Source organism: Lathyrus oleraceus, chromosome 2, assembly GCF_024323335.1.
Source record: "Lathyrus oleraceus cultivar Zhongwan6 chromosome 2, CAAS_Psat_ZW6_1.0, whole genome shotgun sequence".
Classification (NCBI taxonomy): Eukaryota; Viridiplantae; Streptophyta; class Magnoliopsida; order Fabales; family Fabaceae; genus Lathyrus; species Lathyrus oleraceus.
The window spans coordinates 136,696,215-136,768,303 of NC_066580.1; the positions used below are offsets into that span (position 1 = coordinate 136,696,215).

At 37.3% G+C, this 72,089-nt stretch overlaps 1 protein-coding gene across 1 annotated transcript; it reads left to right on the forward strand.

Moving 5' to 3' along the window:
* Window positions 1-21,886: 21,886 nt before the first annotated feature.
* On the forward strand, window positions 21,887-29,700 carry LOC127122271 (eukaryotic translation initiation factor 4 gamma-like). The gene is made up of 4 exons (XM_051052635.1): window positions 21,887-22,120; window positions 23,233-23,269; window positions 24,266-24,612; window positions 29,254-29,700. Exons 1-4 carry the CDS (start codon window positions 21,887-21,889, stop codon window positions 29,698-29,700), a joined length of 1,065 nt encoding a protein of 354 aa, XP_050908592.1.
* The last annotated feature ends 42,389 nt before the right edge of the window (window positions 29,701-72,089 follow it).

Sequence of the window (72,089 nt, forward strand, 5' to 3'; positions counted from 1 at the left end):
TTTTAGATTTTTGATCAAACATAATTTAATTTAAATGCATTTTAATTTAATTTTTAATTGATTAATTGTGTATAAATTATGTTGAGCCGTTTTTATTGACTTGTGAAGTTTGACTATGTGTTTGGGCCTTGGTCAAGGTTGATTTTACTTTTGTTGGATTAAAATCATTGGATTTAGGGGATTGATGAAATGTACATTTCATCTCCCAAAATGAACGAATAATTTTAATTTGATAAAATTACTCCCATGACCAATTTGTATTTGTCTCATCTCCCCCCCCCCCCCCCCTCTTCATCTTCAATCTCATTATAGCCCATCCCTTTCATTGACCAATGAAGTCTCAATATCCTAAGGTTAATTGGTTCATCAATATCTTTATGTTAGATGAACCAATACAAGTATGGATGAGATTAGGTTCATCCTTTGATCATTTTCTTTTTGTGTGTGGTATATTTTAGGAGTATGGTTCATTATACCATATCTCTGACATGCATTAACACCAAAATTTCTATTGCCCGGTCTCAAATAATTGTGACTTCTACATAAGTCCAATTACGATTGATTAACATAGCGCTACATTTTGACCCAAAAGCATAGCATTATAGTAAGTGAGATTGTAAGCCTCCCCCCTTTCGTGGTATTATGTGGAAACTTGGCATTTTTTTCCTTTCTTTGGAAGATGTCTTGGTTCAAGGATCCATGCTTGTGAATAGAGGGTTGAGAATTCTCCAAAGAATGACTTAATCAATTGAAAAGAAAAAACACCACTAACATCTAATCAACTAACATTTGACTAACTCTTATTATTATTGCTTTTAATTTCAAGTCATTTACTTTATACAATTTAAATTCAAGCCACTTACCATTTCATTTGTCATTTACATATCATTTAACTTGTTTATGTTTATGTCATTTTTTCACTTTGCTCACTTGAGCCATATATTGTGATTGTATATATTTGTTTGTATATCTTGTTTGTGTTTGTGGTCTTAGGACCTTAATATACTTAATAAACTACAAAAACCCTAAAAAATGTGTGGACTGTTGGATTTGATCTGAGCTTTGGACTTAGAATTAGGCAACCTTCCATATGCAAAAGGACTTGGCCAATGGCAATTTTTATGAGACCAAGTTATTATGATTTGAGCTTCCATCTGATGCAAGTATTGGGATCCACATGAATTCATCTGCTACATGGTCTTGATTGAAATGTTATTTTGAACCTGTGTCTAATGCCTTATTTTGAGCCTATTAAGGATTTGTTCATCTGATACATGGGAAGATCAAGAAGAAGACTATGTAGTTGCTTTCTTGGATGTGGCTATCTTTATTTGATGCCTTGCTCTTCATCTTGCTACTTGTTTATTGATATTGCTTGATTCTAAAGTCCAAAGGAAAAGTGGGTTTCTATATGACATTTTTGTCTATTGGATTGCATCCCATTGGTCAGATCTTTTCAACTCTTAACTTTTAAATTTTTGCTTAGGATTAGTCTCTTCATCTCCTCCCATTTCTTAAATTTCAAATCTCTCCCCCCCTTTTTCAAAATCTTCTTTGCTTGTGATTTCTAAACTTAGACTCTTTATTGCAAATTAGAAACTTTGGCCTTATGCCATTGCATTTTTTAAACTCTTTTCTTAAATCAAACTTGTAAATAAATCTAACCATATTGACTTAAAATTTCAAAAGACAAAAAGAACTAACACTCATCCAAACTCTTTTAGGCCATTTGTGCCTCTCTTAAATTTATATTTTTGTTAAAAGCAATTCACTCACTTTGAAATTGTTACCATGAACTACGAGGTTTTGATCCCTCATTTTTATGTTGGTACGTAGGCACAAGTCCGAAGGTCTTGTCAAACACAAAAATATAATTAATGAATTCTTTTCTCATCCTCACACTCTATTTGTTGCAAACTTCATATTATACCAAAACACATACACACATAAAAAAGGGATCCCTAGAAGTACCTAGGACACTTTAGGTGTTAACACATTCCCTCTGTGTAATCAACCCCCTAACCTGTAATCTCTGGCATTTTATTAGTTTTGATTTGAAAACTTCTTATCTTTGGGTTTTGTTTGTACTTTTCCCTTTTCCTTTGGAAACAATAAAAACATGGTGGCGGCTCTGGTTTTATTGATGTTAAGTTTATCCATAGCTTAATGGTCATGAATTTACCGCTACATAAGTATTTAAAAATCAATTAAAACAAGTCAAAAATCACAAAATTCACTAAAAATATCAAACCCAATCCAAAAATTAATTTTAGTTCAGAAATCTGAAGAGAAAATTATTTGTGAAATTTTGGTGATGGTCCCATAATTTTTGGATTAAAAATCAAATTATAATGAATTTTGTAAGAAAATGCTAATATAAAAAACATTTGGAAAATAAAAATAAATCTTAAAAAACAAGGGTCATCAGATCTCCCTCATTAATTGAGGTAGCAGATCTGATGGCCAAGCGCGTGCGCTCCGTGGTACACTGCAGTCAACGCATCACATGCTTGGTAATTAGAAACAATGGGCCAGATTAAAATGCAAGAACAAGATCTGAAGGTTTGGAATGTGCCAACACACCACCGGAGCCCTAGCTCCGGTCAATTTCTTCGGTGAACCACGTCGGACTGGTCAGACCAAAAAGTTTACAAAAATGAGTGGATCATATACCATTTTGAAGAGAAAATTGCAAGGAATCCAAATATGACCTCCAATTCTTCCAACTCTCATTCTATAATGAAAAAAATGGAGTTAAATATTGAGGTGTCTAAACTGAATTTCTTCGATTCAACCTCAAAGAAACTCAGGATCAATGCCTACATTGGTAGGACTTCAGTCATCCACAAATCAAGACAAGATCTTAAGAAATAAGAGAGAATCTAAGAGTTGAAATTTGAAGAAACTCACCTTCGGGTAGCATCTTTGGAGGTCAATCTTGATGCAATTCCACTTGGTTCCTCTTGTTAGAACAAGATTTTGGTTCTGCAATTTATCCTTAAGTTTTTATGATAACAAAGGATGAAACATTTTGGTACCCTGATAAAATTCTATAAGAGTGCAGGTCTCTAACGTTAAATACATTTGATGAAATAAACTCTAAGCGTCAAACAAGTCCAGAACAGCTAACTGAAAGCTAAAAGTGTTCCTCTGACGACTCAAGACTCTGACTTTCTGAATCTGAAGGATCCCTCATCTGAAGTCTCTAAGGAACACTACATCTGAGGAACATAAAGTCAAAGATTAATCAAGAGCTTCTAATGAAAACATTAGGAAAATATCTGAGGAATACAAGATCTGAGTGAAGTATCTGAATTTCGTGCACTCTGATTCTCACCAATCAAATCAGATCAAGACTTAACAAAAAGTATTCTAAAATGTTATAAATCTATATATGGAGAAAATTAAGTAATCTCCTAAAACTGCTATGGAAAGGACAACAAAATTAATGAGAATTAAGTCCCATCAATGGCAAGATATCAGCATCAATGCTTCATCCAACGGTATCTTCTCCAAGCACTATAGAAAGGTTAAACCATCTTCATACCATGACACGAAACTATTCAACAAGAATTTTGTTCATCAAAATTCAATTATGCACTAATTCTTGCTCCACATATTCACATGAGTTGTTGTTCTTAGTGTGAGATTGAATTGTTCTTATTGTGTTCATTTTTCTTACCTATAAGCACTTAACACCTTCTTGTATTTATATAATAGTTGTTGTACAAATCCTCAAGTGACTTGTGAAGTCTGTAGACTTGAGAGGGCTAAGAGACCTTTTTACTCATAGACGTTGTTGTAATCTTTCAAGATTAGTGGATTAAGTCCTTTTTGAAGGCGAAATCACCTTGGTAGGGTGGACTGGAGTAGCTTTGAATTTCATGCGAACCAGGATAACTTCTGTGTTGTTTATCTTTGAATTGTGTGTGTAGAAACTCCAAAAGCTTTTATTATCTGTGGAAACAATTTAAACCCCCTTTCTTGTTTTTCTCTACCTTTAACTGGTATCAGAGCTTCTTATTTGTTATTGATTCTCAAATCAAACACTTAACAATGTAGAGAGATCCAGCGTAAGAAAAACATCATGACTACCACCAATGAAAGAGATAGCTACAACACCAAACCTCCAGTCTTTGATGGAAAGAAATTTGATTATTGGAAGGTGTCGCACCTCGAAAAAATGGGGATACGACTACAAAGCGAAGCGCGATCGCACGCTCGCAATGATGGACCGAACAAAGTCGCCACCGAACTTTATTTATTCCTAAAAAGAAAAGGGGAAATATCGATAAAACCCAAGACAAAAGAAAGGATAAGATATGGTCATCGCAACCAATATCAGGGTTCGGGAGTCGATTACGCAAGTGGAAGGCATTAGCACCCCTCACGTCCGTTGTACTCAACGGGAACCATTAGGTTAGTTGTGTGCGTTAGTGTTAGTTGAAATATCAGGCTTTTCGAATTATTAGGTGGGAAAGAAAGAAAAGATGAGAAGAGAATGTTTTTGGATTTTTGACGAAGGACTAAACCTAAGTTTTTTATTAGTGGGCCTGACAAGATTTAGAAATCCTGCTCCTACGTATCTCAAAAGAGAAATCAAGGCTTACGTAGTTCTGGATAGAAAAATTTTTGTTTGTTGATCGATTTTAGCAAAAGCTATATTGTATTAATCGAAGAAAACATTGTTTTACCCAAAACAGATGAGGAGTTGACGCATACCACACATCGAGCGGATTTATAAATCTACATTCGGAAAAGCGTCACTTATCTCGACTCAATAATCGTGGCCGAAACATTGTTTTGTATCACCTTAAGACAATATATCTTTCATTTATGAAAAAGGTTTTTGATTAATCGCACGGCGGCGAGAAAAGAGTTTGATTGGTTGGATGTATTTTGAGTGATGGCGAGAACTTGGATGAGTGAGATATCCATCTCGAATCCTAGTCTCAGGAGTGCACGGTATACACCATGTTCCATTTCCATCTTTATTGAAAGAGGTTAAGATAGGAATTAAGTATTTTGGAGTTTGAAAGACGAGCACTTATGACTTGCAAGCTCTTACAACTTGGGTCCAGTACTCGGGACTACGTCTGGACATTCCACCCAGGCAGTCTGTTTCTTTCCAATATTGTTAAGAAAATGATTCGAATATTTACGAATGTTTTGGAGGGAAGACGAATATTTATGGCTTGCAAGCTCTTACAGCTTGAGCCTAATATTCGGGATTACGACTGGATATTCCATCCAGGTAATGTTTTTCTTCCAACTTTATTAAGAAAATGGTTTAAATATTTATAAATATTTTGGAGAGAAGACGAATATTTATGGCTTGCAAGCTCTTACAGCTTGAGCCCAATATTCGAGATTATAACTGGATATTCCCTCCAGGATAATCTTTTTCTTCACGTTTTATTTAGAAAACGATTTGAATATTATAGTGTAGAAGGGAAGACGAATATTTATGGCTTGCAAGCTCTTACAGCTTGAGCCTAATATTCGGGATTATAACTGGATATTCCCTCCAGGATAATCTTTTTCTTCACGCTTTATTTAGAAAACGATTTGAATATTAGAGTGTTAAAGAGAAGACGAATATTAACGGCTTGCAAGCTCTTACAACTTGAGCCTAATATTCGGGATTATAACTGGATATTCCCTCCAGGATAATCTTTTTCTTCACGCTTCAGAAAAGGGTTTGAATATTATCTTGATTTGTGAAATGATCTTGTAGTGATTCACATTTATTTTTGGAATGTATTTTGAAATCGAGGAAAGTTGAAATTGGTTTTGAAATCGAATGAAATTTGAGTATGATTATTTACACGTGTAAAAGTATGGATATGGGTACTAATAACCTAACTAAATTAGTTAACACACAAAATTCGACTAATCGAATAAAATAGTATCGGAAATTCAACCATTAATTAAATCTGAAAGGTAAACATTTATAGATACAAACAACTAAATATTGATTGAATTAAATTGATAAAATTTAAATAAAATAAATAGTAGAAGTTATATACAAAATTAAACAAAATGGTAAGCATAACAAATAGAGACATAAAGATTTGCTATCCACAAGTATCGAACCCACTCCACTAAAGACAATGAAACCACTCTCTATCCACTAGACCACTTATGATTAGTTATTATTTACAATAACAACTTGGATATATAAACCAGCACAGATTGAAATTAAAATTAAAAATAAAAAAAACCAAAAACTAGACAGTCTATTGGACTACTAATTAAGTGATGGAGGAATCAAGAAATAACCCTAGCCGCCTGGCTGTTGGGTTTTCCAATGGATTATGAATTAGGAAAGCAAATACACCAATATATACTATTTAATAATAAAAAAACAGAAGACTAAACGTAAACAAATTTTTTAATGGTTTTAATGCTTGTTTTGTAAAAATAAAATAAATGAAGAAAAGGTGGGAGGAACAGTAACAGAAGATTCATTGTTCTCGCTCCCTCAATCTCGTCTTCTCTCTCAACCATTCTCTCTCACCCTCAATCATTCATCTTTAACCTTCGCTCACCACTCTGTCTCTCAATCGCTCTCACTATCAAAACCTTAAAACTTTATTTCCTCAAATCATCAAATAAAACCTAATCCTACACTTCCAACAACAAACACACAAAAAGGATACAAGGAGAAGGAAAAGTTCTCACATAGGTTTCACGGCGGATCTTCGTTCATGAGTTAACACGCGACCATCGTGAGAAGATGATTACTGAAATCATAGTGGCCAGATCGAAGGCCTGCGTGTCTGATGGTGGTGTTTGTAACAGAGGAGGTGGAAGGGGTGTTTCGGAGTGAAGAGACGACGGGCGGTGGTGAAAGTTGTGAAGAATTCCGCCAGGAAATAGCTTGAGCAGCGGAGGGATTGACGCAGTGGCTGTTTATTTTGATGATGGAGTTTCGTCGGTGGTGCGACGGAGGGATGTGAGGTGCGGCGGCGAAGGTTTGTGGTGTTTTCGAAGTTAGGGTTTCATGGCCGCCGATTTTAGGTTTTTTCGTTCCCCCCCCCCCCTTGAATTCTCGTCCTCACCTCCCTTTTATATCTTGCAGATAGGGTTTAGGGTTGTTGTATGGTGATCCAGAAGGGGCGTCTCTGTGAACTCTTTTTGGGATGCTCAGATTTGGATTGCCCTGTTTATTGTTAAATTCGAAAAAAGGTAAACAAACCTACACTTTCTTCTTCGCTTTTGTCTTAATTCTCTTGTGGGACATTTTGTTAAAAAAAATTTACTGCCTTGCTGATTGCTTTGTGTTTTACTGCAGTGAATTCGGTGAAAACATGAGGAGCTTTTGTTTTTCACCTGGCTTTGGTTGAACTGGTATTTTCTAGCCTATTGGTTTTGCTGCAACATGTGATGGTGAGCTCTTGGTTATTGCTGCAAGTTCACATGGTTCTATAGGCAATGCCTCAGACCGTGATTAATTGGAACAACTCTGATCATGGTATGTGAATGTGCTTTGCTGTGAATGATTTTAGTTTCATAATTTTCATGCTTGTTTTTTTTTGAGGTTCCCTGGCCTTGTTTGGATTTGTTGCTGCAGGATAATGACGACATGATGCACTACATGAGTTAGCTCGGGTCCAAGGGCCGTTTTGGAACTATTTTGAAGTTTTGGTGCTCATTATCTTTGTTCAAGTTCCTTGTTTACTTCACTCATCTCTGTAATTTACACTGATTTTCTGCTTTAGTTCCATCAATAAGTCCTTTTAACTCGGTTTCTACTAACCTGCCAGAAGGAATTTGGCCTAAGACTCGGTGTCTTCTATTTGGTACTGTTTGATATTTGCTTGCTTGCTGCTGATATCACTGTGGTTAATATTGTGCAGGAAGTTGAAGATCCAATGGCTTTTTCCAATTTTCTTACATTTGGACTCAGGTAGTTTGCAATCTTTTAAAGAATCTCCGGTTATAGTTGAAGCACGAGCAGAAAGAATATGCCTGTTTACTCCTTAAGCAAAGACCGGGTGCTTTCAGCAAATAAAACAGATGATTGAGAGGCTGACCAGGGCAGGCTTGGTGTGCAAAGTTTATTTCCGCTATTTTTAGGTGACAAAGCAGGACTAGACCATGACGCCTCCAACCTTACATTTTGTTTCTGCAATTCACTCCTTTTAATTTCATCCATTAGTTCCCTCTGTTTTTGGTAAACACAGTGGAGTTCACGAATCTGGTCCTTAAATATGGTTTCCTGTTTGAGTATTGTTTGATAAGTTTGGAAGAATTCCGCTAGTAGCTTTTATGCAGATACACACCTGTTATGGATGTACATGCTGCAATATAATGGTTATGACATGAATTTTATCTTGTGATGCTATTGGTTTAGACATTGTGTTGCTGTTATGAAATATAGTCACATGTATTGATGCAGCTTATTTGGCATGGAATTGATTATTGTTGATACTAATGATTGGCTGAATTGTGCATTGGTGCTACAGGATTGAGCATGCCATTGTTTAGGCTTGTTTGTTGCAGGTTGTGGACAAGGTTGCAAGCATGTTGATAAATTGGAATGCTATGGATTATGCTCATGGAGGATTGCTAGGCAAGTGTATATTAGTAGATGAAATTAAACTTTATGGAGAGACGGAGAATGATAAAGCTCTGGATGAATCACTTTGCCAAGATATCTTTTCAGAGATGAAGCTGTGATAACAAATATTTTCTCTCAACGCCATTATTTCATTAAATTCCATGTTATTTGTGCTGGAAAGGAAGCCAGAGTTCCTACTATTCCAGGAAGTGATGGGCTTTTATAGGGCATTGAAGAAGCTATCAGGTTGGCACACAATATTGGTTTCCATGTGATGATCAAAGCAACCGTTGAGTTTCATAGCTTGAACTACCATTTCACCCCTATAGCCTCCGCGACGAAACTCTGATTCGGTAAGTCTTCTTGCTCCAATTCACGATCTATTCGCGTTAATCCTTGATTCTGATCCTCCTCGGCTTTGTATGCAAAATACAAATTGGTTTGGAATTTTCAATTTCAGTTTCATTTCGATTTGGCAAAGTCACTTCAGGAATCCAGATTCGAGGTTGCTCCAAGTTCTTAGAATTGAAGGTGAAGCAGAAGACGGAAAGCAATAGTGGATCACAATTCTCGGGTCCAATTCAGTTGATTGCAAACTACCATGCTGCTGAAACTTGTGGTTGAAATGGTGATGGACAGCTTTGTGCAACAACTTCTTGGCACACATGGTTTTGATGATGATGATGTTTTTTTTATTATAAGTTATTCATATGCCATGTGCATGGATGATAATGATTGAATGAATGAATGATTTGGAATATGAATGATTGTGTGGGAATCTTTTAAACATGAATGAATGGAAAATCTCAATGTGAAATGAAGAAAATATGAAATGCAAATTTAAAAATGTGACAAATGTAAAAATATGAAATAGTAAAATATGCGCATGAATGAAGAAGTATGTATGGAATTTCTTTGGATTATGAATGAATGTTTATTGAATTGTATTGAATGGAATTGGATATATTGAATGAAGGTTTGAAAGTTTGAATGAATTATATGGTTATGGTTGTAGTTTGAACTTGATTGAAGTGATTGTAAAGAATAAGAATGGTTGTAACTTGGTTTATGGAAATGGATATTTGGTTATAAAAATGGATATGGATCTTAGAAATAATCCAAGACTATTCAAAATGTCAATTTAAAATCAAAAACCAATAAAACCAATTAAAATCAAATTAATCTATAATTTGTTAAAATTACTTTGATATCAACTCTAACATTTATTTGGAAGTTAAAATCAATTAGAGTTTGAATCATTAATAAAAACACAATTAAGATTAAATTGAAATTTGGAATTAAAATTAATTTGAAATTAAAATCAAATTGAAAATTAAAAAGTCAAATAATTAGAATCCATTTTATAATCAAGAACACCATGATCAAAAAGCTTAGATAATAATCAATGTTTATAAAAAATAAATATGGATTTGGGAATGGACGGTTGCCTTTGGTCATGAATGTATGCAAATGAACTTTAGGCCAAGTGCCAAATGAAAAATAAAAAAAATGAAAAAAATTCAGGACCAAAATCGAGGTATGACAGTTGCCCATATTTAAGCGTCTTCAACTAGAGAATATGAAGCAGGACACTCTTCATATGATCATAGTGGGAGATGGTTAAATACTAAGAAGACCCGGATTTTGATCCTGAATCCTTATGGCATGATATGATATGATATGATATGATATGATATGATATGATATGATATGATATGATATGATATGATATGATATGATATGATATGACATGATATGACATGATATGTGTTGATGCGAGATTCTCTTTTTTTTTTGTAATTTTTATCTGCTAGGGATATGGTGAACCCTTAACAGGAGATGCTACTAGGCGGACCAATCTGTGGGGGATGCTGATGGTACACAAGGAGACAGACAAATGGTAAAAAAACAAACTTGCTGGGGAAAACAGTCCTGCTGGAGAATCAGACACACACTGGGGAGTACTCAAAGTGAAATTTGATAAACGACGCTTAGAATACAAGGGATTTCGGTAGTAAGTTCACATATGACTTACTAAACCCGAATAAAGGAAAAAATGCTACAACAGGTTCATATATGACCTGACAATACTGGCATAAAGCACAACAACAGGTTCATATATGACCTGACAATGCTAGGGAATATCAAGAAGTTCTGACAGCAGGTTCAGATATGACCTAACAAACTCAGCAAAATACAAGAAGAGTGTATCAACAGGTTCATATATGACCTGAATAGTATTGAACAACAGGTTCATATATGACCTGACAATGGAATAAAGCTCAACAACAGGTTCATATATGACCTTAGTAGTATTGAACAAACAAGTTCATATATGACCTGATAATGGAATAAAGTTCAACAACAGGTTCATATATGACCTGAATAGCACTGAACAACGGGTTCATATATGACCTGACACTAGAATAAAGTTCAATAACAGGTTCATATATGACCTGAATAGCACTAAACAACAACAGGTTCATATATGACCTTGAATAGTATTGAACAACATAGGGAAAAACTCTTCAGAACAGGTTCATATATGACCTGTCACTGGAATAAGGTTCAACAACAGGTTCATATATGACCTGAATAGTATTGAACAACATAGGGAAAAACTCTTCAGAACAGGTTCATATATGACCTGACACTGGAATAAGGTTCAACAACAGGTTCATATATGACCTTGAATAGTATTGAACAAAAGGTTCATATATGACCTGATAAAGTTCAACAACAGGTTCATATATGACCTGAATAGTATTGAACAACAGGTTCATATATGACCTGATAAAGTTCAACAACAGGTTCAAATATGACCTAAATAGTATTGAACAACAGGTTCATATATGACCTGATAATGGGATAAAGTTCAAGAACAGGTTCATATATGACCTGAATAGTATTGAACAACAGGTTCATATATGACCTGACAATGGAATAACATTTGGATTCTTAACCGTAAGTAATGGATTACAACCAACTTTTAACGGATTTTGCCAACAACAATTGGACTTGAAAATGACTGCGAAAACCGGATGTTGGTTTAAGGGCACTAGAGACAAACTGGAATTAGAGGTCAAAGGATATAGGATCAACAACAAGACCTAGGTTAATGCAAAATGAGCACGAAGTACATTTCGGCTGTGCATGATTTGGATTTTTATGCATGATATATGAATGATCATGATATGAGAATGCTGACACTTGAGTGGACTGGGAGTTGTAGAGGCTTTTAATGGAAGCTCATGATTCCTTAACACCGAGAACTCAACCAAATATTTTGTGATAGATGTTGCCAAAGGAGGAATCTATCAAGCTTGACACCATAATTTAGCCAATGGGATCCTTTTGGAGAATTAATGAATCATGCTAGCATAGTTTTTTTTTGGGAAAAAGTTCTTGACGTACGGCAGAATTTGTTTGAGCGGTTTGAAAGCATGAAGGGGGTCTGCCCCTCTGTGGCTCATCTTGCCCCAGTCTGTTGGGTCTTTGAAAATGTTCACCTTGAAAGTGGGTTTGGAAACAACTTGCCATGAGACTATCTCGAGATGGCTTGCCCCAAGTGTTTGAAACTTGCAGTGGTCTGAACTTTGGCTAACCAAATGTTGGAATGGTAGACTCTTGATTGACTGTCCTTTGGATGGTTGGACTCATTGAGCTCTGAGGTGGCTTGCCCCAATCTAAGTCTTGAAGCAAATTACTCTTGGCGAGATGACCCTTAGGGTGATTAGCTCGAATTAACTGATGCTCAAAGTGATTTCCCCTGTTTGGACTTCTTTCACTTTATCAATTTCCTCAACTGCATATTGTTGGAATTTCTTTGATGCTAAGCGTTGACTCGCAAATAAGATTGTGCATTCAAAAATGGTAATTTTAATGCAGTGCTTATGCAAAAATTTGAAATCAAAGTTTATTGATATGAATGGGTGAAATACAGTGAACGAGTCGTTGATAAGAACACAATGGTGATCAAGTCATTCACAGTATGCAAGTTGGTGCCATTAAATGATTAACAAAAATCGTTTGGAGTCAAGTTAACACAACCTTATTATAGTATGCTTTCAAAATAAACCCTGTCTCAATTAGGTCTTTTAAGGGTTATAACGTGGCCTGGTTCACGGTTTTTTAAACAAAAGGATATAAGGCTCAAAATTTATTTTTTACCCACCCCTTTTTCTTGATGATCTCCAGATCCTACGTTCAGTTAATTCGATACACGCATTCGACTTCCAAGAGGGTTCGAAGGTGTGATGAGGATTCAAGACGAATTTTCTTGAAATGGCAGTCACCTTATTTTTTTTGTTGAGGATTTAATGACCTCTTTTGATTGATTTTCTTTATCCCTAATTTTGCCTGGACCGCTTCTTTGAAGCTTTCGGTCCATCGGAATGCCCTGACTTTTGCCTAAGTCATTTTGTGGTATTTGACTTAGCGGGCTTTTTTTTATTTTTTAAAGGTGTTGACTGCCACATTATTGGTGGATAAGGATCAACCAACACTAATTTTAGCTTTTCTTAGCTTCTTCGACACTTCAACATGTGCGCGAAGGATAACATGTGGTTGAACCTAATTGGAGGGTGTACATATGGACTATTTTTTTGAAAGATCGAATGCACGATCAAACAATCTGAACATAACTACCCTGCCCCAGGTTAAGATTAATGGTTTTAGATCCGAAATAAACACCAACTTCTAGGCTCAAGGTGGTTGACTAGGGATTAACTCCTTATCTCTTCAGTGTTTGGGGATTTGAAATAATGCCTTACATCATCGACAAGGTTTTACTCAAAAGCATACCACAGCAATTTCAGGTGTTTTGTTTTCATCATCCTCCTTCCAATCTTTGTTAACACAACGGTTTGATAGACAAAAGTGAATGAGAGGAGCATTTTTTTAACATAAATGAAAAACGAGTGAATACGAATGGATTAATTCAAAAGATGCATAAACGTTTCATTAATATTACCAATTCAAAGAAAACAACAATGCTTAAAAGCAATTAACAATCAACATGCAAGGAAACTACAAAGAAATGCTGAGACAGCCAAATGATTGCCAACTTTAGGGAATTGACTTCTTCAAACTTGAAGGTTGGGATCAACAAGCTTTTTGACATTGGCGTGATGATCTTCAAATTCTTTTCCTTCAATCTCATCGTTGAACGCAACCTTCTTGGGTCCACTACTCACTTCTCCTTTTCTTTCATTGGTATGGGTCGTGGCATTGGAAATCCAAGACAGTATCTCAATGCTCTTACCAGGAAACACTGATAGCTCATTAGCCACATCCCTGACATCTTCCTTATGGAACAAAACCTTGAGGGATTTCAAGGGTCCTTTCCCTTTCTCATTACCTGGCTCAGAAATCAAGGTATATGTACCTGAGCCTTCCCCCTCAAGTATTGGTGACCTTATGTCAATCAATCTTTGCAGCTTGAGCTTAAAACTCTTACGTTCCTTGATGGAGTGCCCCATTGTTCCAGTGTGGTATCCGCACTTGATCTTCAGGTGATTTTCTTCAAAGACTAAGCTCTTTTTGTTAATCAGTTCTCGTACCAAGGCTTTTAGCGCTAAGCAAGAATCCAGGTCATGTCCCACTGCCCCTTTATGGAATTCACATGTTGCATTTGGATTGTACCATGGCAGGTATGGTGACACAGGTGTGAGAGCTCGAGGGGTCACCAAAGCATTCTGGATTAGTTGTGGGTAGAGCTTGCTATATGGCACCGGAATTGGGTCATTGTGATTTTCGTTCCTCTTGTTCTGATTCTGATTTTTGTTCAGAACCTGACTTCGGTGATTTTGAGGAGGAATAGCCAGAGGATGTTGATGATGACGTCTTGAGGGAAGGTCATATGCCAGTAGACGAGGAGTTGCCACATAGAATTTCCCTTGACTTGGGGTAACACCGGATGGATGTGGGGTAGCAGCTCCCTTTGTTGCAGCAGTGTATATTGGGTGACCCTCTTTTCTCAACAAGACTTGCAGGGTTTCCAAGACCCATCTCATTTGGCTTTTCAAAAGATTAAGTTCCTCCTTCAGTGCTTCTTGGCTTTTCCTTAGCTCGTCCATCATCTCCTGAGACATGGTTCTTTGTTCTAAAAGCGTGTTGAGAATCACTTTGCTTCACGGACAAAGGATGGATGAGTTTTTTTTGTATTTTGTCTGGAAAATGACATGCGTTATGATGAGATGCAGATGCAATGAAATGTGAATGAATGCAATGCAAGCCATGCATATTTGTTTTTTTTCAATACACGGGTTCAAAAGTCTGAGGTACTGATGAATCTGGTTGCTTTCCAAGAATAGGTTCTCACCGGGTATGATCTAGGGTTACAAAGGTTCCCAGAGTCATGGATCCATCAGACTGTTTGCTACCTGCGGCAACTTACTTGCCGGGCATCAACTTCATCTAAAGAATCTACTCTAAGTGAGGTTCTCGCATCGATCCAACGAGAAGTTCATCTCGCAGACCCACACTACGCAACCATCTTTCCTAGTTGGACAAAGAACTAAGGTTCTATAAACGGTTCTCAGAGTCATGGATCCTAAAGAAAATATTGAAGCTTACGGTAACTTACTTGCCGAGCGATAACATCCTCTCAAGAATCTACTCTAAGTAAGGTTCTCGTACCGACCCAACGAGAAATACATCTCGCGGACCCGCACTACTCAACCTCGTCCTATCTTATGTTTTTACTCGAGACTCGGGTAAAATGTCTTTCCCACAAGGTTTAAAATCAGAGTATCCAAGTACCAAACCATAATCGAACCAATACAACAGATTCATATCAATATGACAATAGAGATAGTAAAAACAATAAAGAAAAGCCACATAGGTAAACAAACAAAGGCACACAAACGACCTAACTAGGCTTGACTCACTTAGGGATGGAGTCCCCAGCAGAGTCGCCATCTGTCGCACCTCGAAAAAATGGGGATACGACTACAAAGCGAAGCGCGATCGCACGCTCGCAACGATGGACCGAACAGAGTCGCCACCGAACTTTATTTATTCCTAAAAAGGAAAGGGGAAATATCGATAAAACCCAAGACAAAAGAAAGGATAAGATATGGTCATCGCAACCAATATCAGGGTTTGGGAGTCGATTACGCAAGGGGAAGGTATTAGCACCCCTCACGACCGTTGTACTCAACGGGAACCATTAGGTTAGTTGTGTGCGTTAGTGTTAGTTGAAATATCAGGCTTTTCGAATTATTAGGTGGGAAAGAAAGAAGAGACAAGAAGAGAATGTTTTTGGATTTTTGACGAAGGACTAAACCTAAGTTTTTTATTAGTGGGCCTGACAAGATTTAGAAATCCTGCTCCTACGTATCTCAAAAGAGAAATCAAGGCTTACGTAGTTCTGGAAAGAAAAATGTTTGTTTGTTGATCAATTTTAGCAAAAGCTATATTGTATTAATCGACGAAAACATTGTTTTACCCAAAACAGATGAGGAGTGGACGCATACCACACATCGAACGGATTTATAAATCTACATTCGGAAAAGCGTCACTTATCTCGACTCAACAATCGTGGCCGAAACATTATTTTGTATCACCTTAAGACAATATATCTTTCATTTATGAAAAAGGTTTTTGATTAATCGCACGGCGGCGAGAAAAGAGTTTGATTGGTTGGATGTATTTTGAGTGATGGCGAGAACTTGGATGAGCGAGATATCCATCTCGAATCCTAGTCTCAGGAGTGCACGGTATACACCATGTTCCATTTCCATCTTTATTGAAAGAGGTTAAGATAGGAATTAAGTATTTTGGAGTTTGAAAGACGAGCAGTTATGACTTGCAAGCTCTTACAGCTTGGGTCTAGTACTCGGGACTATGTCTGGACATTCCACCCAGGCAGTCTGTTTCTTTCCAATATTGTTAAGAAAATGATTCGAATATTTACGAATGTTTTGGAGGGAAGACGGATATTTATGGCTTGCAAGCTCTTACAGCTTGAGCCTAATATTCGGGATTACGACTGGATATTCCATCCAGGTAATCTTTTTCTTCCAACTTTATTAAGAAAATGGTTTAAATATTTATAAATATTTTGGAGAGAAGACGAATATTTATGGCTTGCAAGCTCTTACAGCTTGAGTCCAATATTCGAGATTATAACTGGATATTCCCTCCAGGATAATCTTTTTCTTCACGCTTTATTTAGAAAACGATTTGAATATTAGAGTGTTAAAGAGAAGACGAATATTAATGGCTTGCAAGCTCTTACAGCTTGAGCCTAATATTCGGGATTATAACTGGATATTCCCTCCAGGATAATCTTTTTCTTCACGCTTCAGAAAAGGGTTTGAATATTATGTTGATTTGTGAAATGATCTTGAAGTGATTCACATTTATTTTTGGAATGTATTTTGAAATCGAGGAAAGTTGAAATTGGTTTTGAAATCGAATGAAATTTGAGTATGATTATTTACACGTGTAAAAGTATGGATATGGGTACTAATAACCTAACTAACTTAGTTAACACACAAAAATCGACTAATCGAATAAAATAGTATCGGAAATTCAACCATTAATTAAATCTAAAAGGTAAACATTTAAAGATACAAACAACTAAATATTGATTAAATTAAATTGATAAAATTTAAATAAAATAAATAGTAGAAGTTATATACAAAATTAAACAAAATGGTAAGCATAACAAATAGAGACATAAAGATTTGCTATCCACAAGTATCGAACCCACTCCACTAAAGACAATGAAACCACTCTCTATCCACTAGACCACATATGATTAGTTATTATTTACAATAACAACTTCGATATATAAACCAACACAGATTGAAATTAAAATTAAAAATAAAAAAAAACAAAAACTAGACAGTATGTTGGACTACTAATTAAGTGATGGAGGAATCAAGAAATAACCCTAGCCGCCTGGCTGTTGGGTTTTCCAATGGATTATGAATTGGGAAAGCAAATACACCAATATATACTATTTAATAATAAAAAAACAGAAGACTAAACGTAAACAAATTTTTTAATGGTTTTAATGCTTGTTTTGTAAAAATAAAATAAATGAAGAAAAGGTGGGAGGAACAGTAACAGAAGATTCATTGTTCTCGCTCCCTCAATCTCGTCTTCTCTCTTAACCATTCTCTCTCACCCTCAATCATTCATCTTTAACCTTCGCTCACCACTCTGTTTCTCAATCGCTCTCACTATCAAAACCTTAAAACTTTATTTCCTCAAATCATCAAATAAAACCTAATCCTACACTTCCAACAACAAACACACAAAAAGGATACAAGGAGAAGGAAAAGTTCTCACATAGGTTTCACGGCGGATCTTCGTTCATGAGTTAACACGCGACCATCGTGAGAAGATGATTATTGAAATCATAGTGGCCAGATCGAAGGCCTGTGTGTCTGATGGTGGTGTTTGTAACAGAGGAGGTTGAAGGGGTGTTTCGGAGTGAAGAGACGACGGGCGGTGGTGAAAGGTGTGAAGAAATCCGCCGGGAAATAGCTTGAGCAGCGGAGGGATTGATGCGGTGGCTGTTTATTTTGATGATGGAGTTTCGTTGGTGGTGCGACGGAGGGATGTGAGGTGCGGCGGCGAAGGTTTGTGGTGTTTTCGAAGTTAGGGTTTCATGGCCGCCGATTTTAGGTTTTTTCGTGTCCCCCCCCCCCTTGAATTCTCGTCCTCACCTCCCTTTTATATCTTGCAGATAGGGTTTAGGGTTGTTGTATGGTGATCCAGAAGGGGCGTCTCTGTGAACTCCTTTCGGGATGCTCAGATTTGGATTGCCCTGTTTATTGTTAAATTCGAAAAAAGGTAAACAGACCTACACTTTCTTCTTCGCTTTTGTCTTAATTCTCTTTTGGGACATTTTGTTAAAAAAAAATTTACTGCCTTGCTGATTGCTTTGTGTTTTACTGCAGTGAATTCGGTGAAAACATGAGGAGCTTTTGTTTTTCACCTGGCTTTGGTTGAACTGGTATTATCTAGCCTATTGGTTTTGCTGCAACATGTGATGGTGAGCTCTTGGTTATTGCTGCAAGTTCACATGGTTCTATAGGCAATGCCTCAGACCGTGATTAATTGGAACAACTCTGATCATGGTATGTGAATGTGCTTTGCTGTGAATGATTTTAGTTTCATAATTTTCATGCTTGTTTTTTTTTGAGGTGCCCTGGCCTTGTTTGAATTTGTTGCTGCAGGATAATGACGGCATGATACACTACATGAGTTAGCTCGGGTCCAAGGGCCGTTTTTGAACTATTTTGAAGTTTTGGTGCTCATTATCTTTGTTCAAGTGCCTTGTTTACTTCACTCATCTCTGTAATTTACACTGATTTTCTGCTTTAGTTCCATCAACAAGTCCTGTTAACTCGGTTTCTACTAACCTGCCGGAAGGAATTTGGCCTAAGACTCGGTGTCTTCTATTTGGTACTGTTTGGTATTTGCTTGCTTGCTGCTGATATCACTGTGGTTAATATTGTGCAGGAAGTTGAAGATCCAATGGCTTTTTCCAATTTTCTTACATTTGGACTCAGGTAGTTTGCAATCTTTTAAAGAATCTCCGGTTATAGTTGAAGCACGAGCAGAAAGAATATGCCTGTTTACTCCTTAAGTAAAGACCGGGTGCTTTCAGCAAATAAAACAGATGATTGAGAGGCTGACCAGGGCAGGCTTGGTGTGCAAAGTTTATTTCCGCTATTTTTAGGTGACAAAGCAGGACTAGACCATGACGCCTCCAACCTTACATTTTGTTTCTGCAATTCACTCCTTTTAATTTCATCCATTAGTTCCCTCTGTTTTTGGTAAACACAGTGGAGTTCACGAATCTGGTCCTTAAATATGGTTTCCTGTTTGAGTATTGTTTGATAAGTTTGGAAGAATTCCGCTAGTAGCTTTTATGCAGATACACACCTGTTATGGATGTACATGCTGCAATATAATGGTTATGACATGAATTTTATCTTGTGATGCTATTGGTTTAGACATTGTGTTGCTGTTATGAAATATAGTCACATGTATTGATGCAGCTTATTTGGCATGGAATTGATTATTGTTGATACTAATGATTGGCTGAATTGTGCATTGGTGCTACAGGATTGAGCATGCCATTGTTTAGGCTTGTTTGTTGCAGGTTGTGGACAAGGTTGCAAGCATGTTGATAAATTGGAATGCTATGGATTATGCTCGTGGAGGATTGCTAGGCAAGTGTATATTAGTAGATGAAATTAAACTTTATGGAGAGACGGAGAATGATAAAGCTCTGGATGAATCACTTTGCCAAGATATCTTTTCAGAGATGAAGCTGTGATAACAAATATTTTCTCTCAACGCCATTATTTCATTAAATTCCATGTTATTTGTGCTGGAAAGGAGGCCAGAGTTCCTACTATTTCAGGAAGTGATGGGCTTTTATAGGGCATTGAAGAAGCTATCAGGTTGGCACACAATATTGGTTTCCATGTGATGATCAAAGCAACCGTTGAGTTTCATAGCTTGAACTACCATTTCACCCCTATAGCCTCCGCGACGAAACTCTGATTCGGTAAGTCTTCTTGCTCCAATTTACGATCTATTCGCGTTAATCCTTGATTCTGATCCTCCTCGGCTTTGTATGCAAAATACAAATTGGTTTGGAATTTTCAATTTCAGTTTCATTTCGATTTGGCAAAGTCACTTCAGGAATCCAGATTCGAGGTTGCTCCAAGTTCTTGGAATTGAAGGTGAAGCAGAAGACGGAAAGCAATAGTGGATCACAATTCTCGGGTCCAATTCAGTTGATTGCAAACTACCATGCTGCTGAAACTTGTGGTTGAAATGGTGATGGACAACTTTGTGCAACAACTTCTTGGCACACATGGTTTTGATGATGATGATGTTTTTTTTATTATAAGTTATTCATATGCCATGTGCATGGATGATAATGATTGAATGAATGAATGATTTGGAATATGAATGATTGTGTGGGAATCTTTTAAACATGAATGAATGGAAAATCTCAATGTGAAATGAAGAAAATATGAAATGCAAATTTAAAAATGTGACAAATGTAAAAATATGAAATAGTAAAATATGCGCATGAATGAAGAAGTATGTATGGAATTTCTTTGGATTATGAATGAATGTTTATTGAATTGTATTGAATGGAATTGGATATATTGAATGAAGGTTTGAAAGTTTGAATGAATTATATGGTTATGGTTGTAGTTTGAACTTGATTGAAGTGATTGTAAAGAATAAGAATGGTTGTAACTTGGTTTATGGAAATGGATATTTGGTTATAAAAATGGATATGGATCTTAGAAATAATCCAAGACTATTCAAAATGTCAATTTAAAATCAAAAACCAATAAAACCAATTAAAATCAAATTAATCTATAATTTGTTAAAATTACTTTGATATCAACTCTAACATTTATTTGGAAGTTAAAATCAATTAGAGTTTGAATCATTAATAAAAACACAATTAAGATTAAATTGAAATTTGGAATTAAACTTAATTTGAAATTAAAATCAAATTGAAAATTAAAAAGTCAAATAATTAATATCCATTTTAAAATCAAGAACACCATGATCAAAAAGCTTAGATAATAATCAATGTTTATAAAAAATAAATATGGATTTGGGAATGGACGGTTGCCTTTGGTCATGAATGTATGCAAATGAACTTTAGGCCAAGTGCCAAATGAAAAATAAAAATAAAAATAAAAAAATTCAGGACCAAAATCGGGGTATGACAGAAGGATAAAACAAAAGCCTCTTCCTAGGCTATGACGCTGACTTATGGTACATGGTTGCAAATGGTTATGAACCATCTGTATCTGCTCCTGGAGTTGTCATTGCTAGAAATAAAATGAGTGATTATCAGAAGCGTGACTTCAAAAACCATCATAAAGCCAGAACGATTATGTTGAACGCCATATCCTACAACGAATATGAAAATATCACCAACAGGGAAACGACTAAAGAAATATTTGAATCCCTAAAGATGACTCACGAAGCAACAATCATGTCAAAGAGACTAAGGCTTTGGCCTTAATCCAAAAATATGAAGCCTTAATAATGGAGGACGATGAAGCTGTAGAGGTAATGTTTTCTATATTTCAAACTTTAATTGTAGAACTCAAGGTTCTGGACAAAGGCTACACAACTGCAAATCATGTCAAAAAGATTATCAGAAGTCTGCCAAATAAATGGAGACCTATGGTTACTGCCTTAAAGCTATCAAAGGATTTGAATAATATAAGCCTGGAAGAAATCATCAGCTTCCTCAGGAGACATGAGATAGAGTTAGAGGAAGACGAACCTCAAAAGAAAAGCAAATCAATGGCTCTGAAGTCCAGACCAGAAAGACCCAAGCTAGAAAGAAATAAAGCTTTTCAAGCTGAAGAAGAAGATGATGATGAGTCTGAAAAGGACGATTCTGGTGACGAAGAAGAGTTATCTCTTTTATCCAGAAGAGTTAAACAACTCTGGAGAAAAAGGAATAACAACTTTAGAAGACCCAAACAGAAGGGAGATCGTTCAGAATCTACCTCTAGAAGCAGACCAAACAAAGAGGTAACTTGCTATGAATGTAAAGAACCAGGACACTACAAAAATGAATGTCCCAAGATCAAGAAAGATAGTTCCAAAAAAGAAGGATTCAAGAAAAACTCCTTCAAAACTAAGAAGTGACTCATGGCTACCTGGGATGACTCTGAATCTGACGCCTTAGAATCAGACTCCGAACTAGAACAGGCAAATGTCACATTCATGGCTACCACATCTGGAAGTACATCCGAAAAGGAAATTGACTCTGAAGAGGTATTTTTTGATCTCTCTCGCTCTGATCTAGAAGCTTGTTTATCAAAATCTCTAAACTCCTATCAGAAGCTTCGACAAAAATTCAAGGTCCTAAAAAGGGTCCATGAAGAAACCTATTGAAGAATATGATAAACTTGAAATAGAAGTTTCTGAACTAAAAGGAAACATTTTTGTTTTAGAAATAGTAAATGAATTTTCAACCAAAAAATATTTAAAACTTGAAGAAACTTTATCCAAAGCTCCACCAACTTCTGACACCATCATATGCAAGTATGAAAAGGTGTTTTATAAATTTCTGAAAAATGGGCTTGAAAGAAGAAAAATGGCCTCTATGATTTATGGTGTTAGTCACAATAAGAAAAGAGGAATTGGATATGACTCTGATGAAGATGAGCAAATACCTTATGCGCAGGATAAGCCAAAATCTCTTTTTTCATATCATTACACACATGCACAGACACAAAGTTCTAATAATGCTAGAAAACCCAAAGTTTTTAGAAACTCTAGGAGAACTAATCATAAAGGACCCAAAAGATTATGGGTACCAAAATATAAAATAGTATATGTTACAGATATCATGTGCAGCAGAGTTAAAACACCAATCATGATACCTGGACTCTGGATGCTCGCGACACATGACGGGAAGAAAGCATATGTTTCAAAGCCTTGAAATTAAAGATGCTGGATTTGTAGGCTTTGGAGGAAATCAAAAAGGAAGAATCAGAGGACCTAGAATGGTTGGTAATGGATCTCTTCCCTCTATTTATGATGTTCTTTACGTAGAAGGATTAATGTATAACTTGTTATCCATAAGTCAATCAAGTGATAACGGTTATGATATAATCTTTAATAAAAAAACATGCAAGGTTATTAATCAGAAAAATGGCACAATTCTTTTCACTGGTAAGATGAAAAACAACATTTACAAAATTTAACTTTCAGATTTAAAAGATCAGAATGTAAATTGTTTAATGTCTGTAAACGAAGAGCAATGGGTATGGCACAAATGCTTGAGCCACATTAGCATGAGAAGGATTTCTCAGATAAATAAACTTGAGTTAGTCAGAGGCCTACCTAAGCTGAAGTTTTCTTCAGATACTCTTTGTGAGGCATGTCATAAGGGAAAATTTTCTAAAACAACTTTCAAAAATAAAAATGTTGTTTCTACCTCTAAACCTCTGGAACTTTTTCACATTGACCTGTTTGGAGCTGTTAAAACAACCTCAGTCAACGGTAAGAAGTATGGATTGGTCATTGTTGATGATTATAGTCGTTGAACATGGGTAAAGTTCCTTAAATACAAGAATGAGTCACACTCTGTATTTACTAGTTTCTGCTCAAAAGTGCAAAATGAATTTAACTCTAAAATCATTAGAGTCAGAAGTGATCATGGTGGGGAATTTGAAAACAAATTTTTTCAAGAACTGTTTGGTTCTAATGGGATATCCCATGATTTCTCATGTCCTAGAACTCCAAAACAAAATGGAGTTATAGAAAGGAAGAATATGACCCTTCAAGAAATGGCCAGAACCATGATCAATGAAACAAATGTAGCTAAGCACTTTTGGGCTGAAGCAGTGAATACAACATGTTATATTCAGAATAGAATCTCCGTTAGACCTATTCTGGAGAAGACTCCTTATGAATTGTGTAAGGGAAGAAAACCCAACATCTCTTATTTTCATCCTTTTAGATGCTTTTTCTTTATCCTAAACACTAAAGATTATCTGAACAAGTTTGATTCTAAAGCACATAAATGTATTATGTTGGGATACTCAGAACGCTCTAAAGGCTACAGAGTATACAATACATAAACATTAATTGTGAAAGAATCAATACATGTCAAATTTGATGATAAGCTTGACTCTGAAAAGTCAAAGCTAGTTGAGAATTTTGCAGAATTGGAGATAACACTTGCACGCTCTGAGGAACAGGCTAAAGAATCTGAAGAAGCAGATAATGGAACTTCAGAAGCACCTGAGCTCACATTAAATCAAAAAAGAAAAAGAACTAGACAAAATGTATCTGAAGAATTTATTATGGGAAACAAATACGAACTTGTCAGAACAAGATCAACATTCAAGGGATTTGAAGAAATGCTTATGGGACTAGTATCTCTGATAGAGTCAACATCATGTGAAGAAGCACTTCAAGACAAAGAACGGATTCTGGAAATCAAAGAAGAACTTGGTCAATTTGCAAAGAACGATGTCTGGGATCTTGTACCAAAATCCAATGGAACCCATGTAATTGGAACCAAATGGGTGTACAGAAACAAACTGAATGAAAAAGGTGAAGTGGTTAGAAATAAAGCAAGACTGGTAGCACAAGGTTATAGTCAACAAGAATGTATTGACTACAATGAAACTTTTGCTCCAATCGCCAGGTTAGAATATATCCGCTTACTTGTATCTTTTACTGCAAATTATTCCATCAAACTATATCAGATGGATGTCAAGAGTGCGTTTCTGAATAGATATATTTCTGAAGAAGTGTATGTTTATCAGCCTCCTAATTTTGAAAACTCAAAATGTCCAGAACATGTTTCTAAACTGAAAAAAACTCTTTATGGTCTAAAACAAGCTCCCAGAGCTTGGTATGAAAGACTAAGGGCCTGTTTGAAACACTTTTCAATTTTAATTCTTAAAATTTGTTTTTCAAATCTATTTTAAAAAACTATTTTTAAAAAGAAAATTAACAAAAAAATTGTTTGATAAACTAATATTTAAAACTGTTTTGAAAATATGAAAATGAAAAAACTTGTTTGATAATCTAATCTTTTAATAGTATTTTATGAAGAGAATAAAAATGCATATTTTTTCATTTACTTTTAAAATCTATTTTATTGTATAAAATATTACAAACTTAAGAAAATTAATTGATATTTGGTCGAATACAAATAATTGGGTTAAATCAATTTTTTATTTTACAAATCACATAACACTTCTTTGTTATAATAATAAGAAAAAAAACAAGTAAAAAAATGGGATTCCACGTTTAATAGAAAAAGAAATTATATAGTGAAAATAATTAAGAAACACAAAAAAAATTAAGTAAAATAAATAAACATATTTGAAAAGGTTACTTATACATAAAAGGAGCATAAATATAAGAAATAACATACTCTTTCAAATACGTTTTTCTATTTTATTTTTAAAATATAAAAATTATTAAAATTACATTAATGCTATTAATGAAAATTATAAATTTTTATGTTTTTTCTTCAAGTTTTATAATACTAAAAACTAAAAAGTAAGAAGCAAAACACAACTAAACTGTTTCACTTTTTTTCTTTTAAAAACTGAAAAATAGAAAAGAGTTTTCAAAAACACTTTTACAAAACATTATATTCAAACAAGTTTTTAAATTTTAAATTTTCAAAAACTAAAAAAGAGTTTTTAAGATGCATTTCAAACAGGCCCTAAGTGCTTTCCTTCTAGATAATGATTTTATCAGAGGCAAAGTTGACTCTACACTCTTCTGTAAAAACATCATAAACAACCTCATGATTTGTCAAATATATGATGATGACATAATTTTCGGTTCTGCTAATCCTTCTGCCTGTCAAGAATTTTCTGAGCTAATGCAGGCTGAATTTGAAATGAGTCTAATGCAAGAACTAAAGTTCTTTCTGGGATTACAAATAAATCAAACATCAGATGCAACTTATATTTATCAAAGCAAATACATAAAAGATATTCTGAAGAAGTTTGAAATGTCAGAAAGGAAACCAGCAAAGACTCTTATGCACCCCACTTGCATTCTGGAGAAAGAAAAGGTAAGTCAAAAGGTTTGTCAGAAACTCTATCGGGGTATGATAGGTTCTCTTCTCTATCTGACTGCTACTCGTCCAGATATACTATTCAACGTTTGTCTTTGTGCCAGATTCCAGTTAGATCCAAGGGAATCTCACCTAACAACTCTTAAGAGAATCCTAAGGTATCTGAAAGGAACACCTAACATTGGCCTAATGTATAAGAAAACATCATAGTATATGCTTTCTGGGTATTGTGATGCAGATTACACTGGAGACATATTGGAACAAAAAAGCACATCTAGAAACTGTCAGTTCCTGGGAGGAAACCTCATTTCATGGGCTAGCAAAAGACAATCAACCATTGCACTCTCAACTGCAGAAGCATAATACATTTCATCTTCACTATGCACTACTCAGATGCTCTAGATGAAGAATCAACTAGAGGACCTTCAGATATATGAGAGTAACATTCCTATCTTTTGTGACAATACTGTTGCCATATGTTTAAGTAAGAATCCTATTATGCACTCCAGAGCAAAGCACATAGAAATTAAACATCATTTTATCAGAGACTATGTTCAGAAAGGGGTAATAACTTTAAAATTCATTGATACAAACCACCAATTGGCTGATATCTTCACAAAACCCCTAGCTGAAGATAGATTCTCCTTCATTCTGAAACATTTAAACATGGCAGATTGCCCAGAGTGATTCTAAACCTTGTGCTCCTTCTTTGAAGTGTCAAAATAGGCTCTAACTTAAAATTTATCTGGCATCTGGTTCTGATTCTGATACTTTTATCAATTAGATGTAATATGAATTAGAAATCCTATGAATCCAAAATCTCTTGGTAGTCTTGATGTCAGAAACATCAACACGTGGCCTCTCTAGCGTCTGATCTTGGATCTTCTAGACAACTGTCTAGCACAGAACTCAAGAGCCAGACTATTGAGATCTCCTCGAGCAGTGTGCATATTTTTGGGATTAGACATCCATCATTAGCTGCAACTAATTCCCCTCTAGCGTGTCAACTCAAAATTCTGTGTTAATTAATTGTGTTGTTTACTATTCTCTAATAACGTTGTCCTTTTGCATGCTAACTAATGTGTATATATATTTTTCACAACTCTCACTTTCACACTTTTCACTCATAAACCTACACAAAACCCTTGTACTCAAACTCTCTCCAAGTTCTTCAATGATCTTCATCTTCATCAACATTCAACAAACTCTTCATCTTCTTCAAATGAACTCCCAACAACAACAAGTATACCACTACTCACAACAGATGGAAGTTACTGAACAACTTTCTAATTCTCCCCAGCAAACCTCTACTAAAACTGCTACAACATCTACCGCTGTCTACAACGAACCCCACGTTCTTGATCGTCCAACTCGCATCAACCTTGCAACACCCTTTAATAAATTGGAAGTTGTTTGTGAGTCTCCTGTGGGTTTTGATAACATGAAGCTCAATGGAGTCGACCTCACTGAGGAACTGAAGAAACAAGGCTGAGAAACTTACTTTCAGAGGCTTTATGGTCCCATCTATACCTTCCTTGTCAAAGAGTTCTAGAGATTCACAAACATCGATGACCATTGTATTGTTTCACATGTTCTAGGTGTAAAGATGGTCATCACTGAAAAATCTATTGCCAAGCTTCTGAACATGGAGAAAACTGGGGACAGAAGAATTTACAACATAAACCCTCGGGCAAAGTACATGTCCTAGGAGATTGTTCCCACTATCTTCAAACAAAGCTCTAACGGCAGATCCTCCAAGAATAAGGAACTTCACCAGAATCTGAGAGTCTGGTTGAAGGTCATTCTGGGTACCATCCACCATCGTCCAGCTTCAAACTCTTCAAACTACATCAACACCGATCAGAAGTACATCTTATATTTCCTTCACAAGGGGATGAAGTTGAATCTCCTTGCGTTACTCTTCAAGTACCTAAGGGATTCAGTCAGAGACACATGGAATCACATGAAACCCAAAAATTGCATCCCTCTGGGAAGACTCGTCTATGATGTTCTGATTGAAAGCGAGCTAGTGGACCATCTGATATCCCACAATCTGATGGAAGATGTGATCATAGACGTTGTCAAACCTCTGAATGCCAGGAATCTGAAAAGCATGGGGGTTATTGAAAGAGTCTTAGCTAGACCAACTCTGGATACATCTTGGGAAGCTCTGAAGGATCAAATAAATATTCCAAATGGTCTCTATCTGTTCTCCAAGATAGATCCTTCTGAGTTCATTGCCTTCTACCTCCAGGATCTGGCAGCTCAAGGAGTGGACATTTCAGAGTTCTTAGTGGATTGGATACCAGAACATCCACCTAACTTCATGAAGAGGATGAGAGGGCCCTCTGAAAGAAAGTCCAAGAAGAAGACTCTGAAGCTGGGAGAAATGTCAAAAACCAGACTGCCTGTGCCTCTGGACTCCTTTGCTTCAAGTAAGTCAGTTCCCTCTAACACTCCTTTAAACTCTAATTTAAAGAAACTATCTTCATCTTTACCTCAACCATCTTCTACCTACAACAACTCTGAACCCACAACATCCACTCCCAGTCCCTTTGAACCTCATAACTCTAACCCTCCCTCACCCCTTCCAACTATTTAATCTCACCACAACAACACTCCTCGTCTTTAAGGCCTTACTGCTAAACGAACCCATCTCACCTCCCTCTTCAAATCCCTCATCTCCACCTTACTATGAAATATCCTATGACTCTGACCATCCAGAAACCACTGATCCTTCATCTCCAACATTATCTCAACTCCAAGCCATCAGACTATCTGATCAAACCCCATTTGTGCCAGAAACCTCAATGCCTTCCCAATTTGAACATCCAATAGAACCACGATCGGAACCTCAACAATATCACCATCTGAAATTCCCATTAAACCTACATCTGAAACCCCTACTACACAAACCTCTGACCCTCCCACTAAAACCACCCCCACCTCACCAGTACCCATCAATCCAGCCTATGACCCTGAACCAACCTTCCCCACAATGGAAGAGTCAGTTGCTTTATTTTTTGAGTCCTCAGCTGTGAAGCTCAGATCACTGTCTGAACAATCCAAACTAAGTGATAATCCCTCTGAAGTGAGGAATCACTAGAATGAATTTCTTAGATGGTTGCCATCTGAGGTATTCAAGTTGAAAGGCCTATCTAAACAAGTCATAAATGACTACATCAGAGAAGCTAAGGAGAGGCTAGTGGCGCGTCTGGCCAGAGAAGCTGAAGAGAAAGCTCCGCAGGAAGCTGAAGAAAAGACAAGACTGGAAGCTGAAGAGAAAGCAAGAAAAGAAGTAGAAGAAAAGGCCGCCGTTGAGGCTGCTGCTACTGCTGAAGCTGGAGCCAAAGTCAAGGCTGATGCTGAAGAAGCAACACACGTTATTGCGGAAGAAGCTTCCAAGGAAAAGGAAGTGGCTCTGACTCAGGGCGAGTCATTTAACTCTAATCTTGCTCCACTGGTGCTGAAGACTCTGGAGGAACTCCAGAAAGAACAACAGATTGTAAGAGCCAGATTGGATCAACAGGACTCTGTCAACTCCAGTATTTAGAGTCTCCTGACTCAGTTGCTTCGGAGGATGCCGCCTCCTCCAAACCCTTAGGAACCTTAAGATCTCTTCTATGTTTTTTGTTCTTCTAAGTTTTTTTTAGCTTTTATATTTCTTCTTATTTGTACATGTTTACATTATCAAATGAAGTATTATCTTGCTATAATTGCTTCTTGATTATGTATTTTTGAGTCTGACAAAAAGGGGGAGAAATAATTTAACAGTCTTCTAATGAAATTAATATCTAAGCCTCATAATGCACTGCTTACATTCTAAAAATATTATGCAGTCCAAGTTCTTGCAGGAAGGATCTAAGTAAAACATCTGAGAAACAAACTACTCAACATAAGAAGATCTGGTAAGAACCTCTAAACCTTCTCAAGTATCATATTTAGAGGGAGATTTCTTATCTCAGGGGGAGTCACAATACATACGACTTTATAATTACCTTCCCTTTATTTGTTATGAAGTATCATTGTTTCATCAACAGTCTGAAGTTTTGTCATCATCAAAAAGGGGGAGATTGTTAGAACAAGATTTTGGTTCTGCAATTTATCCTTAAGTTTTTATGATAATAAAGGATGAAACATTTTGGTACCCTTATAAAATTCTCTAAGAGTGCAGGGTTCTAACGTTAAATGTATTTAATAAAATAAACTCTAAGCGTCAAACAAGTCCATAACAGATAACTGAAAGCTAAAAGTGTTCGCTCTGACGACTCAAGACTCTGACTTTCTGAATCTGAAGGATCCCTCATCTGAAGTCTCTAAGGAACACTACATCTGAGGAACATAAAGTCAAAGATTAGTCAAGAGCTTCTAATGAAAACATCGGGCAACTATCTGAGGAATACAAGATCTGAGTGAAGTATCTGAATTCTGTGCACTCTGATTCTCACCAATCAAATCAGATCAAGACTTAACAATGAAATATTCTAAAATGGTATAAATCTATATATGGAGAAAATTAAGTACTCTCCTAAAACTGTTATGGAAAGGACAACAAACTTAATGACAATTAACTCCCATCAATGGCAAGATATCATCATCAATACTTCATCCAACGATATCTTCTCCAAGCACTATAAAAAGGTCCAACCATCTTCACACCATGACACAAATTTATTCAACAAGGATTTTGTTCATCAAAATTCAATTATTCACTAATTCTTGCTTCACATATTCACACGATTTGTTGCTCTTAGTGTGAGATTCAATTGTTCTTATTGTGTTCATTTTGCTTACCTAGAAGCACTTAACACCTTTTTGTATTTATATAATAGTTGTTGTACAATTCCTTAGTGACTTTTGAAGTTTGTAGACTTGAGAGGGCTAAGAGACCTTTGTACTCTTAGACATTGTTGTAATATTTCAAGATTAGTGGATTAAGTCCTTTTTGAAGGCGAATTCACCTTGGTAGGATGGACTAGAGTAACTTTGAATTTCAAGTGAACCAGGATAACTTCTATGTTGTTTATCTTTGAATTGTGTGTGTAGAAACTCCAAAAGTTTTTATTATCTATGAAAACAATTCAAAGCCCCCTTTCTTGTTTTTCTCTACCTTCACCTCCTCCTCTTGCTTGTAGGAGTTGAGTGAAGTGAAAATGGTTGTGAATCCTTGGAGTTCTTGTTCATAAATAGAAGTTGAATCAAGAACTCGATTTCAAAGAAATCCTCAAGGTATTCTGTAGAATGAGGCTATGGGGTTGATTGGCAAAGCTTGGGCAAAGGTTATTTTTCAATCTAAGGCAATGCACTTGTATCTATAATATCATGAATTCATTCTACACCATTCAAAGTTTGAACCAAAATGAGCAAATTCCATGTGTAAGACCCCAATTTTGACCCTAAGATCTCTCATGTCATCTCATTAATTTGGCACTAGCATTGGGATCACATATTGGTATTCTCCTCACCCTATCATTCATTGGGTTTACATAGGGAGAGATTACCAAGCACGTTTTATTGTATCATACTTTACTTTTCTTTGTTTACTAACTAAAATACCAAAAATATGTCTAGTGTAGCTTTGTTTCCTTTGTAGATAGTGTGTGTGTGTCCACCTGTGCCTCATCAAGCTCACAACTAAGGTTTGAGACCCTCAGTGCAAGGTACCAAGCAAGAAATGGCCCAATTGAGTTCTAAGCATCATATATGGATCCCCATGTTCTTTACTTATCATTTTGATAAAACATTCATCAAGAGTTTGAAGCTTGTTTGTCAAGGAAGCCCTAATTCATCTGGATATCTTGTGTGACTTCCTCAGTAAGTTTCTTCAACAAATTAGTCAAAAATATTATGGGATACTTCATTGAGCATCATCTTAATCACATATGATCATCTATGATCCCCAAAGAGCAAAACAAATTCAAGTTTGCAAGTTGGTTCAAGGAGTTTGACCAGAAAAGTCAATTGGTCAAATCTAGGGTTCCCTATACCCTATCTCCTATACTTTTTGTCATATGAAAATTATTCCAAGAGAAACATTACTCTTTATGAAATTCCAAACAACTTTCATGTTGTCATCAAGGTTTTCCTTTTCATGCTAGATTTCCAAATAGTACAAGATCATTTCATAAGAATTGAAGGGGTTGCGCATGGTTACTTTGCATGGCGCAATTTGACAATTTTTGAACTTAATTTTCAAATACCTTTGCATGGCTTCATATAATGATATAAGCATCAATTATGTATGAATTTGGACTTAATGCAATCATCATTTATGCCTAAATGCATGCCCATGCACACAAGTTGCTATTTTTGGCCAATTTTTCAAATGGTGTGAAAAGGAATTCAAGAGCCTATAACTACATGTCCATTGCCTCAAAATTGGAGGGCCCTTGCCCAAACTTTGATCTACAAATCCTCTAACCTCCATTAATAGAACAACCTTGAAGATTTCATTGAAATCGAGTTTTAGTTCACCTTCTATTTTTGAGCTAAAACTCCAAGGGTTCATAACCATTTTCATTTGAATTATCGCCTGCAAGCAAGAAGAAGCAAGGCCAAGAGGATTGGGATTGAGATCGAGCTTCACCAGTGCAAACTGAAGGTGGAATTTCTCAAATTTTTCCTTCTTCAATTCTCTCTCATTTCTCCATCTTTTTGATTTATTTTTGGTTGGATGAATTCCTACCAATGTAGGCAACAAGATTGAGTTGCTTTGAGACCAAATCGAAGCAACTCATTTACATACCTCATTTTCCAATTCCACATATCTTTTTGTATAATGAGAATTGGAGAAAATGGAGATAAGATTCGAACTCTTGGCATTTTTCTCTTCAAAATAGTGTATGGATCTTTCATTTTTGTAAACATTTTAGTTGGACGGTCCGGCGAGGGTGACCGGAGAAGATGACCGTAGCTAGGGCTCCGGTGGTGCGCTGGATCAATCCAGGCCATCTGACCTTTGGTATATGTTTTAATCTTGACCTTTCATTTTGATTACCACATGTACATACGCGTTGACTAGGGTGCACCATGGATGACACGCACGTGGCCATCAGATATGCCACCTCAATTAATAAGGGAAATCTCATGACCCTCCTTTTTTTGATTTATCTGATTTTCCATTTTTATTATTTTAATTAGCCTTTTATTATTTAATCCATTATAAATTCAATTTTAATCCAAAAATTATGGGACTTTTACTGAAAAAATTCAAATAATTTCCTCTTTCATTTTCTAAATTAAAATTATTTTTTGTATTTGATTTAAATTTTTTAGTGAATTTAATGATTTTTTACTTGTTTTTAATTGTTTTTAAATACTTTTGACTTTCAAAAATCCCCCAAAAAATTAGTCAAAGGTCCTTTGACCTTATTTGACCTATGATAATCCTCTTGGCCATTTCTTTGGTAATTTAAAGGGATTTAAGGTTTTTCATCTTTTAAAATGCATTTTTATTCATTTAAAAATTGAAATTAAATTGTTTAATTGCTTGGAATTATATTGAGCTATTTGTTTGACTTTGTGTTGACTCAATTTCTTTTTTGGCCTTGATCTTGGTTGAATTGAAAATTAGTTTGATCAAAACCATTGGATTTAGGGGGTTGATGAAGTTTGAATTTCATCCCCCAAAATGAATGAATGGTATTGATCAAATGGAGTTCATCTTTGATCAATTTGAGACTTCTTTCACTTCATCTCTTCATCTTCATCCTTCTTCTTCCCCAATCCCTCATTAGCCAATGACTTCTTAAATATTCAAATGCTAGTTGATTCATCAATGACCTTGTGTCAAATGAATCAACATGAGCCTGATTGAGATAGGTTCATCCCATTTTATTTTTTGTGTGTGGTATGCTTTATGAGCTTGGTCATTATACCTTGTCTCTAGCATGCATTAACACAAATATTTTTATTTCCCGACCTCAGATAGTTGTGACTTCTACATAAGTCCAATTACGATTGTTTAACATAGAGCTAAATTTGTCTCAAAGGCATAACATTTTTGAAAGTGAGATTGTAAGTCTCTCATTCTTCATGGTATTGTGTGAAGATTAAACATTTTTCCATTTGTGAGAGCTAATGGCATACTTGTTGATTTATCCAAGTTGCAGCCTTTCTCATGGATGATATCTTGGTTCATATCTTCATGCTTGTGAGTGGATGGTTGAGTGTTCTCCAAAGAATGACTTAAAACAATTTTCTTCTTCCACTAACATTGACTAAATCTTTTGTATTGACTTTATTTTAATGCAATTTACTTTAATTCAATTTAAAATTATGCACTTTATCATTCATTGTCATTTACATTTCATGTAACTTGTTTATGTTTCAGTCTGTCATACCCCAATTTTGTCCAGGTTGTTTGATGCTTTCATTGGTGTTTATAACCTTAAAGCAATCACGACCCAATCTTTGGATTTTTTTATATCGGTGGATAATCTCAGCGGCATGAGAAACTATTTATTTTTGAGGCATTTGATTAAGTTGGTTCGTGCCTTGACCATCGTGATTTGCGACATGTCCTGTTAATCAGATGGCCATGGGGTTAATATCTCATCTGGGTCCTGATCCTTGACTTCTTAGTTAGTTGTTTGGTTCTTGGTCAAGTATTTCGAGTGCGTAATTGGATCGATATTTGTTCGATCATTTGAGTTTGGGTTCGATCTTATTTTCAAGTTGCATTCATCAATCCACGACATGTATAGTCATCATTTTGCCATCATTTCATAATAATTGCTCCGATTATTTCTCAGTTTTATTCAAATTCAATTTCCATACCAACTTTCGAAGTTTAGAGTTGATCCGGAGGTTAGATTTGGCCTTTAAGAATAGATTTGGTTTTTTTTCAAAATCATTTTTGCTCTTTTCCAAATTAATTTTAGAAGCTCAAGTCGGGTTGGACGATCCAAATTGATTTTGAAAAATTGAGTTGGTTTTGGAAATTTAAATCCCGCATTTGTTTTTAGGCCCAATTCAAATTCAATTCATTTAGATCCACTTATTTCATTTTCATAATCCATTTTGCCAAAATCAATTTTTGTAAACCAGTTATTCATTATTGGAACTGTTATCAACACAAATCGCCATTAAACTTTGTCCAGTCTACATATCCCAGAATAATATATATGTCCAAATTAGATAGAACATAAAAAGGATAATTAAAAAGTGGGAAAGCCATGAATGCAGCCGAAAAATCTGCTAGGTGCAACTGATAGTAAACCCGCTGATGCACTTCATGAAATAACGACGGCTCCACATTAAGATTACTGTCGAGATACACACGTCCGACGCCTAATTGAGAATGTCCTGAATCCATGTATGAAGGTTACGCGTCCTGCGTCATACAATGATCCTAATAGCATTAACTGCAAGTTACCTACAACCGAATGAAAACACGATATAACATGGTTAAGTGAATACATCCGCAATCCAAAACAAACCGGGCCGTTGCAAGTATAATATAACATACCATGTCACATGATGTTGTCAGTCTACAAGCCACCTTTACCATGTCGTGAGACCTATAGTTCTGTGGAGTACATAACCTCGTAATCATCATCTGTATCCTGAAGTACAATGGCATCATGTTACAAACATAACCAAACGAAATACACCACGAATTTTGGATATTGTGTTTTACTTGCTAAGGTACATAAGTGGAGCGGATGAGTGGAAAGTGTTTGTAGATTAGAAGTTTTAAGGAAAAAGAGGTTCGAAAGATACCTGGATATAGCTGGATTGATACTAGTGTAGGAACTCATGTGTTCTTGCTACTGATGGAAGTCACTCACGGTCTAATAGGATCTACGTGGTTTTTGAGAGTTTCCTTCCTGAGTAAAGTAAACAGGGTTATGTTCCTCAACTTGATCTTTCAATACACCCATAAGTAATGAGCAATAAATTATTCTAAGAATCACTAATCTATTTCATATTTTCAATTCTCACCATTAGTGATCACAAATATCTTTTAATGCAAAGTCTTGAGTCGCATAAAAAGAGTTACCCTATCATGACAGTTTACAAAAGCCAACCTGCAAAACAATCACAAGCCATATACATGTTCAATACAACAATATATTGGTTTAAACTACACAAACCTCCAAACCTTACTACACAATCCTCCAAACCTTGCCAACAGGTGCATACCGCGACGTAACCCTGCTGTAGAATCGGGATACAAGTGCTGCAACCACTAGCCAAAATACATCATGATCATAACAACATCCTGCAATGCGTCCGCAGCAATAAGGACCTACAAGAGTCATACACCAGTTTAGACCGTCGTTCGTGTTATCAAAAATCAACCAAACATTAAGGCATGTACCACAATATCCTTACAGCTCTTACAATAATAGTCCAGGCCAAACCACTATGAGCAGGCATCAGCATCGCATACAAAAGTCCAGAATTTGGCAAGTAAGGGTTCAAGTGAAAAACTCCACCCGGACAGAAGGCACAGAGCAATCTCATCCACATTTTTCATGTACAAGCATTGAGGAATAGGTGGGAAACACAAGTTAGAATTTAAAACAGACCCGTGGATTAAACAATACAGTCAAGCATGAGTTGTGAATAAGAAAGTAAAAACTGAGCTTTTTACCACAAGCACGCAAGTATTTCACAGCAGTAAAATGGAGCTAATACAGGACCACATTTTTTGGTGGATTTCACTACATACAAAACAAGGAAATGACTCACATACCTTTGGTCCCCACGAAATCCAGCGAAAATTCCCCCCTAACGGAATGATTTTGGATAGATTTGACAACTCATACTCGGAGGGACCACAGACTTCGCCTATAAAAGGAGGCGTCGAATCATTGAGAAGGAGACCTGATCCCGCACCGTTACTCTGCTGGAATTTCACTCACACCCAATCACCAAAGCTAGAGTTCATCATTAGAACTTTGAGGAAACTGAGCTAAAGCCACTACAAAGTCAAGATACACCCAAAATCAGCGAAGAAGAACGAAGAGAGGCGAGAAAAGAAATAGAACGAAGCTTACCGTGGACCTGGAGAGAATTTTGCTCGAAGAGTCATCGGAGTTCAAGTAAGCTTCAGATCTCCTTTTCTTTTCGTCGGTATTTTTTCTTCCACATTTACTCAATTCATGCTAAAACTCTAATATAGTTGTTGTTCATTCAATATCGGGTTGATATTTCGACTCCCATCATAATGCATAATGAATTGATAACTGTTGAATGAGTAAGTCAGTCTCGATTACTGCTTTGAATATACCATCGGAGCTCCTTGCATTCCATATTTCTCCATTTGTGTGCGATCTGGTTTGAATGTTAGGTTTTAAAGTTGGAAATTGGGGATTTAGGTTAGGATCGATGTTTATGTATGTGCTTGATTTATGATGCTCACCATGGTTGGTTTAGAGATTTCTTGAAGAATCTGGTTTAGAAATGCTTTTTTTGTTTGTTTTGATAATAGGAAAGGGGTTATTGGAATTTAAGGAGACCTTGTAATTGTTGTTTAAATGGAATTAATTTCATTTTTTTTGTTTAAGGCAATAAAGGACTGTGAACGTCCCAAGGGTCACACGTCTACCTATGGTAGCGTGACCGTCACATGGAAAACGGAGACGGCTGGTAACATGTATAGGTAGCTGTACAGCTGTCCACCTTGAATTCAATTTCCACTGTATTTGGTCTCGGTTGGGTTCAGGAGGAGTTGGGCTCAAAAGCCCGCTCTGACCCAGTGTTTTCTTTGTCACGCCTGTTCGGCTGCTTCAATTCCAAAAAAGGGGTTTTGGGCCTTAGGGTCCATTACGAACTTTTGGCCTATGTTAGGGCTTTACCCCCTGTTTACTTCCCATACACCTTGTTTATTTAGTTTAATTAATTCCTTATTTCGTATGTTTTATAAAAAAGAATGATTAAGATCAAATAATAGTAGGTAGAAGTATTTATTAGTTTGATTACTTTTAATCCATATTTCTATTTACTTACTTCGTTAGAATATTATAAATGTCTAAATAAGAAGTTAATTAGCGCGGTTAGCAATTAATTCGTTTTCTAAAACAAATCTGCCATGGGTCCTATACCAATTATTCCTATATAAACCCGATTAATTCTAAAAAATTATTAATTAAAATTCAATAACTAATTAATATACTTTCTAAAAATATTTCAATTAATCTTTAAATGAAAAGGGGAATAATGAGCATCCGCTTTATTATCTCTCGATCATTCGGATAATTGGCGTTCGCCATATTGCTCGAATTTTCATCATCTAATCAAAACATTAATTTCATAAAATTAAAATCACTTCCTCAAATTAATTATAAATCCTAAAAGTTTTATTTTAAATATTTAATCTTTGAATGAAAAGGAGAATAGTAAGCGTCCGCTTCACTATCTCTCGCTTATCCGAATAATTGGCGTTTGCCACATTACTCGAATCTTCGTCATTCAATAAAAAACCTAATAATCATACAAAATACAAATCATTTTTCTAAATTAATATAATACTTGAGAATATTTTTTATAATTTAAACTTGGGATGAAAAAGAATATAGGAAGCGTTCGCTTCACTATTTCTCAAGAATTTGAATGATTGGCGTACGCCACATTGCTCGAGTTCTTGTCGCCCGATTAAGACATCAAACCATAACATTCCAAATCATTTCTTTTAAATCAACTACAAATTCCAAAATCTTTTAATTCTAAATTTCCGATAATTAAGGATGGGAGGCGTTCGCCTCACTATCTTCTGATTATTCGAATAATTGGCGTACGCCATATTGATCGAATTCTCGTCGTCAAAATTAAAACGCAATCGAATAATTTGAAATCAAATTTTAGATAAAATCCAATTTCACAAAATAAACTTCAACTTAAACTTCAATTGAGAATGAGAGGCGTTCGGCTCACCATCCTGTGATTATTTGAACGAGTGGCGCACGCCACATTGCTCAAATCACCAACTTTTCAAAACCTACCAATTCAAAATTCAAAATATTTTTTGCAAATAAAAAAACAACATTTAAAAACACTTCTTTTCGTAAACTAAACCTCGGATGATACAAGATGGGAGGCGTTCGCCTCACCATCTCTCGATTGTTTGAATAATTGGCGCTCGCCATATTGCACAAATCATTGAATTTCGATTAATACATTTTAAATAAACTTGGATAAAGGAATAGGTGGCGCACGCCTCATTATTCTTTGAATAAGCAAGTAGGTGGCGTACGCCTCACTACCGTGCATATTCAACATCCACGAACAAACTTTCAAAATAATTCGAACAAAAAAGGAGTAGAAGGTGTTCACCTTATTATTCCTCGAAAGAATTGAACGATTGGTGTGCACCATATTGCTCAATATTTTGTCGTTCTTCTTCAAAATACCGAACATATTAAACTTAATTCCTCGCCCCCGTGCGACCAACAACTTAAAACTCTTTTCAAAAGAACACTGTTAATCCTTTCTAATGCGCACAACAAACTAGTGCTTAAGCCTTCGCCGAGAGTAGACAAGCCAACGTTTAGCCTTTAGGATGTGATCTGAACAGTCGTTCATAAAAGACACCAAGCAACCGTAGTTCCCCGAACTACGAATGCTCTGATTTCCTTATTGCACCATAAGGATACGTAGGCACAAGATTGCGAGATCTTGGCGAGTACACTAATAAAAAATCTCCCTGTTCTCCTTTTGAGGTCTTCATCCATCTCTATTCAATATTTAATTACTCGAAGAAAGCGAATAACATTTAACTAACATTCAAATAACAAATCAGACTAAAAGGTTCCCGTTGAGTACAACGGACGTGAGGGGTGCTAATACCTTCCCCTTGCGTAATCGACTCCCGAACCCGAATATGGTTGAGACGACCATTATTCTATTTTTCTAAAAGGTTTTATCGATATTTTCCTATTCCTTCATTGGAATAAATAAAGTTCGGTGGTGACTCTGTTCGAACTAATTTTTTCTGCGACCATCGCGTGGAATCGTATTTTTTGAGATGCGACAGATGGCGACTCTGCTGGGGACTAATTGCTCCAAGCAAGAGAGAGTCAAGCCTAACTTAGTAAATTTTCTATGGATGTTAAAATACCGCTTTTATTTGCTTCTGTATATCTTGATGTATTATTTATGTTATGTAATTTATTCTGCTATTATGTTGGGTGATCTATGGTGTTTGACACATGATGTGAGATAAGCTCCGTACCCGAGCTTCGAGAAGAACTTAGAACCCGGAGTTGCATAGTATTGAACCGAGGGGTGTACACCTCATTGGGACAATACGAGAACTCCACCTAGAGTAGATCTGTTCAGAATTTCCATCCTAATATGGCTAGCCCATTATTATGAGGAAACATTGAACATGGCCCATGACTTTGGGAACCTCATCTTAAACTGAAGTCCGTCTTCATGATTGGCGATCGTGTAGTATTGAACCGAAGGGTCTACACCCTGTTCGAACAATACGAGGATCCCACTTAGAGTAGACCGATTCAGAACTTCCATTTCAATGTGGCTAGCCCATTATTGCGATGAAAGATTGAACTTGGTCCATGACTATAAGTTCTTATCATGAAAATGGATAACCTTAGGAGAAATCCTTGATGTGCGGGGTAAAAGACATAGAACCGCCGTTAAGTTGAACTTTGTGATATGTGTGAAACCTGGATCCCTGTCATTGCATAAACATCATATTGCATTCATTATAAGCATAACAAAATCATTTACACACTTTTTATTTTTAGGGAATTTCAAAATTTTCAATTAATTAAGCATTCAAGAACAAATGGAGTCAGGAAAGATAAAAACATTCCAAATCAAAGCCAAGGTACCGTGTGTGAAGGGGTTCATTGCATTCAGAGATGGGTTGACTAATATCCATCGAGACGCATTCACACTCAAATATGGGAAGATTCTACACTGGTTGTTTGTACCAGTACAGAAGGATGCTATTACCGCACTAGCCCAGTTTTATGATCCATCACTCAGAAGTTTCCTCTTTAGAGATTTCCAGTTGGCCCCGACTTTGGAAGAATTCAGAAGAATATTGGACTTTCCTAAGCAGAAGAAGGGACCATACAAGGGGTTAGGTCAAATCCCTAAACCCGAAGAGTTGGCAAAAGTATTAGGCATCCCAGTCGAAGATCTAACCCCTAACATCAAAATTTGGGGGAAGGTACAAGGAATTCCACAAGAGTACCTGGAGAAAATTGCTCAAAGCTTTGCTAAAGCCCAGAAGTGGGAAGCCCATGATACTATTATGGCTTTACTTATTTTTGGATTGGTGTTATTTCCTAATATGGAGAAGTAAATTGATGCAGCAGCTATTAGCGTATTTTGGGCCGTCAAGGTTAAGAATGAAGACCCAGTGCTCGCACTCCTAGCAGATGTTTATCACACCTTGCACTTACGCTTTGAGAAGAAGGGAGGACTGATGTTATGTTGCATACCACTCCTTTACCAATGGTTTGTCTCTCATGTGTTCAAAGAGGTTGATACAATTGAAAGGATGGATGGATATGAGTGGTCTCAAAAGCTAGTAGGACTCACTGAAAATACCATTATTTGGTATCCTCATGGTTTGAATGTGGGAGATACAATTACTAGTTGTGGAGAATTTCCGAATGTACCATTAATAGGGTCAAAAGGGTGCATTAACTACAACCCTATTTTAGCAGTGAGGCAATTGGGTTATCCTATCACATACAAGCCGGATGACCAGTTGTTAGAAGGTTTTGTGTTCCATGATATGGAGGATCTCGTTATGCTGAGAAGGGTTATCCGAGCCTGGGAAAAAGTTCGCTTCAGAGGACAAGACAAAGGAAAGGGTGTCATAGGGGATAGAGAACCCTATTATCAATGGGTCACCATAAGAAGTCAAGAGATCAAGCTGCCATTCATCCTCGATCCTCCAACTCAACCTCCACCACCAGAACCCATCCCTGTCTCCATGGAAGAAGTGGAAGCGTTGAGAGCTACTATAGCAAGACTTGGACAAGAAAATGAAGAGCTACAAACCAGCTTCCAGCAAGTTTCAAATGAAAGAAATGAAATAAAGTGGGAACTAGGGAGGAAGAAGGCTCAGTTAGAAGCGACTGAGGAAAAGGTCGACAAGGAAGAACACAAGAGAAAGAAAGTGAAAGTAGGCATGGAACAAGCTGACCACTGCCTAGAAACCATTAAAGAGCAGTTGAGGCAAGTTGAGAAAGAATGCCAAAAGAATAAGCAATGGTGGCTACGAGCTACAGAAGAGAAAAAAGAAGTTAGAGAGATATTGGAGGCTAAGATACACGATCTCACTATCTCCCTCCACAATGTTGAGACCCAAGCTGAGCACGAGCGCTGACCTAAGGAAAGAGCCCTTGAAGCTTCTCGAGTCACACCTACGACTTGGGCCGAGAAATGTCAAGAAGCAAAAGATGCTAGAGAAGTTGCTCAACATTGGAAAGATAGATTCGAGGCATTCCATCAAGACAATGTGATATGGCTAAGGGAAAGAGAGCAAGTCATTGAGGATTACGATACCTTTAGGAGAACTATCAATTTCTTGTAAGAGGACAAATATGGGTACCATACAAAGCTCAACAGTTTGGTAGAATTCTGCAACTGGATGACCCGAGAAATACCTTAGAGGTTGAGAGAGGCAGTGGAAGGATTGGACCAACATGGCACACATCCCACTGTAATCCATTTTGTTATGATGTGTGAGGGGATGATGAAGAGGTTCAAGTTTGAATTAGAAGAACTCATAACTCGAAAGACTGCTGTGTGATTCTTCTTGTTTTCAGTTTATGTTTTCGCAAAGTTTAGTATTTGAGCTGTATCAATTTGGGCGGTCATGCCTTTGTACTCCGTACTTTAAACATTTGAGTAGAGGAGGATAATCCTCATTTTTTATTTCCTGACTTTATGTTTTCTTCGAATGTTTAATATAACTACAACCGTGATGAAAATTCCTTGAAAATAAAATATGCATAACATTCGCATCCTCATTATGCATCACGCTTCATAAAAACTCAAAAAACTTACCCAACCCTTTTTTACCCTTTGTTCAGCAACGCTGACTAATCAACACCTATACGAGACACGAAGCAACTACAGGATGACGTTAGAACAAGTAGAGGCTAACCAAGTTACCATGAGGCCAGACATCAATACGATCCAAGAGAAAATGGATCAACTGTTAGAAACAATGCTCGCAATCGCCCAGAGAGAGAGGGTTGTGGATGTAGAAGCTGGGGCTAGGAGGAATGATAACACATCAAGTTTGGTCCACCAAGACGAGAGCTTCGTCCACGCCAAGAAGAGTCTGGTTCATATACCGGTAGGAAGCAAAGGGGATGGGGATCGTGCAGAGCCTTCTGAGGCGCCTGCTCATTATGGGTCCAAAATGGGAGATGACCCATACGACGCTTTCTATGTGCCTGATCAACCGAAGCCTAAGATACTTCCAGATCCTGCTGCAGATAGGCTTCATGCCTTGGAAAAAAAGATCAAAGCTATAGAAGGGAATAATATCTTCGGCGCCTCTGCCATGAACATGCGCTTGGTATCAAATTTGGTCATCCCGGCTAAATTTAAAACTCCTGATTTCGAGAAATACAAAGGCCAGACTTGCCCAAGAAGTCACCTAGTGATGTACTTCAGGAAAATGGATGCTCATACCGAAAACGACAAACTGCTTATACACAGTTTCCAAGACAGTTTGAGTGAAGCGTCTCTAAGATGGTACATGAGCTTAGAGCAAGGGCGGATTCAAAACTGGGAAGATTTGGCTGACGCATTTCTCCGTCAATACAAATATAATCTGGATATGGCGCCCGACTGAATGCAGTTACAAGGGATGGCAATGAAAGAAAATGAGTCATTTAAAGAATACGCCCCGCGATGGAGAGAGTTGGCTGCTCAGGTAGAGCCACCATTGTTTGAGAAGGAAATGACTGGAATATTTGTGGATACGCTGAAGGACCCATTCTTTGATAGATTGGTGAGTAGTGCAGCGTCCGGTTTTGCGCATCTAGTCACAATCGGAGATTGCATAGAAAAAGGGTTGAGGGATGGAAAGATTTCAGGAGCCGTGGCAGCCCCTAGCGCACCGAAAAAGTATTCTAGAGGCTTCCAGAAGAAAAGAGAAGGTGAAACGAGCGCTGTATCTAGAGGCTATAAGGGGAAGCAACAGACTTCATATGGCCAAGTCGCCGCCGTGGTACCCATACCTTATCAACAACCCATACAACAACAACAAATGTATCAACCATAACATCAACAACATCGTCAACAGCAGAACACCACGCCATCAAGACAATTCAGGCCAAGGCCTCCAAGAAGGCAACTTGACCCTCTACCAGTACCTTATAGCCAAATATTCTCATATTTTCAAAAGGAGGACCTTCTGACATTGAGGGAGCTAAAACCGGCTGTCTTTCCATATCCACCAGGATATGATGCTAACGCCCATTGTGAACTTCACATGGGAGCGCCCGGCCATACCCTAGAGAATTGTTTTGCATTTCAAAATCGGGTACAAGACTTGATTGAAGCAAAGGTTGTCACCTTCACTCCGAGACGCCCGAACGTGAACACCAATCCCATGCCAACATATGGAGATGCTTCCGTCAGTGCCATTGAGGAGAGTGATCAAGGAGAACCGATTCTTAAGGTTGAATAGATTCAAACCCCTATCACCAGGATAGGAGCACAGTTGCTAAAGAATGGTTTAATCCTGGAGGAGCTAGTCGATGATGAGAATGATAAAGAGTTGAGGAATTTTATACAACAAATGCTGGATCAAGGCGAGTTACAGATAAACCGCCGTGTCAAGAACAAGGGAGAGGAAGAGATAGCCGTGGTGGACATCCCTTATGATGAGGTTAATGTGAACATCCCTTATGATGAGGTTAATGTAGAAATCCATATAAGCCCATTGGTGATAGAGTTTCCAGCACCGTTCGCGTATAAAGATGAGAAGGCGGTCCCATGGATATATCATCCCAGAGTTTTTAAGCAAGGGTAGGAAGACCAACACTTGGCGATCATTAAACCAATCATCACTTTGATAGTAGGTCCAGCTGGAATGACACGTAGTGGCCGAGTGTTTGCGCCAAGGACTGCTGATACTTCTGCAAAGGCTAAAGGGAAGGAAGTTGTTGTCCAGATCCCCGTCCCTAATCAAGAAATGCAAGACATGCACCTATCTCCTAAAGCCACAGTCACTCGTGAGGAGGCCGAGGAATTTCTAAGGATAATCAAGAAGAGTGATTATAAAGTGGTGGACCAATTGAATCAAACACCTTCAAAAATCTCGATGTTATCTCTGTTGCTCAACTCAGAAGCACACATGAATTCGTTATTGAAAGTGTTAAGCGCAACACATATCACGAAAGACATAACGATAGAACAGTTTGACGATTTGATAGCTTGCGTAACCACTGGAAATTTTTTGGGGTTTAATGATGATGAACTGCCAGTTGAGGGAAAGAACCATAACAAGGCCCTACATATCTCCTTGAAATGCATAGACATTATACTATCAAGGGTATTAGTAGACACAGGTTCCTCACTAAACGTCATGCCAAAAACCACTTTGATAAAGCTGCCAATGGAGGGGATGAATATGAAGCCCAATACCCTATTTGTGAAGGCATTTGATGGCTCAAGACGAGCAGTGATAAGAGAGGTTGACTTACCAATCAAAATAGGCCCAACTTTTTTCAATATCACATTCCAGGTTATGGATATACATCCCGGTTATAGTTGCCTACTTGGGAGACCATGGATCCACTCAGCAGGCGTCGTCACCTCCACTCTACACCAAAAGCTAAAATTCATTACAAATGACAAGATGATTGTGATTGGAGGGGAGGAGGATATCTTGGTTAGCCACTTAACATCTTTCCGATATATCGAGGTGGATGGCGAGATAACCGAGACACCATTTCAGTCCTTGGAAGTGGTAAATATGATGGTTGTCCAACAGACATTGGAGACCCCGAAGTCAGGACCGTTCATGGCCTCGTGGCAAGGAGCTAAGGCTATAATGGAAAGTGAAAATGCTCAAGACTGGGGCAAAGTGGTGGAAGTGAGAGAGAAGCAAGACAAGTTTGGGTTAGGGTATGACCTGTCGTCAATTGAAGTTGGTAACTAACATGATAAAGAGCAGGTTCCTCCTATAGAGGAAACGTTCACCAGCGCTTGCCACATTTTTGGCAACCAGGTGGCAATGATCAATGTTGAAGATCACAAGGAAGGGGTGTCTAGCTGGATACGACAAGTCGCGCCTAATGAAGAACTGACAAATTGGAAGGCTGTGGAAGTCCCCAAATTTTTTCAAAAGTAATTTTATTATTTTAGACAAAACCCTGTGCTCTGCCCAAGGCACAGTGGCGTGTTGTAGAGCCTCCTTTATCTTTTTTAAGAGTTTTTATATCAATAATAAATGGCGATTTGCATTCAAATTTTTGTTCATTTCCTTTCGTTTTTCTATTGCAAAAAAAATGGCATCAATTTTTATGCACGTACTTTCTAAATAAATTGCATAAATCATAACATGTAGAGACACACCGAGACCATTGATAACGACACTGCTAGGGTCTGGCATGACTTTGATTGTCCAATCTACCAAGCTAAAGATGAAGTGGGGGAAGATTGCGAGCTCCCTGAAGAGTTGGCCAGATTACTCACAAGAAGAGAAGGTCATTCAACCGCACCAGGAAGACGTCGAAGTTATCAACCTGGGAACGGAAGAAGACAAAAGAGAAGTCAGGGTAGGCGTCGCGCTTCAAGATGCAGTGAAGACTAGATTGATAGAGCTCCTCCACGAATATGACGATGTGTTTGCATGGTCATACCAAGATATGCCCAGATTAGACACTGATATCGTGACCCACAAGCTTCCCCTTAAAGAAGAATGCTCTGTTGTCAAACAAAAGCTAAGAAGAACTCGACCGGATATGGCTCTCAAGATCAGAGAAGAGGTGAGAAAGCAGTTTGACGCTGGTTTCCTGGAAGTCGCTAAGTACCCACAATGGGTTGCCAACATTGTACCGGTACCAAAGAAAGATGGGAAGGTCCGCATGTGCGTAGATTATCGAGACTTAAATAGAGCTAGTCCCAAAGATGATTTCCCATTACCTCACATTGATGTATTGGTAGATAACACAACCCAGTTCTCTGTATTTTCCTTTATGGATGGTTTCTCTGGATACAACCAAATTAAAATGGGTCCCGAGGACATGGAGAAGACCACGTTCATTACCCCTTAGGGTACCTTTTGTTACAAGGTAATGTCGTTTGGATTAAAGAATGCTGGGGCAACATATCAACGCGCTATGGTGACTCTCTTTCATGACATGATTCATAAAGAGATTTAGGTGTATGTTGACGACATGATCGCCAAATCCCAGACAGAAGAGGAACATATCACTAATCTGGAGAAACTATTTTCTCGTTTGAGGAAGTTTAGGTTGAGATTTAATCCTAACAAATGCACATTTGGGGTTCGATCTGGGAAACTTTTAGGCTTTATTGTAAGCCAAAAGGGAATCGAAGTAGATCCCGACAAGGTTCGAGCCATTCAGAACATGCCTGCACCAAGGACTAAGAAGGAAGTCCGTGGTTTCTTGGGAAGACTGAATTACATCGCCCGGTTTATCTCTCATCTTACTGCCACATGTAAACCGATATTCAAGCTTCTAAGGAAGAATCAAGGCGTGGAGTGGAATGATGACTGCCAAATAGCCTTCGACAAAATCAAAGAATACTTACAAGAGTCGCCAATTCTGATGCCCCCTGCAGAAGGGAGAACCCTCATCATGTACTTAACAGTACTCGATGAGTCCATAAGTTGTGTATTGGGACAACAAGATGAGACTGGTAGAAAAGAGCATGCCATATATTATCTGAGCAAGAAGTTTAATGATTGCGAGACCAGATATTCCTTACTCGAGAAGACTTATTATGCACTCGCATGGGCCACTAAGCGTCTTAGGAAGTACATGCTAACTCACACGACTTGGTTGGTATCTAAAATGGATCCCATCAAGTACATATTCGAGAAACCAGCTCTTACCGGCAGGATTGCCCAATGGTAGATGTTGTTATCAGAGTATGATATTCAATATGTTGCACAAAAGGCAATCAAAGGAAGCGTACCAGCAGACCATCTTGCCCACCAACCGTTGGAGGATTACCAACCTTTGAAGTTTGACTTCCCAGATGAGGGCATCATGGTTGTCAAGGATGCTGAAGACTCCAAACAAGAGGAGAATCTTAAGCCAAAAGCAGGTTGGACTCTCATGTTCGAAGGCGCCTCAAATGCAATAGGCCATGGAATTGGGGCAGTGCTGATGTCTCCCAAGAATTTCCATCTACCGTTCACTGCAAAGCTCTGCTTTACCTGCACAAATAACATGGTTGAGTATGAAGCTTGCATACTAGGGTTGGAAGTAGCTATTGAGTTGAAGATCAAGGTGCTAGAAGTATTCGGGGATTCCGCCCTAGTGATACATCAGATCATAGGTGATTGGGAAACAAGACATGCCAACCTAATTCCATACCGGGATTACATGCTGAAGTTACTCCCAAAATTCGACAAAATCACTTTCTCTCATATTCCTCGAGAAGAGAATCAGATGGCAGATGCTTTAGCAACCTTGGCTTCCATGTACAAGTTAATATGGCCCAACCATCAGCCTCACATTGAAATTAGGTGTTTTGATGAACCCGCGCATTGCCTGATGACAGCAGAAGAGCCAGATGGTAAACCCTGGTTCTTTGACATCAAACGGTATCTAGAGAAGCAGGACTACCCGGAAGACGCCTCTAGCCTTGACAAAAGGACCCTCCGGAGTCTGGCATTGAAGTTCCTCTTGAATGGGGAGGTATTGTACAAGCAGAATTATGACATGGTTTTGTTGAGGTGTGTGGACGAACACGAAGCTAATCATCTTATGAAGGACATACACGAAGGGTCCTTCGCACACACGCAAAAGGTCGATATGGGATTCCCAACAAAATCATCACTGATAACGGGTCCAATCTCAACAACAAGACCATGGAGGAGTTATGCACAACTTTCAAGATCGAGCATCACAACTCGTCACCATATCGACCTAAGATGAATGGGGTTGTTGAAGCTGCGAACAAAAATATCAAGAAGATCATCCAGAAGATGGTAGTCACGTATAAGGATTGGCATGAGATGCTACCTTTTGTGTTACATGGTTATCGTACGTCAGTACAAACTTCAACAGGGGCAACCCCGTACTCCTTAGTATACGGCATGGAAGCAGTTCTCCCCATAGAAGTGGAGATTCCCTCGATGAGAGTCTTGATGGAGGCTAAGTTAGATGAGGCAGAATGGGTTCAATCAAGGTTCGACGAGCTCAACCTTATCGAAGAGAAACGCTTGAAAGCGTTAGGTCACGACCAACTCTATCAGAGGCGTCTTAAGAAGGCATTCAACAAGAAAGTTCGTCCCAGGGTGTTTCAAGAGGGTGATTTGGTGCTGAAGAAAATCTTTCCCATTCACAAGGACTCTAGGGGGAAGTGGACACCAAATTATGAAGGTCCACTTGTGGTGGTTAGAGCCTTTTCCGGAGGCGCTCTAATCTTGGAAACTATGGATGGTGATGAATTGCCACTTCCTACCAATGGTGATGCTGTTAAAAAGTACTTTGCCTAGAAAAGTGGAATGATAAAAAGCCGCTAAATCGAAAACCTGAAAAGGAGATTTAGGCAAAAATTGGTATCCCGGTGGATCGAAAACCCGAAAGGGCGATCCAGGCAAAAATTAGGGATAAAAAAAAAAAATTGACCCGCTGAGTTGAAAACCCGAAAGGGCGGCTCAGGCAAAAATGGGTATCCCGGTGGATCGAAAACCCGAAAGGGCGATCCAGGCAAAAGTTAGGGATTAATTCCAAGGCAAAGAACTGTACTTTCAGGCATCTAGCATATCCTTTGAAGACAAAGAATCAATCTACCTGACTTTTCCAAAGGCGAGGTGCTCGGATTATCAAAGACATAAGGATCATAGCAGTGTGGAGACTCAATAGGAACTCAGTTTTATTGCCGCTTTGTTTCTACACACATCAATTACCTCATTAAGGAATTGCATCTTTATGTACAATCGCCCATTCAAGGGTCAAATCAATAAAAGAGAAATTTTCTCGACAAAAGTTGTGCCCAAATTATTTTGTATTTTATCTGTTTGTTTGTAAAGCACCTTTATTTTTTATAAACATCACTCTTAAGGATTTTGGAGAAAATAAAAACACACGATTGAATGAAGTGATAAAATTGCTTTTGAAATAGTAAAAGGATAAACCTCTTAGTCTCCAAGTTTGCTCTTGTTTTTCATAGAGGTGTAGGACTGTGTGCAGGCACCTATGTTCATTCCAATTGCTAATCAACACCTCTCATAGATATACTCATGGTGTAGTCAAACCGGGGCAAGTCTCTAATGCATTTCCAGCAGAAACATTAAATTATAGTTGGAGTATCGCGTGTTGAGAAGTCTGAACCCTTTAGTGGCTTGGAGCACCCCAAATATATTCCCAAAATCACCCAGTGGGGCATCAAATTTTAATCTCCATCATAACAAAAGTCCACACCGTTGGCATCATCACCAAAGCAGAAACGCCTTAACCGGGGCATATCCCATTTATCCATTTGCATACCCGCATACATCACATGCACCATGTGCATCATTTACGTACATCATCTCCCTACCTAAATGGGAAAATTCACCAAGAAATAATCATACCCATCATCGACATCCATATGCATAGCCTTGTACGATTTGCATTCTTATATTCACAGTTAAATATCCCCAACAAATGCATAATTGCAATCACCTCAGGCATCCTCCCATGCATGGCATTTCCATCCAAAGTGGAACATCGTACAAAAAAATCGAACATAAAATATAAGGATCTAAGGTCATTCATGTCTATCTTAGACATTCATCATTTCCCAAATAAAGTTATTACCCTGCGTACGCTCATGGAATTATTTCCTGGCCAGTCATTTCTCTCAACTTCGTGGTTGATAGTGATATTCCCAGCATTTTCTTTGCTACCATTGCTCCCCAAGCAGAGGTTACCATAAGAGTCTCTTGTGAGCTTCTTCCCTGCAGAGCTTCTTCAGCATATTTCCTCCAAAAGGAATCTTTTCTAAAAATATCCCCCCAACAGACATTCATTCTTTGAGATATTACTTCATTTATCTGGAGAATCTCATTATTTTTGCTGTTTGAGATGCTGCTTCATCAATATGAAGAGTCTCATTCTAGTTTTTCTTTTGAGATATTGCTCTAGTATTCTCGAAGAGTCTTAGATTCAATTAAGGTATCGTTCCCTTGTTCGGAATATCTTAATTCTATCATATAAGATGTTGCTTCGACTCGATACAGAGAATCTCATCTTTTGCTGTTGGAGATGTTGCTTCATCAATATGAAGAGTCTCATTCCAGTTTTTATTTTGAGATACCGCTCTAGTATCCTTGAAGAGTCTTAGATTTAATTAAGGTATCATTCCCTTGTTCGGAATATCTTAATTCTATCAGATAAGATGCTGCTTCGACTCGACACAGAGAGTCTCATTTTTGCTGTTTGAGATGCTGCTTCATCAATATGAAGAGTCTCATTCCAGTTTTTCTTTTGAGATACTGCTCTAGTATCCTCGAAGAGTCTTAGATTCAATTAAGGTACCATTCCCTTGTTAGGAATATCTTAATTCTATCAGATAAGATGCTGCTTCGACTCGATACAGAGAATCTCATTTTTGTTGTTTGAGATGCTGCTTCATCAATATGAAGAATCTCATTCCAGATTTTCTTTTGAGATACTGCTCTAGTATCCTCTAAGAGTCTTAGATTTAATTAAGGTATCATTCCCTTGTTCGGAATATCTTAATTCTATCAGATAAGATGTTGCTTCAACTCGATATAGAGAATCTCATTTTTGCTGTTTGAGATGCTGCTTCATCAATAGGAAGAGTCTCATTCCAGTTTTTCTTTTGAGATACAGCGCTAGTATCCTCGAAGAGTCTTAGATTCAATTAAGGTATCATTCCCTTGTTCGGAATATCTTAATTCTATCATATAAGATGTTGCTTCGACTCGATATAGAGAATCTCATTTTCTTTACTGGTTGAGATGCTGCTTCATCAATGTGAAGAGTCTCATTCCAGTTTTTCTAGAGATATTAATTCTATCGTATAAAATGCTACTTCGACCCGATGCAGAGAGTCCCATTTTTGCTGTTTGAGATGCTGCTTCATCTATGTGAAGAGTCTCATTCATTTATAAGAGACATTGTTCTGCTAATTCTCAGAAAGTCTTAGATACAGTTGAGGTATCATTCCATTACTTGTATATCTCGATTAGAACATCCAAGATATTGTACTGACGATTCCCAGAGAGTCTCGGCTGTTTCATTTTACCTTTCGATAACCTTTTCCTACTGTATTTCAAAGGACAAATTCGGGTCTTCTTGTATTTAATTATCCTTCACCATGAATGTATGAAGATTGTTGTCATTCTTACTTTCTAGTTCACGGTAATTAAATAGGGGCAGCTGTCATACCCCAATTTTGTCCAGGTTGTTTGATGCTTTCATTGCTGTTTATAACCTTGAAGCAATCACGACTCAATCTTTGGATTTTTTGATATCGGTGGATAATCTCAGCGACATGAGAAACTATTTATTTTTGAGGCATTTGATTAAGTTGGTTCGTGCCTTGACCATCGTGATTTGCAACATGTCCTGTTAATCAGATGGTCATGGGGTTAATATCTCATCTAGGCCCTGGTCCTTGACTTCTTAGTTAGCTGTTTGATTCTTGGTCAAGTATTTCGAGTGCGTAATTGGATCGATATTTGTTCGATCATTTGATTTTGGGTTTAATCTTATTTTCAAGTTGCATTCATCAATCCACGACATGTATAGTCATCATTTTTCCATTAGGTCATAATAATTGCTCCGATTATTTCTCAGTTTTGTTCAAATTCAATTTCCATACCAACTTTCGAAGTTTAGAGTTGATCCGGAGGTTAGATTTGGCCTTTAAGAATAGATTTGGTTTTTTTTTCGAAATCATTTTTGCTCTTTTCCAAATTAATTTTAGAAGCTCAAGTCGGGTTGGACGATCCAAATTGATTTTGAAAAATTGAGTTGGTTTTGGAAATTTAAATCCCGCATTTGTTTTTAGGCCCAATTCAAATTCAATTCATTTAGATCCACTTATTTCATTTTCATAATCCATTTTGCTAAAATCAATTTCTGTAAACCAGTTATTCATTTTCGAAACTGTTATCAACACAATTCTCCATTAAACTTTGTCCAGTCTACATATCCCAGAATAATATATATGTCCAAATTAGATAGAACATAAAAAGGATAATTAAAAAGTGGGAAAGCCATGAATGCAGCCGAAAAATCTGCTAGGTGCACACCAGCAGACATAGCCAAAGCAATGTAAGGCTACGAACGATCCAAAACTCGGCATCCCAAATAAAATCCTACCGACGGCAAATGCGGAAAAAGTTCCAGCCACAGCAAACTGACACGTTAATGCCGTAACAATTTGAAACGCCACTAGCCAGGCCATCCAAGTCCAAACTGCAACACCAGGCCAACTGTGAATAATGATGTCGCGGTGACGGTGAGTTGCAGACAAGTTCAACCTACAGTAAAAGTTCAGGATCACTTGTTGTGCATCTTTTTCTCCAAACCTTGGCCAGGCCCACTGTGCAATATTGGACCTGTAAAAACCATGCGAGGTCAGCCAATTACCTGAACAAAATACACGCAATGCTTTGTTTTCATCTATGACAAGAATCACAGTCTAAGCACCCTACGACAAAACCAACATCATAAAATAACACAGTCATATTACAAAGGATTTAAAAGTTCAACAAATTGGCTATAATGAGATTTAAGAAGAATGGCCTTAAAAACGGAACCTGGTGTCCAAGTTTTGATCATTGTGACGGATGTGAGGTTTTGGTAAACTGAAAAAGGATATCCCGTGCCCTCTAAGGGAATTGGCCTGAGGATGAAAACTGGTTTGAAATATTGCTGCAATGCAGAGGTTTCATGTTGATTCATGCTGATAGTAAACCAGCTGATGCACTTCATGAAATAACGAGGCCTCCACATTAAGATTACTGTTGAGATATACACGTCCGACGCCTAATTGAGAATGTCCTGAATCCAGGTATGAAGGTTACGCGTCCTGCATCAGACAATGATCCTAATAGCATTAACTGGAAGTTACCTACAACCGAATGAAAACACAACATAACATGATTAAGTGAATACATCCGAAATCCAAAACAAACCAGGCCGTTGCAAGTATAATATAACATACCATGTCACATGATGTTGTCAGTCTACAAGCCACCTTTACCATGCTGTGAGACTTATAGTTCTGTGGAGTACATAACCTCGTAATCATCATTTGTGTCCTGAAGTACAATGGCATCATGTTATAAACATAACCAAACGAAATACACCACGAATTTTGGATATTGTGTTTTACTTGCTAAGGTACATAAGTGGAGCAGATGAGTGGAAAGTGTTTGTAGATTAGAAGTTTTAAGGAAAAAGAGGTTCGAAAGATGCCTGGATATAGCTGGATTGATACTAGTGTAGGAACTCATGTGTTCTTGCTGCTGATGGAAGTCGCTCATGATCTAATAGGATCTACGTGGTTTTTAAGAGTTTCCTTCCTAATTAAAGTAAACAGGGTTATGTTACTCAACTTGATCTTTCAATACACCCATAAGTAATGAGCAATAAATTATTCTAAGAATCACTAATCTATTTCATATTTTCAATTCTCACCATTAGTGATCACAAATATCTTTTAATGCAAAGTTTTGAGTCGCATAAAAAGAGTTACCATGTCATGATAGTTTACAAAAGCCAACCTGCAAAATAATCACAAGCCATATACATGTTCAATACAACAATATATTGGTTTAAACTACACAATCCTCCAAACCTTACTACACAATCCTCCAAACCTTGCCAACAGGTGCATACCGCGACGTAACCCTGCTGTAGAATCGGGATACAAGTGCTACAACCACTAGCCAAAATACATCATGATCATAACAACATCCTGCAATGCGTCAGCAACAATAAGGACCTACAAGAGTCATACACCAGTTTAGACCGTCGTTCGTGTTATCAAAAACCAACCAAACATTAAGGCATGTACCACAATATCCTTACAACTCTTACAATAACAGTCCAGGCCAAACCACTATGAGCAGGCATCAGCATCGCATACAGAAGTCCATAATTTGGCAAGTAAGGGTTCAAGTGAAAAACTCCACCCGGACAGAAGGCACAAAGCAATCTCATCCACATTTTTCATGTACAAGCATTGAGGAATAGGTGGGAAGCACAAGTTAGAATTTAAAACAGACCTGCGAATTAAACAATACAGTCAAGCATGAGTTGTGAATAAGAAAGTAAAAACTGAGATTTTTACCACAAGCACGCAAGTATTTCACAGCAGTAAAATGGAGCTAATACAGGACCACATTTTTTGGTGGATTTCACTACAGACAAAACAAGGAAATGACTCACATACCTTTGGTCCCCACGAAATCCAGCGAAAATTCCCCCCTAACGGAATGATTTTGGATAGATTTGACAGCTCATACTCGGAGGGACCACAGACTTCGCCTATAAAAGGAGGCGTCAAATCATTGAGAAGGACACCTGATCCCGCACCGTTACTCTGCTGGAACTTCACTCACACCCAATCACCAAAGCTCAATACTCCCGAAGTTTACTTAGAGTTCATCATTAGAACTTTGAGGAAACTGAGCTAAAGCCACTACAAAGTCAAGATACACCCAAAATCAGCGAAGAAGAACGAAGAGAGGCGAGAAAAGAAACAGAACGAAGCTTATCGTGGACCTGGAGAGAATTTTGCTCGAAGAGTCATCGGAGTTCAATTAGACGAAAGCTCCAAATCTCCTTTTCTTTTCGTCGGTATTTTTTCTTCCACATTTACTCACTTCATGCTAAAATCTCTAACATATTTATTGATCATTCAATATCGGGTTGATATTTCGACTCCCATCATAATGCATAATGAATTGATAGCTGTTGAATGAGTAAGTCTGTCTCGATTACTGCTTTGAATATACCATCGGAGCTCCTTGCATTCCATATTTCTCCATTTGTGTGCGATCTGGTTTGAATGTTAGGTTTTAAAGTTGGAAATTGGGGATTTAAGTTGGGATCGATGTTTATGTGTGTGCTCGATTTATGATGCTCACCATGGTTGGTTTAGAGATTTCTTGAAGAATCTGGTTTAGAAATTCTTTTTTTGTTTGTTTTGATAATAGGAAAGGGGTTATTGGAATTTAAGGAGACCTTGTAATTGTTGTTTAAATGGAATTAATTTCATTTTATTTATTTAAGGCAATAAAGGACTGTGAACGTCCCAAGGGTCACACGTCTACCTATGGTAGCGTGACCGTCACATGGAAAACGGAGACGGTTGGTAACGTGTATAGGTAGCCGTACAACTGTCCACCTTGAATTCAATTTCCACTGTATTTGGTCTCGGTTGGGTTCAGGAGGAGTTGGGCTCAAAAGCCCGCTCTGACCCAGTGTTTTCTTTGTCACGCCTGTTCAACTGCTTCAATTCCAAAAATGGGGTTTTGCGCCTTAGGGCCCATTACGAACTTTTGGCATATGTTGGGGCTTTACCCCCTGTTTACTTCCCATACACCTTGCTTATTTAGTTTAATTAATTCCTTATTTCGTATGTTTTATAAAAAAGAATGATTAAGATCAAATAATAGTAAGTATAAGTATTTGTTAGTTTGATTATTTTTTAATCCATATTTCTATTTACTTACTTCGTTAGAATATTATAAATGTCTAAATAAGAAGTTAATTAGCGCGGTTAGCAATTAATTCGTTTTCTAAAACAAATCCGCCATGGGTCCTATACCAATTATTCCTATATAAACCCGATTAATTCTAAAAAAATTTTAATTAAAATTCAATAACTAATTAATATACTTTCTAAAAATATTTCAATCAATCTTTAAATGAAAAGGGGAATAATGAGCATCCGCTTTTTTATCTCTCGATCATTCGAATAATTGGCGTTCGCCATATTGCTCGAATTTTCGTCATCTAATCAAAACATTAATTTCATAAAATTAAAATCACTTCCTCAAATTAATTATAAATCCTAAAAGTTTTATTTTAAATATTTAATCTTTGAATGAAAAGGAGAATAGTAAGCGTCCGCTTCACTATCTCTCGATTATCCGAATAATTGGCGTTCGCCACATTACTCGAATCTTCGTCATTCAATAAAAACCCTAATAATCATACAAAATACAAATCATTTTTCTAAATTAATATAATACTTGAGAATATTTTTTATAATTTAAACTTGGGATGAAAAAGAATATAGGAAGCATTCACTTCACTATTTCTCAAGAATTTGAATGATTGGCGTACGCCACATTGCTCGAGTTCTTGTCGCCCGATTAAGACATCAAACCATAACATTCCAAATCATTTCTTTTAAGTCAACTACAAATTCCAAAATCTTTTAATTCTAAATTTCTGATAATTAAGGATGGGAGGCGTTCGCCTCACTATCTTCCGATTATTCGAATAATTGGCGTACGCCATACTGATCGAATTCTTGTCGTCAAAATTAAAACACAATCGAATAATTTCAAATCACATTTTAGATCAAATCCAATTTCACAAAATAAACTTCAACTTCAACTTCAATTGATAATGGGAGGCGTTCGCCTCACCATCCTGTGATTATTTGAACGAGTGGCGCACGCCACATTGCTCAAATCACCAACTTTTCAAAACCTACCAATTCAAAATTCAAACTATTTTTTGCAAATCAAAAAAGAACATTTAAGAACACTTCTTTTCGTAAACTAAACCTCGGATGATAGAAGATGGGAGGCGTTCGCCTCACCATCTCTCGATTGTTTGAATAATTGGTGCTCGCCATATAGCACAAATCATCGACTTTCGATTAATACATTTTAAATAAACTTGGATAAAGGAATAGGTGGCGCATGCCTTATTATTCTTTGAATAAGCAAGTAGGAGGCGTACGCCTCACTACCATGCATATTCAACATCCACGAACAAACTTTCAAAATAATTCGAATGAAAAAGGAGTAGAAGGTGTTCACCTTATTATTCCTCGAAAAAATTGAACGATTGGTGTGCACCACATTGCTCAATCTTTTGTCGTTCTTCTTCAAAATACCGAACATATTAAACTTAATTCCTCGCCCCCGTGTGACCAACAACTTAAAACTCTTTTCAAAAGAACATTGTTAATCCTTTCTAATGCGCACAACAAACTAGTGCTTAAGCCTCCGCCGAGAGTAGACAAGCCAACGTTTAGCCTTTAGGATGTGATATGAACAGTCGTTCATAAAAGACACCAAGCAACCGTAGTTCCTCGAACTACGAATGCTCTGATTTCCTTATTGCACCATAAGGATACGTAGGCACGAGATTGCGAGATCTTGGCGAGCACACTAATAAAAAATCTCCCCGTTCTCCTTTTGAGGTCTTCATCCATCTCTATTCAATATTTAATTACTCGAAGAAAGCGAATAACATTTAACTAACATTCAAATAGCAAATCAGACTAAAAGGTTCCCGTTGAGTACAACGGACGTGAGGGGTGCTAATATCTTCCCCTTGCGTAATCGACTCCCGAACCCGAATATGGTTGCGACGACCATTATTCTATTTTTCTTAAAGGTTTTATCGATATTTTCTTATTCCTTCATTGGAATAAATAAAGTTTGGTGGCGACTCTATTCGAACTAATTTTTTCCGCGACCATCGCGTGGAATCGTATTTTTCGAGATGCGACACAGTCACTTTAACTTTGTTCACTTGAGCCATACTTTGTGCTTGTGATTTTTGTTTTGTTTGTGGTCTTAGGACCTTAAAATACTTAATAACAACAAAAATCCTAAAAAATACATTGGGGGACTGTTGAGCGTCTATCTGAGACTTAAGTGGGACTTAAAGTAGGCAACTTACCAATGTTATGGAGACTTAGCCAATGCCATTATTTGAGACCTTTCTTGGCCAATGCCATTCATCTGATACGAGCCTTGATAACTCCATTGGTTTATCTGTTACGTTTTCTTTGTGCTCAAGTTGTTATTTTGATCTTATGGTTTATACCTGATGCTTGTTTATGTGAGTTTGTGTCAAGGAATATTCATCTGATACATTTGAAGACATTGAAGACTGCTTGCTTTTGGAGTGCTTTCTTGGATGTTTTGGCTATCTTAATTTGATGCCCTTTGGTCTTCATATTAATTGCTTGGATGATTATATTTATTGCTTGCTAAAAAGTCCAAAGGATATGGGTTTTTATCTAACATTCTTATCTTGTGGATTGCTTCCCATTAGTTAGATATTTTCAACTCTAAACTTTTAAATCTTGTCTAGAATAGTCCCTTCATCTCCTCCCATTTCTTTAATTTCAAAATCTCTCCCTCATTTCAAAACCTTCTTTGCTTGTGATTTCAAACATAAACATGTTTTAATGGGTTGAAACCTTGGCCTCAGACACCTGCCTTTTTGGAGAACAAGAAATATCTACGGTGGTCTCAAAGACTGATGTCTCTCACTAATGATGATATTACTTGGTATGATTCTGCATTTGATGGCTTGGAGATTATTGACAGTTGTGGTGAATTCCCTAATGTACCCCTTACTGGTACACAAGGAGGAATTAACTACCACCCTGCTTTATCTCGTCGTTAGCTTGGGTTCCCCTTGAAGGATAAACCTAATAACATTCAGTTAGAAGGCTTGTTCTATCAAGAGGATAAAGATCCCCAAAATTTTAAGAGTAGGATGGTGCGTGCTTAGCACAATGTTCATAGGAAGGGTATAGTTGAGCTTGGTCCGTACAATTGTGTAGCTTTGGAAGCTTACACTAATTGGGTGAAGAAGAGAGCTTTGGAGCTTAAGATGCCTTACGCCTATGAGAGACCTATGTTTATGGTTATGGATGAGTCATCAACTCTCCCCAACCAAGGTGTAGAGGAGTTGGAAGATTCACTTGCCAATATGAAGCAAGAGAGGGACTTGTGGGAAGAGCGGTTCCATGCCTTGCACCGAAAGCAAGTAGAGTTGCAGCTTGAGTTGAAGGACAAAGATGCATTCATTGAGATTTTTCAAAAGCGTGTAGTGAAGAGAGAGAGAGAGAGAGAGAGAGAGAGGGAGAGGATTTATTTTCCTCTAGTATGCCTCAGCCTTCCGGTGCTTGGAAGAAGATCGTCGATCATCTCGTCATAGAGAAAGCTCAGATGAAGACCATTTATGAGTCAGAGATTCGACTCATTAGAAGGAAGTACAGTCCCTTGGCTAGTTTAGCTGATGCAGTTGCTAGGGATCCTTAGGATGATACTTTCCTTTTCTCTTGTATTTGTATTTTTGGTTTCTGAAATTGTACTCAGTGTAATCCTTCCAAATTTTATGAATAAAAAGAGATTTTGTGGTCAATTCCAAATATTATTATTTATTATTATTATTGTTGAAATATTTGCAAGTAAGGCTTTATATATTCCTTGAAATAGTAAAATAAAAACATTGCATTTCATGCATCATTCACACAACAGGTTTCTTACCTTCCAGCCCTTTGGCCATATGTCTCATTGTTCTTCATTGTATCAGACAAGCTGACTCATCACTATGATACTCACACTAATCGTCAAAGAAGAATGGATCAGATGGAACAAGAAAATCGAGAGCTCAAGGAAGAAGTTTCCAGACTCACCGCTCCGATGGAGTCATTCATTGTTGCTCATAATCAACCAGCTCCAACTCCCGCAACTCCTCAGCAAAGGACTGTCATTACGGAGATTTTTTCAACACCAGTGTCAGTTGTTCCTGCTAACCAACCTGCATAACCCATTCCAGTCGGGTTCCCTTGGGGAATGCATCCAAATTTCATGCCTGAAGGTTATGCTCCAATTGTTGCTCACATACCGGCATCTAGCCCGATCATGTGTGTTCCTCCTCCTGTGGTACATGTTATGCCACATGTTGATGAAACCATTTATCATTATGAGCCGTTTGAGGGCCCTGATGTATATGAGAAAATGGATGAGATGAAAGACCAATTTCAAGAGCTGAGGAAAGAGTTGAAGACCATGAGAGGTAAAGATCTATTTGGGAAAAGTGTTGTTGAACTTTGCCTGGTACCAAACGTGAAAATCCCTGTCAAATTCAAGGTATCAGACTTTGATAAGTATAAAGGGAATACTTGTCCTTTGACCCATTTTGTGATGTATGCATGTAAGATGTTTACCCAAACAGATAATGATCAATTGCCTATCCATTATTTTCAAGATAGTTTGACTGGTGTTATGCTTCGGTGGTATATAGGTTTAGACAGTGCTAGTGTTTGTACTTTCAACGACTTGGGTGAGACTTTCGTCAAACAGTACAAGTACAATGTTGATATGGCTTCTGATCGCGATTATTTGAGGTCAATGTCTCATAAGGATAAGGATACATTCAAGGAGTATGCCCAAAGATGGAGAGAGCTTGTGCTAAAATTAGTCCCCCATTGGAAGAGAAGGAGATGACGAAGATCTTTTTGAAGACTCTGAGTTCGTTCTATTACGAGCGTATGATTGTCAGTTGTCATACCCTAAATTTTACCCTGAGTTTTTTTCGCTCGCATCAACATAGCATAAATCGATCCATTTTTGGAGTGCATTTCATAAGTTAAAAGCATTTATTGGGGTTTAGAGGAAAAATAAGAGTTTTGGCATTTTATTCGATCTTGATAACATTCATTCAGTAATATGTTGATTAACAGGTCGAAAGATTTGATTTCTCGAATCCCAGTGCATCATTCACGCAGTTGCATCTTGTTTCAGAGGTTCAGAGATTGATAATCAAGAGTATTAACATCGTATGAGTCTTTGTAGGTTTTAATTGTGATGGGGAATCATAAGTAAATGGTCGAAGGGAGATTCATTTGCATCTAATTGTCTGTTCACGATTATTCAGTCAACAATTCAGTTCATTTACATGACATTTGCACTTTATACTTGTCACAACATGCATTTTGTTCCGCATAATGTTTAAAATATCAGCCAGATGATTTTTTCGGATCTACAGACAAACCGGTGGAATCATTTCCCAAATGTACGTCGAATTAGTGGCCGAAAATTTTCAAATTTGAGCTTTCAAACGTCAGTTTTATTGATCTATGGTTCGCGTAGTTCAACCTGGCATGCTCATTTTATTTTTTATTTTATTTTTCGACTACTTTTTGAGTCGCATTTTTTATGCCTGCCTGAGCCTTTTAACCGTTCGTTTTTTATTATAAAATTTGATCAAAACCTAAATGTTTTCGAGAAATTTATTTTGCGTTATTCATTTTGGTGTGTTCAATTTAATTTTTCGAGCACTTTTGCACCCGATTTTTATTCATTTTTTAATCATCTTATTTTTATTTTTTGATCAAATTAATCTTAAAAAATATTTAGATTTTATGATTTAGTTAATTTAATTTGTTTTGAGTCATTAAATTTTATATAGATTATTATTTGCTTGATTTTTAAAGTTGCTTTAAATAAAAATATACATATGCACATGCATGTCATTGTGGCTTTTGAAAGTGAAGGAAAAATCTTCAGCTCCACTATGGGCATCTATACGGCACAATACAAAATTTGGGGCCCACTAGAAGAGCCATGCAGATTTCATTAGTTTGGTACCTCTCTCATAGTTAAAGGGGAGAAAAAATGATTTTAGGAGGCAAAAGATCCAAACGCACATTGTGTACTTAAAGGAGAGAGAGCCACACGAGATCACCTACTTAAAAGATTATGCCATCAACTTTACAGAAAGACTTTTTGATATATCAACTCAGCATCACATTTTCCATGTGTCGCAACCTGAAAAAAGAATGCGAAAAAACGAAGAAAAAATAAATAAATAAATAAATAAAATATAACAGAAAAATCTTGGACTTAGACCTCTCTCTTTTGAGCCCACAAAGTCACAAAAATCAGGTTATAAATTCTAGACTTCCATCTCCCAAAAAACCCTGGGAAAAAGATAGTGAGAGAAGAGCTAACAAAGTTCAGAACAACCTCTAGAGACTGAAAGGAACTCATCTGCAAAGAGCCAATTCCATCTCATATAAACCCTCAGATTGCTTTGCAAACCCAACCGGGCAATTCAATTTCATTCGATCTCTCCAATCAGGTTTGCCCTATTTCCATTACTCTATGATTTCAATTTGAATGCTCTGAATGTATGAGGTATTATCGTTAGGTTTTGCATGTGGGCACATGTTTTAGTATGTATGTCATGTCTTGATGTGTGGATCCTTGCCCTTGACTTTGAATTTTGATACCCTTTTGATGCATGTGTTTAACAAGAGGTTTAGGCCTCCTACACTTGGTTGCTTTTTGTGAGCTCTTTTTGTGAATTTTAATGGCATGATTCATGTGGTTACATTTTGATTTGGGGCAACTCTTGATTGCGCCCCATCTTGTCACTCTAACCTGTTTGTTGAGTTTTTTCTGAGGACTCACATGACTCCTGAAAGGATAGCTTGCTTGGCATTCCACTTTATTTGTGGGATACCATTTGGAGATTTATTCCGATTACCTGTATTGACTTGCTTTCTTTGATGGTGCCAGCTCGAGAGATCTCTGGGTTTCTTATTTCTTTAGTTGCTGTTACTTCGGATCTTTATCCGTGTGGTAGATCTCTTGATCCTTTATTTTTCCCGCATTTTACCGCTTTCTTAGCTGGAAGACCTCAATAGGAGGCAATGTTTTATTTTGTTTAATTATTTTTGTGCCCAAAGACCTCCATGCAGAGGCAATTGACGGATAAAAGGGATTAGTAGTCAATCCCCCGTTATTCAGTATGTCGTTCTTTATGCTCGCACTACGTGTCGATGCTTCAGAACAAAAGCCCAAGATCTTTTGTCCGGTCAGTTAGTGGAGAGGGTTCCACCTTTCTGAATCCCCACTTTTTTGTCATGAGCTCACCCTGTCCAGGGTTAAGAGCTATGAGGTCTTATCCTCATTACCCTTTTGATCTGCTCACCCTGACGGTCATTGTCAGCGGTTAAGAGCCCATTTGATTACCTTTCCATGGCTTGTTTGTAGAGGTTGATATGACCCCTCTTGACTAAAGCCCTACCCATGTATGTTTGAGCCCCCCCTGTTGGCGCGTTTACTTTAAGATACATGTTTTGTATGGTGTGATCGTTTCCCCATAAGATTACTAGGCTTCGTACAGTCTCTCGTTTGCATGTCAATTAAGGTAGCATTGTTCCTTCGTCTAGGACTTCCTTTTTTGCATGAGCATTCCTAAAACACAAACCAATTCATTGATTTTTCTTCTCCTAAGAACACGTTGACTCCTTCTACTACAGGCGAGTAAGTCTCCAAAGGTCGAGCATCCGGTAAATTGCGTAGTGACGTCGTTCATCCTAAAACACAACCCTTAACCCGTAGGTAGCCGAACTACGGCTTGCTCTGATTATCATTCCAGATGAGATACGTAGGCATAAGACGCGATGTCTTAGCGAGCACACTCCTCTTTAACCCCTAGGTAGCCGAGCTACGAAGACTCTGATTCTCATGTTCAGATGAGATACGTATGCAGTGGATGCGACATCCGTGCGAGTCATTTTGTTTTGACCCCCCTTTTAGTAAATAGTACATTAGATAAACTTACACCCTCTAGACAAGAACAACAAAAGTGGATCCCGTAGAGTACTACAGATGCGTAGGGGTGCTAATACCTTCCCTTCGCATAATCGGCTCCCGAACCCAAGATTTGGTTGCGAGACCTTGTCTTTTCCTTTCCTTTTTCCAGGTTTACTTCAAGCGTTTCCTTTCCCTCCTTCGGGATAAATAACGCACGGTGGCGACTCTTCTATCATTTCTTTCTCGCCGGTTGTTTTTTCGCATCTCCTTTTTCAGGTTGCGCCACCATGCTCTCCATCACATTTTTCCATGCTCTCCATTAAACACAAACACACAACACCTAAAACTAACCCTCATACTTAACTCACTGCCTCACTTTGCTCACCATCTACATCAGACATCACCTTCATCTTCATATAACTCATAACCTTCACCTTCCACAACCACTTCTAACCATGAAAACAACCACAATACAAACTCGCATCAATTGATACACTATCACATGGAAAAAGAGAAAAACTAAGAAACACAATTTATTTTTAAAAATATAACGGAGAGGAGGAAACATGTTTCATTACTACAAGTTTTAAAACCACACATAACCTACAACAAAGGCCACCTTTTTCTTTACTCTCACACATATCTCTATTGTACTTCTTCTTACCTTATAAACAACACCCATTTCTTTTCCTTCTTTCAAAAAAAAGTGAACATACCCGCACAACCGCACCACCGCCGAGTCAACTTCAAACCGCGCCAGCGTCTTCCAAACTCACCATCCGGCCACCACCTCGACGAGCTCCGGCTAGCCATCACCTTTCCAGCTATACGAATCAAGTGAATAATCATCCTCAGTTTCGGTTGCCTCTTTGTCCTCCTTACTTTTCCACTTGCGTTTATGCGTTTCTTTTATGTTGTTTGTTGTTATATTATTATGAAAGAAGAAAGTGTAAACTAATTTAATTATTTTGATTTGATTTTGAAATAATATAGTCAACTTGATTCGGAGAGGAAGAGAGATTCATGTGTTGTTTGTTTGTTTGAGTTATTTTTAAAAATAAAAAAAAAGAATGAAGAAAAGAGTATTTGTGTTGCTTTTGTTTTTCTCCATTCCTGCATTTCAATACTGAGAGAGAAAAGAGAGCTTTGTTTATTTTCTTTTTTGTTTTTATCCATTGCCATGTGTCATAGTATAATAAGTTATACTTTATTATTTATTTATTTTTAAAAAAAAAAAGAAAAAAGAAGAAAAGAGAGAACTTAGGCATTTAGTTAAATGGGGCGCCCCCTCACCCCACTTACAGTTTTTCTCTCTTTTATTTTTATTTTTATTTTCTTTTATGTTATTAGATTTTTATATTATTATTATTATTATTATTATTATTATTATTATTAGCTTGTTATGATTATTATATATATATATATATATATATATATATATATATATATATATATATATATATATATATATATATATATATATATATATATATTAATCACTAACCCTTTATCAAATTTTATTTAACATTTTTATTTATTATAATTATTATATTGTTACTAACCATTACTACTATTATTAATTATTTTCGTTGATAACTAATATAAATATCATTATTGTTATTTATTCTCATTTTTAATTATTATTCTTTTTTTTTATTAGCTGGTATTGTCATTTTTATTTATTATTGTTGTTGATTATTATTCAATTATTATTGTTGTTGGCTATTATTACTAATTATCATTACTTATTTATTTATTATTAATTTTACTATTGATTTATTTTATTATTAATTATTGTTGTCATTTATAATAATAATAATTATTATTATTATTATTATTTATAATTAATTGATTAGTATTTATTTTTATTTATTTTGACCATTATTGTTGTCATTTATTATTTATTTAATTAAATTATTTATTTTTGAATTGTTAAAGAAAATTTGATTTTACTGTCCTTATTGGTTTTTCACATATGCGATGCAATTTCAGAGTTAAAAATTCAATTTAACTTCAGAAGTTTGCTAAAGCGCATAAAGTTTTCTTGACCGGCCTCAGATAGGGTGATTCCTACAGGAATCGCTTTACGATTGCTTAACATAGCGCTAAATTTCTCTTAGTTTAATTTCTTCATTTTTTTGCTTTGAGTCCCTTGGCTTTCTCTTGGGCCTTCTTACAATGAGATTCTTTTATTTTTTTCAATTTTGTCTTTCAAAGCTTTTATAATTTAATTATCGTGTTGTATCCCCATTCGATAAACTGTACCCCATTCCTAAACATGTATAATAAATTTACCGCTTTCATTTACTTTGTTGTACTAGTTGATTGTTAACAGAAGATTAAAATCAACCCTTTTAGAAAAGAACAAAAACAAACACTCGATCCAACGTCGAGTCTTTTTTCCCAAATCAAATCCAAATTGATTGCAAAGTCGAGCACTACCCCCGCCACATCCAAATTATTTTCATAAGTCAGCTTCTGACACTTGATCTAACGTCAAGTCGTCCCCCTGTTTTTAAAATCTTTTCACAATAAAAATGGAAGAAACTGATTAAGTTTAGACTTTCTCTGTTTCGAATGTTAGGATACTGCTGTAGAGCTCAATGTTCAAACATTCGTCTTCCATATTAAAATACAATAATTACTAGAATTAGGTCATTTCTCTTATAGAATAGAAAGATTGATTGGGTATCGACCTTCTCTTTCCCGATTATTTGGACACTGCTGTAGAGCTCTATGTCTAATTAATCGTCTTCCGTTAATGAACTTTGACTTAATTTATCACACATTTTAATAACAAACTTTTGGATGAAAAGAGAGTGATTAGACTTAGGCCTCTTCCTTTTCGAGCATCTAAGTACTGCAGTAGAGCTCCCTGCTTGGATGCTTGTCTCCGCTTAAAATCAACTCAAACTCATCAAACTTGTTTTCCGCCCTTGTGAGACTCCGAAAACATTTTCAGAAAAGAGTATGCAACATCCATTTTGATGCGAAACAAACAAAGACTTCAGCCTCCAAGAGCGAGCAGCAAGTAAAGGTTTAATCGCTCAAATGTGATTCAAGCATCACTCTCTTTAAAAGCAATCCATCTAGTAGTTCTCTTTAGGTAGAACTACGTATGCCTTGAGTTCTTCACAGCACCTGGAGATACGTAGGAGCAGGATTGCAAAATCTTGTCAAGCACATTAGTATTAAAACACCCCTAAGTCTTTCCTTTCTTTATTTCTATTTCCTCACCCGATAAGTAGAAGATCACAAATGATATCACTTTAACACTCTAACACAAAACTAACTAAATGGGTCCCATCGAGTATGATGGATGTGAGGGGTACTAATACCTTCCCCTTGCATAACCGACTCCCGAACCCGATTTTGTTGCGACGACCATTTCTTTTTAAATTTTGTGGGTTTTATCAATATTTCCCCTTTCCCTCTTTGGGAATAAATAAAGTTTGGTGGCGACTCTGTTTTGTTTATATTTCGAGTGTTCCTTACGCTCGGGTATTTTTCGCACCGCGACAACTGGCGACTTTGCTGGGGATACCAACTTCTCCTAAGCGAGTCAACCCTAATTTAGTTTGTTTTGTGTTTGAGTTTTTTCTTTTATCTGTTTATTTAATTCTTATTTGTTTTATCTATATTTGCCTTTATTATCTATATTTCCAATTGCTGTGTTATTGGTATATGGTATCATTGGAACTTTCTGGACTATTGGCATTTGTGTGAGAAAAAGCTTTATACCCGAGCTATGAGAAAAACTTAAGTTAGGATGGTGGTTATGTAGTATTGACCTGCGAGACATTGAACTCGTTAGGTTGATGCGAGAACCCCACTCAGATGAGATCCCTTGAAAGTATTACTGTCTTACGATTAGTCGTTTTGGCGGTGATGCTTTCAACCTCGATCTATGATTCTGAGGACCTTTTGTAGAACCCTGAACCTATGGCTTTTAGGACCGATGGTTGTGTACTATTGACCTATGAGACTTAGGACTTGTTGGGTTAATGCGAAAACCTCACTCAGAATAGATCATTCTTTGAGGATATTATTGTCTTACGAGTAGTCATTTTGACGATAAAATTGTCAGGTGTGATCCATGACTCTGGGAGTCGTGTCTAGAACCGTGGTGTCGATGGTTGTGTAGTATTGACCTATGAGACTTAGGACTCGTTGGGTTAATACAAAGACCTCACCTAGAATAGATCCTTTTTAAGATATTATTGTCTTACGATTAGTCGTTCTGACGATAATATTCTTGAATTGGGTCCATGACTCTAGGAACCTTTTAAACACTACCTGTTTGGTTTTCCTATTCCTGGAACTTTTCCTCCATGAAGTAATTAATCTTAATGTTCCAATCATCACCTACCCAAATGTACATACATAAACATAAAACATTTCATAATCATAACACATATGACATGTACATATTTTCAAGGGACCTAAAGACTCGTCTGATTGCAGGCATTCAGAAGACATGGGTAGCAATCAAAAAAGTACTTATTCATTCAAGTTCAGGAATCCAAAGCTAGGATTGATTAAGGGGTTGATCTCAGATTTGAAAAAAATCAGAAGGAACAACTTTTCTGTTGAGTATGGTGACCTGTTGACTATCATGAACACCGAGGTGGATGCTTGGGCCATTTTCACTTTGGCACAATTCTATGATCCTCCCTTACGGTGTTTCACATTCCAGGACTTCCAGTTGGCGCCAACACTGGAAGAGTTCTCACATATAGCAGACATTGGTATCAAGGATGAAGTCCCTTACACCGGTCTAGGGGAATTTCCTACACATCAACAAATAGGTTCATCTATACATCTAGATAAAGCTGAAGTGAAAGCTAATCTTGGACCAAAAGGAGACACTTTGGGCTTCACTTTGAAGTTCTTAGTGGGAAAAGCTTCAGATTTCAAAAGTAAAGAAGATTGGGTCGCTTTCAATGCTGTGTTAGCCTTGATACTTTATGGGATTGTCTTGTTCCCAAACATTGATGACTTCGTGGACATGACTGCTATACGCATTTTCTTGCTCAAGAATCCCATTCCCACCTTGCTTGCAGATGTTTATCACTCTATCCATTGGAGAAATGAGAAGAATGGGGGGATGATCCAGTGTTGCGCTCCTTTACTGTATAAATGGTTCTTATCTCACTTACCAAGCGAAGGGCCTTTTGTTCAGAATAAGGATAACCTCAAGTGGTCTCAAAAAATCATGTCTCTCACTGCCAATGACATCGCCTGGTACTCTCGTGTTTATGATGATGTGGACATAATCATCAAATGTGGCAACTTCCATGATGTGCCACTCATAGGAACTCGAGGTTGCATCAATTACAACCCTGAGCTTGCTATGCGGCAACTTGGGTTTCCTATGGATGACAAACCAGAAGACACGTTGTTAGAAGGTTTCTTGCTGGGAGAAGGAGTGAAGGACTTTGATCTGGTGAAGAGGATAGGTCGTGCCTGGACTAAAGTTCGTAGAGAAGGAAAAAGGGAGCGTGGAAAGAAGAATTGTATAGCTAGAGGGCCATATACAAGTTGGGTCCAAGCCAGAGCTTCTCAAGACAAACTACCATACCCTTATGAGCCTCCAATGCATACAAATCCTCCAGAACCTACTCACGTCACTATGGAGGAAGCTAAAGAGCTCATAGTTGTCATCCAAAGTTTGGAAAAAGAGAATGAAGAGCTACGGTTGAACCTTCTCCAGATTACTGAAGAAAGGGATAATCATAAGTGGGAGCTTGGGCGGAAGAAAACACATCTTCAAGCAAATGTGGAAAGGACTGATAAGGAGGAATATAAGAGAAAAAGAGTCAAACGGGGGTTAGATCAGGCTGACAGCTGCTTGAATACCGTCAAAAGCCAACTGAAAAAGGCTGAGAGGGATTGTCGTGAGAAAGAGAAATTGTGGAAGCTCGCCACAAAACAAAAGAAGGAGATAAGAGAGACGCTTGAGGCTGAGATAGCCAACCTCAGTGTTTCACTCTGTGAATCAAAAGAAAGGGAAGAACGAGAACGCCGCAGTAAAGAGAGTGCTCTGGCTGCTACTCAGGTTACACCTGAAATGTGGAAAGGAAAGTGCCAAGAGGCTGAAAATGCTAATGAGTGGGAACGATACTGGAGAGGCCGACATGACTCTTTGCTACGAGAAGGTGGAGATTGGATGAACGCAATGGAAAATGTGAATGCTAGTTTGGCAGCCTGCGAGGAAACCATCCAGTTTTTACATGAACAAAGAAATGAGTATCGAGACTGTAAAGACAAAGAGTCAGACAACATACGATCGCAAGTTTCGATGATGACAAAAGACCATCATGCACGTCTACAAACAAATGCAACATATTACCCATCATATCCTTTCCTACGCTTATCTAAATCTGTTATAATTGTTAAGAACATATGTGGACAAAGTGTGATCATGACGAAATGCATGAAAATCACAAAACACAGATTTCTGCAGATTTGAAGACTTTGAGTCGACCATAAGGGTCAGCTCATAGCTCACGGGTCAGCGCAAAACTCAGCCAAATTGGAGATTGGTCAGCGCATGCATGCTTGAGTCGACCTTAAGGGTCGGCGCATAACTCACGGGTTACCGCATAATACCCTTGAGTCGACCAGAGGTCGGCGCATGGCATAATGATGCTATCCATGGGTCAGCGCATGAAACCTTGGGTCGACCATAGGGGTCGGCGCATTTCCCACGGATCAGCGCACGCCGACCTATGGTCGACCGCTCGTGCGTAAACTCAGTTTTCTGAGTACTTTCCACTGTTTGAAAAGTTGTTATTTTTGGTTGGTTTGCCAGTTACTATATATAGAAGTCAAAACACTTTTATCAACTAACATTTGTCAATTTGAGTTCAAGTGTTCAAGGAAACAAGAAAGAGTGAAAAAGGTGTCCAAGACTCATCATCTTCATCTTCAACATTTCACAACACATCAACAACACACAATCATTTTTGATGTGGTTCATGATCGATTAAAGGTGATAAGGTTCGAAGCTGTGATTGGAGAATCCGGTTCGGGTTGAAGCTTGTGGCAGGTTCTTTCTTGAATAAAATCGTTAGGGTTTTGTCCTCCAATACCGGTTTGGGTTTGGGGGTTTTTGGACGAATTGCTTCATCAATATTCAGCTGAGCGAAGGTGATTGAGAAGAGGAAGTCTTCATCAGTCTAGTAGCGGATTCGGTGATATTGAAGTGAAGGATTCGGGTT

Bases quoted from the DNA above. Each gene is read 5' to 3' on its own strand.
- LOC127122271 (XM_051052635.1), top strand. From the start codon at position 21,887: ATGGCTCTGAAGTCCAGACCAGAAAGACCCAAGCTAGAAAGAAATAAA. The intron at 23,270-24,265 runs GTAAGATGAAAA...AGAATTTTGCAG, and splicing joins TGGCACAATTCTTTTCACTG to AATTGGAGATAACACTTGCA. The intron at 24,613-29,253 runs GTAATTGGAACC...AGGAATCACTAG, and splicing joins CAAAATCCAATGGAACCCAT to AATGAATTTCTTAGATGGTT.